The sequence below is a fragment of the Delphinapterus leucas genome, chromosome 2 (assembly GCF_059928025.1).
Source record: "Delphinapterus leucas isolate spDelLeu-1000000601 "Yukka" chromosome 2, BTC_Dleu_Yukka2, whole genome shotgun sequence".
Lineage (NCBI taxonomy): Eukaryota > Metazoa > Chordata > Mammalia > Artiodactyla > Monodontidae > Delphinapterus > Delphinapterus leucas.
Window position 1 is genome coordinate 162,250,140 of NC_143130.1, and position 72,089 is coordinate 162,322,228.

The following is a 72,089-nucleotide window of genomic DNA, read 5'->3' on the forward strand; positions in this document are numbered from 1 at the left end:
CATGGTTTTATTTGTAAATTCTGCCAAACATTTAAGGGTAAAATAATACCTATGAAAATAAAGAGAAAAGAGAACCCTTCACAATTTGTTTCTGTAGCTAGCATAGCTACAACACCAAAACCTGACAGACGTATAAGCACAGATACGTAAACCTGAATGCACAAAGCTTTAAAACAATTAAACTACAATAAACTTCTGTTCTTTTGAAATAATATTGCAAAGTGAGCTGTCTTTCTTTGATGAAGTTCCATCAAGGTCTTGCTCTGTTTCTGAATAACAGTGAATCTCAATAAGTAATTAGCAGCCGTCCAAATCGTAATGGATTAACATGCAGTTAATCTGTACTGATTCAATCATTCCATCTGATGGTACCTCTCTGAATGCATTGCTTTTATTTCCTTGCTTGCTCAACATTTCAACTTTCTATACTAAAATGACATGACAAAAATCTGTTGGACCTTCCCAGCTTTCAAGATCCCAGAGAGATAGGAAATGCTATTAATTTTAACCAGACATGATTCTGATACATCACACAGCTCTTATTTTCCAGTTGAAGTCATAATTATCCTTCTTGTTTCTCTGTCTAGAATTTAGGTTTATCTCCATGGGTTTAAATCAATGTTCAGGCTGACTAAGGAATGAAGGTGATTCATATCTAAAAAATGGTCTTCTATAAGTGATGGTTATTAAGAAAGCCAAGTTGACATACCTTGAAACTCACATTTCTTCTAGGAATGGAACAAATTAATGAGAATGAGATATTTTATTTTGTTATGTATTATTTCTCTTTGGGTCAAGTAAGCAGAGATTTTTGCTTAGGAAATAAATATTTATAAAATTATTTTCAATTTTGACAAGAGTTAACAATTGCTGTCTCATTTGTGGAGTTAGAAACTCTCAGAGGATTTGAAGAACACTCTGATACTCCCTTCACACAATGCACATATCTACACAGATGAAACAAAATGCAAATAATTTCAGAAATCCTGAAGTCCATCCACAGATGAGCTAAGAACTTCAAAATGAGATTTATTAATCTAGGGCTTCCTTTCCACATTTTGAAACAATAATTAATATTGGGTTTTTAAGAGGAATAAGCTGTAAGATTAAGGATTGCATTTTTAATGTAATTGAATGGCTCAGTAACTTAAAGCCAATTTCTCAGTTTAATTAGGAAATATTTAGAATAAAAAACCTAAAGATAACATTTTGACAGTAGATCTAGTTCAACCACAAGTTTGCTGTGTGACCTTGGACAAGGTGTTCAAGCTGAGCAAGACTGTTGCTGCATTGTTAGTTCAGAAAAGAAAACAACCACTTTAATGCAAGGTTATTATAATAAATGAATGATGAAATTTTCCTGAAGCATCCCTAGCTGTGACTGGCGTATTGATTGTTTCCATAAATATTCATCAAACTCACATAAAGCAGATTACAGGGTCCAAGTCGTAATCGTCAACAATTCTCCAGAGGAGCTGCCTTGAAGTTCACAACTTGATTTTCAGAGAAGTCCCACAAGAAACTCCTCTCAGAGGTGCTGACACATTGTATCACTGAAACTACAAGTGCAACAGTGTAAACAAACAAAGCCAGGGCCCTTGGAACTTAAGAAGCCCAATAGATTTATTTAACTGGTTTCAAATCCTACCCACACCCAAAGTACCAAATTCATTGGTTACTTAATGAAAACATGAACAGAGCCTAAAGGTTACAATTGTAGAATAGAGCTGGGGAAAATGTGCACCCGTGAAAGTGATGCCCACCCCCGTGCCGGCAGACAGTCAATGATTTGGAGCCAAGACATGACTGAGTTTTCCACCATAACATCTTGAAGGCCCTACAGTTGCCAGATGCTTCTTTTTCAAATACCAGGAGCTGAAATTCAGGAGGTGTGACTGCTTACGTCCACCTCCAGCAACATGGGCTCAGTCAGAGGTTGCTTTCTAGTTCCTTGCCTTCATTTTCCTGCAGCTGCCCACATCTCTGTGCTCATTTTACCTATTCTAGTTCAGCAAGCAAAAGTGAGATGATCTAGAAATAACAGGGCTTTTCTTTTATTTCTATAACGTGATGTATGCCATCTCAATTCTTTGCTACTGCCTGTTACAATTTTTTCCATTTTCCTGGTGATTCTGGCATGGGCATGCTGTCAATGCCGACCTATTGTAAGCCCCTCACCCTTACTCCCATCTCTACGCACCCAAAGTGCCCACTTCACTATTACTCTCCTGTCCGATTCCCTTTAGAGGGCACTAGGCATTATGCTAAGCATTTTACAAGCATTATCCCATTTATTTTTTTTCAGGCATCATTGATGTTTTACTAATGACGAAATCAAGTCTTAGTTTCCTCCTCAGTATCATAACCTATAAAGTGGTAGAGTCACAATACTTTTCTGACATCAAAGCCCAGGTCTTTTAATCACTAAGTTATACAGTTCTCCATATGCCTAGAGGATCTATGTGTGGGTATACCCAGGTGTTTTTCAAGCCTGAAACCTTGTACAATTCAGGAGTACCGTGAGCTTGTATAAATAGCTTGAATGAAACCAGCATTAAATTAACCAAAAGGAACAATGTTCTCTGTTTTCTCAAAAGTTTGATGCAACTCTCAGTGGGGTCATAGCGATGTAAGAGAGAAGGCCTGCTAGAGGATAAAGCTACATTGTCAGCCCTTCATATCCTTGGGTTCTGCATCCACAGATTCCACCAACCATGGATCAAAATACTGAAAAAATTCAGAAATTTCCAAAAAACAAAACTTGAATTTGTCTCATGCTGGCAACTATTTACACAGCATTTACATTGTATTAAGGGTTATAAGTAATCTAGAGAGGATTTAAAGTATATGGGAGGAAGTGCATAGGTTTTATGCAAATACTTCGCCATTTTATGTAAGGGACTTGAGCATCCATGGATTTTGGTATCTGCTGTGGGTCCTGGAACCAATCCCTTGTGGATACGGAGGGACAACTTTTTTAATGGTGTTATGGTCAAGGGTCAAGAATTGTCCAAATTCTTTCCTGTCCAGCCAACCATCCCCTCACCTCTCCTAAAGCTCTAAGAAATCTAAATGCAAAGATCAATGACAAAATGGAAATCCAAAAGCTACTTAATTACTAGCTGTAGAGCTCTGACATCAAGGTTTCTTAACAGTAAGACTGACACTTGGCCTAAGTGGGGTCTCATACTTAGCTTTTGCCCCAGTCCCAGTACTTAGCTTTCCCCTCAGCCACAGTCAAAATACTTGTCAAACCTTAGAACAAGTGCAGTTCACAAGATCAGTGCTGAAGTCCACTCACCTTCATAATCACATGAAATCAACAGAGCAAAAGAAGAGGATCCAAAAGCCTCTAATTTATCTAACCTACTGGTGCAAGAAATGTAAGAGAAAGTGAGAAGTTGTGGAGACCACCTTCCTAACAATAATTGTTCTTCTTTAAACTGTCAAGGTCTGGCCAATCACAGCACCAAGAATTCCTCTCTGGTATGGGCCCTGGGTATGTGAGGAAGTACCTAGCAGAGGTGGTACAACCTCCTTAGCAAAGGGAGAAAAGGCTGAAAATGCCTCCTCAGCCCCCCCCCACAGGTATACTCTAAAGTTTAATATACTCTAAAGTATATTAAAAGTTTAATCAATCATTCATTCATTCTAAAACTATTTATGCAGCAGACACTGTTTATGGTCCCAGAGAGATTTCAACAAACAGGACAAGTACGTGTCATGCCATCATCAGGATTATATCGCAATGATATCTTAGTGGGGATGTGGGAACAACAGACATTATTATGTAAAAAAGTAATTTTAGAGAGTGATAATTGCTATTAAAATGAAAATGAAACAGTGCATATGACAAAAATGCCACCCCATAGGGGAACAATGCAGGTTTGGAAGTCAAAAAGCCTGACTTCTATATATTATGGCTCAATGTGCTGTTGCATACTTAATGTAATCTCCCTTGTATTCTCATCTGTAAAATGGAGAGATCAAAATTTTGTGAAGGCAAAATACTCATGAGAAGCAAATATAAGTTACAGCTAATATCAGTTGAGCTCTTGTTTTGTCCAGTCACTGCTCTAAGAATATATCTCATACTAATTTTAATCATTATAACAATCTTAGGAGGTAAATGTTACTGCTATGCCTGTCTTACAAATGATACACTAATGTAGAGAGATGTTAGATAAAGTTCCAAGAGGATGCACCTAGAAGTGGAAGTATCACAAATTGAGCCAAGGTTATCTTCTGTTAAATTTGAGCATACTGGTATATTACAGTTTCTTTTATTAAAAAATATATTATACACACACACACACACACACACACACACATATATATATATATATATATATATAAATTGCTGTAGTTGACTGACTTTTTGTGGCAATTAATATTTTTCCCTAGACAGGAGACATCCAAGTGGAGATCCACGAGGTCTCGGGGTTGAGTATGACTCCTTGTTTCTCTTAGCCAGGATTCTCTTATCTAGTAGAGGTGACAGTTGGTTCTTAAATATGTAGATGTATTTTTCTTAAGACATAAATCCTACTCAGTTGGTAATATGATAAGTAGCATCAATACATTTCAAAGTTTTGTTGCTGTTGTTGTTGTAGTTTTTTATTTTTAAATTTTCCCCCAGTTAAAATATGCTTTTAATAATATGGAATTCCAAGTCATTGCATCGTCTGGAGAAGTGAGATATAGACATGGAGGGATATTAGGAGATAGAAAAAAAAAATGCAACACTTGGTACAAATAGCCTAAGTTTTGCTCAGTTCCCATAAGTAGAAACAGTAGTGAGGAACGTGGAAGTCGGATAAGGTGTTCACTTCTTTTCGAGGAGATTCAATCTTGTTGCGAAACCAAGCAGGGATATAAAACCAGTAATTCTTATATAAGTAGAAAATGTTATGAGATTAAATTCACGAAGAGTGAAAAAAATTCTAGAATTTAGAGGAGAGAGATAACCGTGTTGAAGTTACCAGCTCTCCATGGTTTCATATATGTCTTTTTCTTTAGACCTCCCTGGAGCACCACCCAGGTTAACATCCTGAAGGGGAGTGTGGAGGATATACATCACTGGCAGGAACACCAGGGTACACCATGAACGTCATATTAGAAATAATCTTTGGGGCCATTTAACCAAACTCACACTAGCGGCAAGAATATTAAATAGGAGCAGCATGAGATGTAGAGGCAAGAATGACAAAGAATGAGGGGAAAGAAACAATGATAAAGTCACATGGAATGGAGGATGCTTGGTGTGAATAGCACAATGTGAAGTAGAACAGATTGTGAAGGGCTTTAAATTCCAAAGTAGTTTGAACCCTAGTCTCATTATCTAGGAACATTTCCTTGGCCAGAAATGATTATCTTCCAAAAGAAGTGAGCTGAGCATCTGAGCTTAGTAGCACTGCATTGCTTTGCCTTGCCTTTAGATGCTGTCCCTGCCTTGGACGGAGCCAAGTCAAGAGACTTAACAGCCTTTTTATACAGTGCCATCGTTAAGAGACAAAGTGCCACAGAGATTTGAAATGAAGAGATTACACATGCCTGTCACTCAGCCCGGCTGTGTATGGTGGCTAATGAGGTTGTCTCCGCTCTATTTGAGCCTCGTCTCTTGGGAACAATTTTAAAAGTGTGACTTAAATGGAATCACTTTAAATGAGTCTGTACAGGGCAGGCTCTGAATATATCATGTAGGAATCAGGCTGTTTGTGTCAGAGAAGAGATGACAGCCTGAGAGGTGGAGGGAGTGTTTCATTTTAAAAGGAGGGCGTTCGGTCTTGAAAATGTTTAACACTATTCTTCTCATTACTACAGAAGTGAAACTAGTCTCTAGCTCCAAGATTGAAGATATTTGTATATTAAATATATGTTCTAATGTCCAACGTTTAGTATGTATCTCAGTTTAGAAATAACAAAGAAAACTTACAAAAGCATGTGGGTGAGGTCAATCTTCTAGACCTGTGTTCTCAAGTTATCTTTACATATGATGTCTGCGCAAAGTAAGGAACTTTTAAAAAGTGTACTCCCCAGGATATCTATATATGTAAATGTGCTCTCATATCTTAAACAGCAATTATGTTCAAAAATAGTTCATAATTTAGAATCAGTCTGGAATTCTAATATTAAAGTTGTCAGGGGCTAACTATATAACCTCCAACAAAACATTTCACTGAAACCTACCTCAGTGTATTATCAAATAGTCATAATAATATAGACATAATGTTATTGGGAGGAATAAATAAAATAGCAAGTAAAGCTAAAGTTGATGCATAATAGGTACACATCAAATAACTCTTAGTACACCTACATATTCCAATGTGCTGTTATTGCTTTAACCTCCTTTTAAAATTTTCTTAATCTAAGTCTTTCTCAAAGGGAGGACCACAGTAGGATGAATGATTAAATGAATGATTTACAGACTTGTTTGCTAAACAGTAATCTTCTTTTAATCTGTAATCAGATTATGTGTTTGAAAAAATAAATTTACCATTAGTTTACTCAACAAGTCAATTAAAAATGTCAACACATCTTTCCTGGGCCCTTCTTCTAGAAAGGTGAATGTTCTTGGAACAGATTGCTTACTTTATTACACAGCCCTTACTCCTAATGATTTTTCACCACTTCCCAAATTCAGATATCAGACACAAGTCACAGGCAGGCAGGTTGTGAAATCTGCCACCCCTTTTATTGCCAGCCTTGACTCAGCTGATCTGCCCACTGAGTGGATGTTACCTCTCTACATCACAGCTCAACAGGCATCCCTCCCAAAGCTGCTGGATCAAAAATGATGATCTTTATGATCTGTTCAGAAAGAGGAGGTGATATCTTCCCCTCAGTAGTTTGCAGCAACTAGCTGACCTCTGCCTGAGTCTCCAAATACTTATGAAGGACTATTTATAGGAGAAATGAAGCTTAACTTTAAAGCAGAGATCAGACACGATGACAGGTATCCATATAAGTACTCCCCAAGAATCTAAGGGAAATAAACGTAATCCCAGAAATATTTCAGGCAGTGACAACAGCTATTCCTGGGGAAACGCTTAGCCTCACATATGATTTTGGGAGATAATTTTTATCTGAATCGCTCATTTTTGAATCCCGAACTTCTAGTACTTGCCTGGTCCATAGTAGGGGCCACTGTAGTGAATCAATAAATATTTAAGTGAAATAATTTAGATATGTAACTTTAAAATAAAATAGTGTCATTTCTTTGAAACCATAGATCTCCTAGGATTCTTTGGAAACATGACATGTTTTACAAAGGTTACTGCATAGGGTCTGTTTCCAAAGTCTCTGACAGGAACACATTATAACCAAAAGTTGTTTACAGTTTAACTTCAACCATCTGATTGTTAGATGCAGCAATAATACTGCCATACATTTTAAAAATCATTCACTATTTTCATATCTGTGATAGAATGGCAGACTTAACTTCTTGGTTGATTAATCCAATATGTAGTCCAGAACTTCAGATTTTTTTTTACATTTTAGGAAAACCAAATATATTTCATTACTAAAATGTTTTACATTATGAGACTCCCTTCAGCATTGTTTCTAAACATCTAGTTCAAAATAAAGTAAATTTTACTCTCACTATTATAAGGACAGCTATGAAAACATTCAGTCTCATCACCAATGAGCATGGATGTTGCATAAGTGGGACTGAAGCCAAATGGAAAGAAAACAGGCTCAGTGTCAGGAATTGTGATCCCACCTGTACCCTTGATTAACTGAGGACTTTGTCAAGAAGCCCCTTTTTTTGTATAAAAATAGAGACAAAGATTTATACCTCTTGGGATTATTGCAATAATTACATGATACAAAGGAAATAACTACATATTAAAGGTCTTGGTACCTAGCAGGTGATCAAATCAATGTGTAATCATAGGGGGGTTGATAAGAGTGGCTCTCAGATTATAAAGCATGGTTATTTCGAAGGATGGGCTACTTAAGGAATTTTAAAGGGTCTTAGAAATGAACTAAAGCTGAATTCCATATGCATTATCAAAGTTTATATATAGAATATTAACATCAGATGAAATAGCTGGACATCTATATAAACAGGAATTTTAAGGCAAGGTAGTTATTTCAAGATGATGTACTTTGATTTGGTAACTGGTAGTTAACCTGTGTGCAGATGTCTTGATTCACAATGTTCTTATTTAAAAGAAATGTTCACTGAATATGACTGTGTAGTATTTTGACTCCAGTTAGCAGCTTCTTAATTTGAGTGCTCCCCAGAATCAATATTATCATTGTATTTTAAGGGAATTCTTGGGGAAGGAAAAAGAGCCACAAAATCTTAGCTAAAGTCAAGAATTTTCAATAAAGTTAAAATTTCCTCCCTGACATGACAATACAAGAAATCTGTTAAATATTTTTTTTTTTTTTTGAAGATCACAAAATGTCAGGAACCCTGAAAATGAAGTGTTGCTTCTCAGCAAGGGTCTTGAAGATAGATGCGAGGCTTTCCCTATCTGACAAGGGGTTCTCATTATCAAGCACACACAACAGAAGACGAGGTTGATGCCAAGGCCTGCTTGACTTGGCTAGTAAAGATACACCAAGCCACTTTTAGATTCAGACAGTTTATTACGTACATCAAAAGGAAGAATAGGGCTTCCCTGGTGGCGCAGTGGTTGAGAATCCGCCTGCCGATGCAGGGGACGGGGGTTCGTGCCCCGGTCCGGGAAGATCCCACATGCCGCAGAGCGGCTGGGCCCGTGAGAAGCCACAACAATGAGAGGCCCGCGTACCGCTAAAAAAAAAAAAAAATAGGGAAGAATAGACGAAGGTGCTATCCTCCCTGTCCTCGCCATATGTATGATACAGGACAACGATGGATGACTGCAATGTGAGATGTGGGATATATCTCACTTCTGAGGTGCCAAAGCTAGGCTGCAGCTATGTGGTTATATATCCTGTGGCTCTGTGCTGAGGGAGGCGGGGCAAAGACCCCCATACTCATCAGAACCTGGGAGGTAATGAGAAAGTATTTCATGGCAGCCTTCCAGAGGAGGTAGGGAGGTGTGTGGGAGATGAACCCCTAGAAGTCCCTCAAGGCCTACAGTGCTCTCAAGTTCTGGAAGGACCACAGGAGTTCCTCCGAGTCTCAGATAAGCTGTCATGCTAGCCTTTGCCTTGGTGGCCTATGTGAATGTGTGCGAGGTCACCAGGGCACAATGATGGAGACATTCTTTACAGTCACACTCATAGTACTCTTTCATGGTAAGGGAAATACATTATTTTTTACATTATTTGAGAGGAAATACATTATTTCCACCCAAAATATGGAAAGTAAATAGTATCACCATAAAGGCGAAAGTCATAGAATTTTCACAAATAGTTTTTAATCCATAATTTGACTATCATGGTCTAAGAATGAAAGTTCAAAATTGCTTAGATAGGGCTTCCCTGGTGGCGCAGTGGTTGAGAGTCCGCCTGCCGATGCAGGGGACAAGGGTTCGTGCCCCGGTCCGGGCAGACCCCACATGCTGCGGAGCGGCTGGGCCCGTGAGTCATGGCCGCTGAGCCTGCGCGTCCGGAGCATATATATATATATATATATATATATATATTTTTTTTTTTTTTTTAATGCTACACAAAGTATATTTTGGTTATCTAAGCAATTTTGTGTTTTTGGTTTTGGTTTTTTTTTTTTGCAGTACGCAGACCTCTTACTGTTGTGCCCTCTCCCGTTGTGGAGCACAGGCTCCGGACGCTCAGGCTCAGCGGCCATGGCTCACGGGCCCAGCCGCTCCGCGGCATGTGGGGTCTGCCCGGACCGGGGCACGAACCCGTGTCCCTTGCATCGGCAGGCGGACTCTCAACCACTGCGCCACCAGGGAAGCCCTTAAAAATATATTAAAATAGTTTTTGTTTTGTCACCAAAAAACGTTATAGAACACCTCTGATATTTCTTATCTTTGTGATAGCAGAAAAATTAATAGAGACACTTCTGCCTCTGTTTTCTTATCTGCCAAACTACTGTGATGAATTTTGTGAAATATTATTGACTAGCATTCCTCTTGGGGAGAGCACTAAATTTGATAGGAAAAAAAAAGAAATATATATATATAGGTAAGGGAAATAAACTCTAAAGGAATACACACAAAAAGCAATAAAAAAGTAGATAGCCATTAAATCTGTTTGCATGATTAAGAAGAATGTATTCTACTTCAGAGAGATGGGAGGATCAAATCAATAAAGAGAAGAATTAGGAAAAGGGGAGAAAAGAAAAAAGGTCAGATGACACTGTACTTTCTACAATATGACCCTGCTTATGACCCCTGAATATTCATTTAAATCTTTTAAGCCCAGAAAGTGTTTACAATGAAAGATTTCTTTTTTAACTCGAGTGAGGGATATGCTATGGTTAGATATCAATATGTTTCTTTTAATGAGAAATCTTTCACGCTGAATATACCTTACCAAAACCTGGGAGGCCAGGAGATAGTATTTATATCCTCATCCATATCCTTTCTACATTCCTACAAGCTGACATTTGAGAACACTTATAAAACAACCTCTGCCGAAGGGATTTTTTACTGGATTCAGGAACCCTGTTCTATCAATGTATATAGCAGACTGGAAGTATTGGAGAGGCAATGTCCTTGGAAGTAGCCCCTCTAATTGTTGGCTGGGATGACAACTCTTAAGGCATTTTCTACAATGTCTCTAAGTTTTCCTCAGCAGAGCTGAGCTCCAGTTACCCACAGAGGTAATTGGCTTGATTACACAACCTTACTGGCTTTTTCCTTTCCTGCCTTATTTTTTCACTCCTCTGCCAGAATTCTCTTGGGTAACCCCACACACAAATTATTGGCGCTTAAATTCTTGGCTCATCATCTGCTTCTGGGAAAACCTAAACCAAGATATGAGTTCATAAGGTGAAACTCACAAAAGAGTGTACACACAGTAGGGGTCCAGGAATCAAATGCTGCCATAGGAGAATACGTTGCTTGGAATTTTCTAAAAATTAACAAGACGGGCTTGGCATTTACACAAGACGTGTAATTACAGTAAGTCCCCTACATACAAACCTTCAAGTTGCAAACTTTCAAAGATGCTAACGTGCATTCGCGTGTCCCATCAAGTAAGTTAGTTCATGTGTCTGGCATACATTGTCACGTGCATGCATCCTCTACAAGGGGTTGTGCTTTAGTGTACTTTACTGTACAGTTTGTTTACAATTTTTGTGGATTGAGAAGGTGGATGAGGAGTCCAAAGATGTCTTCAGCAACTTAGTGACCCTCTGAGAGAAGCTGGAGCTAGATCTGCAAGAGGACGACTTCACTGAACTCCTTGCTCTGCAGCATGGAGCTTACTAATGAAGACCTGATGGAATTGGAGACCCAGAGAAAGGACAAAGAGAGACAAGAGGAAGAAGAAGTAACTGAAGAACTGAAAAGATTCACGATGCAGGAAATGGCAAAGGGATTTTCTTTATTTCAGGAGGCACTGTTAGTTTTTGAGGCACAGGACCCGAACATAGAACAAACGGTATACAAAAGTTGACGATCCTTCAGCTCTACAGTCTCCCACCTCCTCTCCCTCCTCCAGTCAGTAACTCTTTTTGCCTGTTCACTCGATGCCAGCCCCTGTATGCCAGCTGTTGCATTGTACTACTGTACTTTTCAATGTACTGTAAGATTAAAAATGTTTTCTTTATTTTTTGTGTTTGTTTGTTTTTTTATGTATTATTTGTGTGAAAAGTATTATAAGCCTATTACTGTACAGTATTATATAGCTGATTATGTTAGTTGGGTACCTAGGCTAACTTTGTTCGACTTAACGAAGAAACTGGACTTATGAATGTGCTCTAGGAATGGAACTCGTTCATATGTAGGGGACTTACTCTAATGGCTTCTTAGCAAGTTAAAAGTATGTCTATGAGAGGAGTATCTGTCATCTGACTTATGTTAGTATAATAAGCCTTACCACATTAGATGGTTGTGAGGTCTAAAATAAAAAGGATAATACATATTTAAGTGTATTGTAAACTGTTAAGGTCACGAGAAATGTACATCATTTCTCAACCTTGTGATTTTGATATATCGGTGACATTAATGTGATCAGGTATATTTTATAGCTTTGACCTACTTTGTCAAGTTCACTTAGCTTTACCACAGGTCTGTAAGAGAACACTCATGGTTACCCCTACTCTACCTTGTTCCAAGTCTCCAGTCTGTCCTTTCTCTTATTATCACATGAGATCTGCAGCTACAGCAGTTTTTGTGTGAAATCCCTGTGCTAAAATAGTCAGCTTGGGGGTAGGTCACATAGGTGATTCTTTGCACAATGGAAGTGAAATATTATCAGAATTTAACAGAAGATTGATCCCTTGCCTCAGTAGTTATGAAAAAGCAAAGCTTGACATTGTCATGCATATTTTGTGTGTTAGGGTTTTGCTCTCTGAACCAATCATGGCACAGTCAGTAAACAAGTCTTAATACTGTTCCTGTTTACTTTTGTTATCTGATCTATGTTTCTTAATTGATAACTGCTACTCTTTGGAGTTCAAGCCTTATAGCACTGATATACTAAGTGCTGAATAGTAATCTTGCTTTTTGACATCGGGATTCTTGAAACAGTGTCATATTGAGAACAGGGGTTTGTCACACAAACTGCAAAGGTGTTCACAGAGTGTGAATGACAGCTTTGAGACATATATATTGTGGCATTTTTTTGGTTGTTGGAAGTAGTATGGGCCTCTCACTGTAGATGTCCGAAGTAATTTCAGGTCAGGATGTAATAGAAGGTATTTGTTTCTCCTAGGATTCACTTTTCTCACTCCCTAGCTCACCACAACTTTATTATTTGGTGATTAGCAGCACTGTCCAAAGCATTTTTATGGACTTTAAAAGGAAATCATAGCTAAAAAGAATATCCAGTGGGTAAAGCCTGAGTTACCAGACTGAAGCTAGGCCACCATGGAGACTGTGACCCAGTGCGTTCACACAGAGGTCAGCAAAAGATTTGTCCCTTGGCTCATTTCAATTCCCAAAAAGGAAAGATGAGAATTGGGATCTTGGCCTTTCCATATTTTGTTGTGTAAAATCATTACCGCACATGGACTTCTATAAGGAAGCACATGTGTAGGTCAGCCTTGGAAGAACATGTGCTGGGATATCCTCCCGGGAGCCCAGGGGGAGTGGAAGGCTGGCACCAGGCTGAACTCTCCCACTCCGTTTCTCATGTGGTTTAACAGCTGCCGAAGCTGAAGGTCCAAGTGTTGCTAACTGACCATAAAATTAAAACCATGACCCCCTACACACTATGCTAACCCATAGACCCACCTGGGTTACATGTGTACAGAAATTTTTAAAAAAGAGGAAAAGAAAGAAAGAGAGAGAAAGAAAGAAAATGAAAGAACCATTTAGAAGAATTAGATTGCTACCGCAAAGTTCCTGACACTAGAATAATGCTACTACTTGTGTGAAGTGGTCAGAGAGAGAGAATATGCATCTAGGATTAGGAGAGGGTTTGAGTCCCCACTGAGTGAAACCTTGAATTTCCTCATCTGTAAAGCAGGAATGTCTATCTATCTATCTACAATTCATCTACTTATTTATTTTTTTTTACATAAAACACCGAAGGAGGAAAGTTGTAATAATTAAAGTCTATGTTTGCAAAATATTTAGCACAATATCCAGGAAAAAGGAGATCCTGGATCAATGCTGAATAACAATATGATTGTTCAATGTTTTTCAACGAAAGGAATCTGAATGGATCTATAAATTAAAACAATTTGCTTACATATTCATAAAGTCCCCCTTAAATTCTACCACTCTTGCTGTAGAATTAAAAGTGTAAATAATCTAAAACGACAGATAAACCAGAAGTCATATATATTTGGAAAAAGCTGTGTATGGTGCTGATGTTGATGTTAGTCTGCACTTATAAACCTGAATTCCAAAGAATATGGCAGAAAATGAAGAAATGTAAAGGAATTGGGGTTGTATCCCTAATCTTTTGGTCTAGATGAAAATAATGTCATCAACACCTCAGTTGCACTACAGCCCTCCTTATAATATACTGAATAACTTTGAGTTTTCCAATCTATGACCTTGCACAAAGACATTCACGTAGCAGATGTTGACCTTAATTTCTTCATATACTAAATGAAGAGGTTGGATATGATATTTTGTATAAGCCAAATCTAAACTTGCCTGGTTATAGAAAATTCAATAATTTTGTGAACTAAAAAATGAATTTAAATGATTTCCCTGAGTCATAAACCAACACTTTTTTTCCAAAGAATTGCATAGAGTTAGATGTTTTTCTCAAAGTTAAATTTTAGAACACTTTTTATATTGAGAAATTTAATATCACTACTGTGAGGTTCTAGTATAGATCATCACTACCGTGACACTCTCTCTGTATTTGTTTCTAAATCTCTTCTCTGAGATCAGGGCATGATATTGGATTTAGGGGTGTGGGGAAGGAGAGAAGTGGAAGTGCCTATCTTGCTGAACATTGGAAATTTAAATTTGCCACAGATTACCCACAAAATAGATATTCCATAGGTCAATTATTGTAAAGAAAGATATAGAAAATATGTAGATATACATCATGCCCTAAGGATACTCTACCAGAATTTCTTTCCCCTGACTATTCTGCAGAGTGAAATAAAAATTATAGAATACAGTTAAATTTTGCATTCCATGAGACTTTATGATACTTACAGAAATTGAAATGGAAATCAGGCCAGCCAATAGAAGTATCAACACACAAGATGCTTTAATGGAGTGCACGCGCAGACAGCTTGGAGCACATTTAATTTTATGTATTCGATGGAAATAATATTCTTTAGCCCTAACACCTTTACCCAGGCTACAATAAAACAAGCTGCATCCCATGAGTCTTCTCTCCTGTACTCTTTGTAGCCTCTCAATTTGTCTAAGGATTGAAATCCATATGTATAAAAGTCTGTTCCTTTTACTGTATAAGCAGGCTATGTGGTGTGTGTGTAGTAGTTTGGGGTTTTTGGAAAAAGTGGGTGGTTTCAAATTCTCACATTGCAAAACAACCATCACTGTTCCTCAGAGAACGAAGCTCACAAAATATTTGTTGCTGGCAAATGGATATGCTCTGAAGCCATCCCAAGAGTTCGCTTTGACAGATGTCAGCTGATGGAGATTTGCACAAAAGTCTATGAACTACCATATTTTACACCCTGTGTCAGTTGGCATATTACTTTCTTGTACCTTCTGTGTTTCCATTAAATTAGGTTGGAAACAAAGCCTCCTATTTACTGAGCAAATTCTTTGCTATGTGAAACGGTGAACAATTACAACCATTACCCTGTCAACCATTTCTATCAGTTCAGTGAAAAATGCCTAAAGGAAAGCGGGGGCGGTGGTGGCGGTGGTGGGATGAATTGGGAGATTGGGATTGACATATATACATTAATATGTATAAAATAGATAACTAATAAGAAAAAAAAAAGACCTAAAAAAAAAAATGCCTACGCATTGCATTCTGAATCATAGTCACTGTGAGTGGAGCCTGACTCTGGTGTTCAAGACTGGTGAAAAGTCTCTAATCACATTGGGGTGATGGTAGAAGGTCCTTTCATTTGTAGCCTTCTTAAGGATTCTGAGAGTATTAACCATGTGCTGTGAACTGTCAGCACAGTGTTATGTCCCCATTCAAGGGAACAACTTTCCATGACTTACCAAAAAGCCATTATGACTGTCAAAGAGATGCAATGAAAGCATACTTTAAGGAATTAAGTAGAAATAAAGGCAAAATATACACAATGGGAGATTGTACTTTTTAACCAAGAGTTGAATACCCATGTATTCAAGATATTGTCAAATTCAAAAACATGGGACAAATAGAAGAAACAATTGAGTAATTTTAAAACTCCAAAATATTGTCATATTCTCTGTGTTCCTGTTGGTACTCTTATAATTACCACAGGTCAAACATTATATCAATTTGATCATATTTTATATAATTGCAGGAAATATATCTGAATTCATACCTCACCTACAATTATAGAAAAGTTTTAGTCATAAAAAATTTAAGTATAATAACTCATTTATTATATTTATCCTATAAGTCATTCATTATATAATATTTTGCTGGGTGACTATAAAGTCCATTACACTTTGCTGGATCATGAAAGAAATTTAGTTGATAACAACTCTAGCCATCTGGATATTATGCATGTTGGTGGTGAGCAAAGTATTCAAGAAACAGTATATATGAATTCAAATTAACACATCATTACAAGCTCAAGTGAGCATGTCAGAGGATGCCTTAACTGGTTTCAGGAGGCATAAAGAGAGGGAGAGACAGACTTTTGGAAATACATAATTAATAGACACATTCTAAGATTTAACATTAACTTATCATGACTGTTTCAATCCATAGTTGACCAAAGGGGGTTGAGAAAAACACTTGATATTTTAGAAGAAAATGATTTTAGATTCAATTACAATTTTTTATTTTTTATTTTTTTTGGTACGCAGGCCTCTCACTGTTGTGGCCTCTCCCATTGGGGAGCACAGGCTCCGGACGCGCAGGCTCAGCGGCCATGGCTCACGGGCTTAGTTGCTCCGCCGCATGTGGGGTCTTCCCGGACCAGGGCACGAACTCGTGTCCCCTTCATCGGCAGGCAGACTCTCAACCACTGCGCCACCAGGGAAGCCCTCAATTACAATTTAATCAATGTCCATTTTGCTGACATTTAAGTTTTTACTAATAACCAAAGACATTTCTGGTGAAAAACATATTGAGGGTCAAAATAAAGTGTTATTGTTTCCTGCACTGGAAAACAAAAAAACTATTATTACAGACTGATTCCATGCTACATCTAATATCATAAATTCTATTTTCCTGTAACATTGTCTGATATGCTGGATGTAGAACTAGATCTCAATAAACTCCAGGCTTGCAATTCAGAGCATATTTTTAGGAGGAAATTAACAAAAGAGTTTGAACTTGTTCTCTTTATTTGTTTGAAATTCTCTTCCTTACCTGCCTTTACATTATAATGAACATTTGCAAGTTTTCTGTTAGAAGTGCTCCTGAATTTGTTTTCATATAACATTTTGAATTAAAAATATAAACTAAATTTGACCAAATGGTTTCTTGTTTTCTCATCAGGATTCTTCTGTTTAACCAGGACTGCCCCACTTCCCAAAAGAGAAACAATATCAGGATTTATTTCTTATAGGTTTACAAATCTGATTTTTTATTTATTTATTTATTTATTTATTTTATGGCTGCGTTGGGTCTTCATTGCTGTCACGGGCTTTCTCTAGTTGCGGCGAGAGGGACTACTCTTCGTTGTGGTGTGCGGGCTTCTCATTGCGGTGGCTTCTCTTGTGGAGCACCGGCTCTAGGTGTGTGGGCTCTAGAGCACAGGCTCAGAAGTTGTGGCGCACAGGCTTAGCCACTCCACGGCATGTGGGATCTTCCCAGACCAAGGATCGAATCCATGTCCCCTGGACTGGCAGGCAGACCCTTAACCACTGCGCCACCAGGGAAGTCCCTGATTTTTTTAAGTTTTTCCGATTTCATATATTCAGTTATCTTCAGGTAACAAATATCCAACCTAGTTATAGGTGGAATACACATATAGGAAGTAACAAAAGTGACAGAACAATATATAAATAAGAATGTGATAATGCCATATGGAGGTAAGGTTATGGAAACTTAAAGTGAGCAATGGTCAGAAAAGAATAGAGATAATCGGGAAATTTTTATGAAAAAGAAAAATTGGAAAAATTGAAATTCTCATTTATCAAGAAAAGGAAATAGATGGAGTCTTATGGATTCTGAGTCAGAGATTATGGTTTCTGATGCAGATTCTGCCACATACTAGATATGAATTTGGAAAAATCATCTAGCCCCATTTGTATACCAGGAAAGAGAGACTTACATGCTTCAAGAAAGAGTGAAGCTCAATTTTAATAATGTGCTGAAAACACCTGTAAACTATAATAGGATATGAAGAATAATTATAATTATTGCCAAGGTCCCAGGATGAGAATTTCTTTTTTGCCTGCCTCTCATAAGAAATTGAGTATGTTGTAAGAGCTCAAGGAGAAAGAGAAATAGGGCACATTAGAATTTCAAGCTATCTTTAAGAAAGACTCTAGCATTGAACTGTCCAACAGCAGTCATGAGTCATATGTAGCCATTTAAACTAACATTTAAATTAGCAAAATTAAATATAATTAATAATTATAGTTAAATGTAATTAATAATTATACATTTCAAAGGCTTACTAGCCACATATGGCTAATGGCTACTATATTGGACCACAAATATACAGATCACTTCCATCATCACAGAAAGGTTTTTTTGTTTGTTTTGTGTGTTTTTTTGACAGGTTCTGCTCTAGAGCTGTGGTTCTCAACTGAGGGCAATTTCGTTCTCCAGGGGATATTGACAGTGTCTGGAGACAATTTTGGTTGTCACAAATGGAGCTGTGTAGAGCCCAAGGATGCTGCTAACTACCATACAATGCACAGAAAGGCCTTTCACAACTAAGAATTATCAGGATCAAAATTTCAGGACTATCAGGTGAGAACCCCTGCTCTAGGGCAAGCAGGGCCAAGTTTCAACTGTGAATTCCCCAGACACGTGCAGCTTGGAGAAAACATTCAGTGAGATAAAATGTCACCTCTGCTTGTAAAATTGATCAGCTTTTTGAAAGATGCTCCAGTATGATATCGATCTGTCACTGAACATGCCCCATGAAGGAACTTACTGCATGTTCCTCAGAGCAGAGAGTCCTAGAAAATAGCTGTAGACAACATATTAAGGAAATCAAACAAAAGTCAACACTACCAGGAGCTAGGACCATGATTAGGGATCATGTCATTAAGATCAAAAAATAAGTATCGGGATTCCCTGGTGGCGCAGTGGTTGAGAGTCTGCCTGCCGATGCAGGGGACACGGGTTCGTGCTCCGGTCCGGGAGGATCCCACGTGCCGCGGAGCGGCTGGGCCTGTGAGCCATGGCCTCTGAGCCTGCACATCTGGAGCCTGTGCTCCGCAACGGGAGAGGCCACAACAGTGAGCGGCCCGCGTACCACAAAATATAATAATAAGTATCAATGTTGCTGTCTTTAGATTATGACAGGTGCAGGAAATACAAGAAATGAAAGAGGAACATGATGCCAAAGCAACCACCTGGAAAGCCCAGGAGGCGATGTGAAGAAGGAGTTAATACATCCAACATTTACAAACCTGTAATTTTTGTCTGTAATGAGGAATAATAAAACCTGTGTCCACCGGTGTATTAGAGATTATATTCTTCAAATACTAAGCTATTTTTTTTTTCACCTTGAAAAGGAAAATAAACCATAGTAAGTGTTGCAGACACTGCTCTTATTGCTTTGGATTTATCTTATCAATTCTGCCCCCCATTCTTATGTAGTCAATGGCTGACTCTAAGAAAGCCCAACTCCCTTGTCTCAGATGCAGAGCAAACTCTGAGTGGAGTTTATGCTCCAGAACTTCCTGCAGGGTCAGGTTGAGGTTAGAATTTTGCCTGAAATTACATCTTTGTTTGGCTTCTTGCCCTTCTGTCCTGCTCCCAACTCCATGGGATTCTCTTTGTTAAGTTTGTATATTCCCTTAATTCGTCACTTTCATGATGCTTCAGGATTGGCTTCTGGAAAATCTGTTCTAAGATAATAATATTCAGAGGTCATTCATTCTCTCTATTGTTTTTGTTTTCAAATTCTTTTATTTCTGCTCTGTGATTATTTCCTTCCTCCTCACTGATCTGAATTTATACTTTTTTTTTTTAATTTCTTCAGTAGGAAGTTTAGATCATTAATTTGAGATCTTTCTCCTTTTTCTAATATATGCATTTATTACTGTATATTCTAAGCAGTGCTTTAGCTCTATTCCACAAATTATATGTTATGTTTTGATTTGTATTCAATTCCATATATTTTCTAATTTAGCTTGTTACTATCTTTCAGACTACCCTCTTGTCCAGCTTAATTTACACATTTAGGGATTTTCCAGATATCTTCATGTTACTATTTTCTAGTTTAATTCTGTTGTAGGGTATAAAAAAAATTGTATGATTTAAATTTGTTTAAATGCATGCACATTTATTTTATAATGTATTTTGATAAAAGTTCCAAATATACTTGAAAATATTTGTATTCTAATTGTTTGTGGAGTGTTCCATTAATGCCAAACAGTTCAAGTTGGTTGATAGTGTTATTCAGATTTTAGATATCTTTTACTAATTTTTCTGGTTACTTTTTTTTTTTCATCAATCACTGAAAGAAAAACTTTGAACTATAATTGTGGATTTGTCTATTTTTCCTTTATTTGCTAATAGTTTTTGTTCCATGTATTTTAAAGCTTAGTTTTAGGTTCATTTATATTTAAGATTTTTATACCTTCTGGGAAAATTTACTCCTTTTTCATTATGTACTCTCCCTCTTTATTGTAGGTAATATTTCTCGTTTTGAAATGTATTTTTCTGACATTAACATAACAATTTTAAGTTTCTTTTGAGTGAGTTTGCATGGCAGATCCTTTCCCATTCTTTTATTTTATCTTAGGTGTGTCTGTATATATAAAATGAGTATCTTGTATTCAGCAGATATAAATGGTAGATTTCCTCTACCAGAAATTTCCTCTTCATATTATTTATTATCAAATAATAGAAGTAAGACAGGGTGGGATTATCATGAGCATAAACTAATAGGTCAATGGCACAAAAAGAATTTTTTAAAAAATAAAAATTTTACTTGAGACATATATGACATATTTTACATATATATAGTTTACATACATATAGTTTTAATATGTATAATATATATTCTACATATTTCGCAATACATTATTGGCCCAACATGTATAAGGTAGAACTCTAAACTCTTAGGAAAAAGAATGGGAAAACATCTTTACATCTTCGTGCTGATAGCCATGGGAAAAGATGCTTTCAACCAAAAAGCAAAAATAAGATGAATGATAAATGCTACTCTTTTAAAATTAGCAATGTCTGTTTCTCACTTCACACCACAAATAAAGTAAAAAGACCAAATACAAACTGGAAAGAAATATTTATAGCATATATAGTGAATGAAAGATTGCTATACAACATGCATAAAGGAACCATTATAAAACATAAGGAAACAGAAAAATTTAAAAAAAAATTGACAAAGGAAGGAAGATTAATGACCAAAAAACATGAAAAGTCTTTCACTTTATTAGCAAACAATGAAATGCAAATTAAAATGATGGTCTCATTTTCACTCAACTATTAAGGCATCCAAGGGAATGAGAAACAAAATTTGGAATAGTGATTTCCCATTAGAGTGAGGGAGAGAAATGTGATGCATTTAGCACATAGGTTATTCTATGTCCTAATCAGGATGTCAGGCAGAGGTATATTTCTTTATTATTATTGTATAACAACCAATTGTATATATTTATATGTATTTGCACGTTGCATATACTTATATATTTATATGCATTAATTATTTCATAATTTTAATAAAAGAGAAATAATTTTTCAACAAACTCATTGGCAAGAAAGGAAAAATGTTATTAAGGTTGTTATGGAAGAGATTAAGGAAAGTTTTCTATTTTATACACATTACCACCATACATTTCTATTTTGTATGTCATCCCCATGCATCAGTCAACCAGAAAGTCTCACATTTTTCTTTCTCCAGTATCTTCTCCCTGTAGTAGTCAGGGTCTAGTCAAGACAAAAGGAAACTGAACATCTCATATAGAAGTGATGTGGTACAATGATTGATTACCAGATATCTCAAATAGAAATAATGTAGTACAAAGATTGATTACATAGTTGAGCAAAACTTCAAGAGAATATAAGAGAAAAGGAGGTAAACCAACAATTATCAACCCCAAGAAGAATGGGGAGTGAAAAGAAGGAAGGGGACTTCTGAACCAGGACTTGGGAGCAGAATAAGCTCCCAGCTTCAAGGACTACCACCACTTCCAGCCCTGAGATCTGGGAGGAAGAGCTACCGCCTCCAATGCTGGGATTAAAGAAGTATACCATTTCTGAGATTCTATGAAAGAAAGGAAAAGAGAAAGAGTAAGTGGAAGAGATGCCACCTTCTAATCTGCCCCCAGTCCCTCCTGCTAATAGAACTTAACAATAAACCAACTATCAAAAGAAAATGGGAAATGTATTTGCAGATTCCTAATTCTCCATCTTAGTCCCTCAACATTTGCATAGCCATATCAAGTTTTCATACAAAACCCACCCTGTGTATGAAACTCTGCATGAAATACACACAAATGAAACAAGATCTTGTTCTAAGGACAAGTTGCTGCAAGTGGAAGGGTGTGGCATGTTATAAGCGAAGGAGGCTAGTGAGTCTGCATACAGGACATGGAGCTGCTCTGATGCTTTGTGATCAATAACACTCAAAGAGTGCTCCTAAATCCAAACAACAAAAGATGGGACCCAACAAAAACCAGCTCCTGCTGCTGGATGTGCCATGAAATCCAGATCCATGGCCAGCACCCTCCATCCTGATCTCATCCTCAGAGGGTGAGGAACATGCAGCTCAGGGCGAAGTACCATTTGCTTTTCCTACCCTTTTCATTTTCCCTTTAATTTAATAATTTAAAAAAATAAGTGTTTTCCTTAACCTAGTAACTGGTGCTCATGAGTGGACTTTTAGAAGTCCCTACACTATTTTATTTTATTATTACTATTTTTAAATTTGATTTAAATTATGAATTTATTTTTATACAGCAGGTTCTTATTAGTTATCTATTTTATACATATTAGTGTATATATGTCAATCCCAATCTCCCAATTCATCCCACCACCACCACCTTCCCAGTTTCCCCCCTTGGTGTCCTTGCATTTGTTCTCTACATCTGTGTCTCTATTTCTGCCTTGCAAACTTGTTCATCTGTACCATTTTTCTAGATTCCACACATATGCATTAATATATGATATTTTTCTCTTTCTGACTTACTTCACTCTGTATGACAGTCTCTAGGTCCCACACTATTCATTTTAATCCATCATATTGCTATCCCATGCTATGATATTAACTGATTCTCATTATGAGAATCAATTCAAAAGCCACCTTTCTCATTTACTCTTTTTTTTTCTTTTTGACATCTTTATTGGAGTATAACTGCTTTACAATGGTGTGTTAGTTTTTTCTGTATGACAAAGTGAATCAGCTATACATATACATATATCCCCAAATCTCCTCCCTCTTTATTCTCCCTCCCATTCTCCCTACCCCACCCCTCTAGGTGGTCACAAAGCACTGAGCTGATCTCCCTGTGCTATGTGGCTGATTCCCACTAGCTATCTATTTTACATTTGGTAGTGTATATATGTCCATGCCACTCTGTCACTTTGTCCCATCTTACCCTTCCCCCTCCCCCTGTCCTCAAGTCCATTCTCTATGTCTGCATCTTTATTCCTGTCCTGCCCCTAGGTTGTTCAGAACCATATATATATATATATATATATATATATATATATATTTAGATTCCATATATATATGTTAGCATACAGTATTTGCTTTTCTCTTTCTGACTTACTTCACTCTGTATGACAGACTCTTGGTCTATCCACCTCACTACAAATAACTCAATTTCATTTCTTTTTATGGCTGAGTAATATTCCATTGTATATATGTGCCTCATCTTCTTTATCCATTCATCTGTCGATGGACACTTAGGTTGCTTCCATACCCTGGCTGTTGTAAATAGAGTTGCAATGAACATTGTGGTACATGACTCTTTTTGAATTATGGTTTTCTCAAGGCGTATGCCCAGTAGTGGGATTGCTGGGTCATATGGTAGTTCTATTTTTAGTTTTCTAAGGAACCTCCATCCTATTCTCCATAGTGGCTGTATCAATTTACATTCCCACCAACAGTACAAGAGTGTTCCCTTTTCTGCACACCCTCTCCAGCATTTATTGTTTATAGAATTTTTGATGATGGCCATTCTGACTGGTGTGAGGTGATACCTCATTGTAGTTTTGATTGGCATTTCTCTAATGATTAGTGATGTTGAGCATTCTTTCCTGTGTTTGTTGGCAATCTGTATATCTTTTTTGGAGAAATGTTTATATAGGTCTTCTGGCCATTTTTTGATTGAGTTATTTGTTTTTTTGATATTGAGCTGTATGAGCTGCTTATATATTTTGGAGATTAATCCTTTGTCAGTTATTTCATTTGCAAATATTTTCTCTCATTCTGAAGGTTGTCTTTTCATCTTGCTTATGGTTTCCTTTGTTGTACAAAAGCTTTTAAGTTTCATTAGATCCCATGTGTTTATTTTTGTTTTTAATTTCCATTTCTATAGGAGGTGGGTCAAAAAGGATCTTGCTGTGATTTATGTCATAGAGTGTTCTGCCTAGGTTTTCCTCTAAGACTTTGATAGTGTCTGGCCTTACATTTAGGTCTTTAATCCATTTTGAGTTTATTTTTATGTATGGTGTTAGGGAATGTTCTAATTTAATTCTTTTACATGTAGCTGTCCAGTTTTCCCAGCACCACTTATTGAAGAGGTTATTTTTTCTCCATTGTATATTCTTGTCTCCTTTATCAAAGATAAGATGACCATATATGCAAGGGTTTATCTCTGGGCTTTCTATCCTGTTCCATTTATCTATATTTCTGTTATTGTGCCAGTACCATATTCTCTTGATTACTGTAGCTTTGTGGTATAGTCTGAAGTCCCTTTAAAGGACATATGCTGGCAAATATTACAGCCAGTACACCACCACTAAGAGCAAAATAAAGTCAGAACCCTTCCCCTCTACACTTCGGCAAGTGGATGTGCTCAAAGTTGACTCAATTTATTGCATGTAATTGATTTCTCTAGTCTCTCTTGACTGCTGCCTTCATTTTGTTTCTTTGATGGAAGTTTGAGAATTCCTTAGACCTTGATACTAAGCCTGCAATGCTAACCACGATAAAAGGAGATAAGGGTTGGAATGGGTTGAAGGAGATTTGAAAAATAAGGCCAGGGTGCAATTCAAATAACCTGCGAAAGAACTGTTAGAAAATTGCACATTTTTATTTTCTGGAGACAAGACTGGAACATTGGGAATATAAGAAAATATCTCTTTGGGACGTAAGAATACAGACACAAGCCTCTGGGTTTAGCAGAATCATTAGTGTGAAATAACGTACCTGACTCCAAAAATATGTCAAAAAGCAATACGGAATATAAGCCAATTCCCAGCACCTTAAATTTATTATTTATGATGCCAGTTAAACAAAGCTAATGTGCTTTGCAAAAGTGGTTATAGCTGCTGTGCAGTATTAGTAGAAATTAGTCAGACGTTACCAGCTCAATACAAAGTAAATTTGCAAAGGTTTCTACAAATGGCAGTTTGGCTGAGTTAACATGACAGTTGAGAGCATCTCTGGTGTTTCAGTCTTGGCAAGTGGGTTTAGAACCAAGGAAGTCAGCATTTATCAGTGTAGGAAACAAATTAAACCAAAGTGGGGGAGGAGCAATAATGAGCTCCAGCATTTTACCCATCGTGCAGAAAGAGTCCATCACATCATCCTCCTCTCGAATTCGTCTCTTATGAGTTTCGGGAAAAAAAGCTATTAAGCAACCTTCGTCATGTTGTTGGGATACTTCTCTATCCAGCTTCTTCTCATAAAATTGCGTGCTTTAGGAATAACCTCTAGCAGTGAGTTCTGCCCTACAGGACTGCAATTATGTCAGCTTGAGGTTTCTCAAGGAAATGGTACAGGGGGATGTTGTTTTACAATTTTGGGTTGACTAGTAATGTGCTAATCAAAATACATGTAACCATAAGATTTTATTTTTAGTTTATGAACACTATATCCCAAATATATTGATGACATCTTTTGATAAAACGCTTGAGGCAATAAAATATTGGCTCCTTTTGAAAGCTTATACAACACATCAAGAAACAGAGAATATACATATATTCAAAATTTTCATCTGCATTTCTCAATGTGAGCAAGGAAATATCAGTCTGTCCATTAGAGACTTTTTTTTAACATCTTTATTGTAGTATAACTGCTTTGCAATGGTGTGTTGGTTTCTGCTTTATAACAAACTGAATCAGTTATACATATACATATATCCACATATAACTTCCCTCTTGCGTCTCCCTCCCTCCCACCCTCCCTATCCCACCCCTCTAGGTGGTCACAAAGCACAGAGCTGATCTCCCTGTGCTATGCGGCTGCTTCCCACTAGCTATCTATTTTACATTTGGTAGTGTATATATATCCATGTCACTCTCTCACTTTGTCCCATCTTACCCTTTCCTCTCCCTGTATCCTCAGGTCCATTCTCTAGTAGGTCTGTGTCTTTATTCCCCTCTTGCCCCTAGGTTCTTGATGACCATTTTTGTTTGTTTGTTTGTTAGATTCCATATATATGTGTTAGCATATGGTATTTGTTTTACTCTTTCTGACTTACTTCACTCTGTATGAAAGACTCTAAGTCCATCCACCTCACTACAAATAACTCAATTTCATTTCTTATTATGGCTGAGTGATATTTCATTGTATATATGTGCCATATCTTCTTTATCCATTCATCTGTTGATGGACACTTAGGTTGATCCATGTCCTGGCTATTGTAAATAGAGCTTCAATGAACATTTTGGTACATGACTCTTTATGAATTATGGTCTTCTCAGGGTATATGCCCAGGAGTGGGATTGCTGGGTCATATGGTAGTACTTTTTTTACTTTTGTAAGGAACATACATACTGTTCTCCATAGTGGCTGTATCAATTTACATTCCCACCAACAGTGCAAGAGTGTTCCCTTTTCTCCACACCCTCTCCACCATTTATTGTTTGTGGATATTTTGATGAAGGTCATTCTGACCGGTGTGGGATGATATCGTATTGTGATTTTGATTTGCATTTCTCTAATGATTAATGATGTTAAGCATTCTTTCCTGTGTTTGTTGGCAATCTATATCTTTTTTGGAGAAATGTCTATTTAGGTCTTCTGCTCATTTTTGGATTGGGTTTTTGTTTTTTTGATATTGAGTTGCAAGAGCTGCTTCCATATTTCAGAGATTAATCCTTTGTCGGTTTCTTCATTTGCAAATATTTTCTCTCATTCTGAGGGTTGTCTTTTTGTCTGGCTTATGGTTCTTTTGCTGTGCAAAAGCTTTTAAGTTTCATTAGATCCCATGAGTTTATTTTTGTATTTATTTCCATTTCTCTAGGAGATGGGTCAAAAAGGATCTTGCTGTGATTTATGTCATAGAGTGTTCTGCCTAGGTTTTCCTCTAAGAGTTTGATAGTGTCTGGTCTTACATTTAGGTCTTTAATCCATTTTGAGTTTATTTTTGTGTATGGTGCTAGGGAATGTTCTAATTTCATTCTTTTACATATAGCTGTCCAGTTTTCCCAGCACCACTTATTGAAGAGGCTGTCTTTTCTCCATTGTATATTCTAGCCTGCTTTGTTCAAAGATAAAGTGACCATATGTGCGTGGGTTTATCTCTGGGCTTTCTATCCTGTTCCATTTATCTATATTTCTGTTTTTGTGCCAGTACCATACTGTCTTGATTATTGTAGCTTTGTAGTATAGTCTGAAGTCCAGGAGCCTGATTCCTCCACCTCAGTTTTTATTTCTCAAGATTGCTTTGGCTAGTCGGGGTCTTTTGTGTTTCCATACAGATTCCAAAATTTTTTGTTCTAGTTCTGTGAAAATGCCAGTGGTAATTTGATAGGGATTGCATTGAAACTGTAGATTGCTTTGGGTAGTAGAGTCATTTTCACAATGTTGATTCTTCTAATTCAAGAACATGGTATATGTCTCCATCTATTTGTATAATCTTTAATTTCTTTTATTAGTGTCTTATAATTTTCTGCATACAGGTCTTTTGTCTCCTTAGGTAGGTAGATTTATTCCTAGATATTTTATACATTGTGTTGCAATGGTAAATGGGAGTGTTTTCTTAATTTCACTTTCAGATTTTTCATCATTCGTTTATAGGAATGCAAGAGATTTCTGTGCATTAATTCTGTATCTTGCTACATTACCAAATTCATTGATTAGCTCCAGTAGTTTTCTGGTAGCATCTTTCAGATTCTCTATGTATAGTATCATGTCATCTGTAAACAGTGACAGCTTTAATTCTTCTTTTCCGATTTGGATTCCTTTTATTTCTTTTTCTTCTCTGACTGCTTCCAAAACTATGTTGAATAACAATGGTGAGAGTGGGCAACCTTGTCCTGTTCCTGATCTTAGAGGAAATGGTTTCATCATTGAGAATGATGTTGGCTGTGTGTTTGTCATATATGGCCTTTATTATGTTGAGGTAAGTCCCCTCTATGCTTACTTTCTGCAGGGATTTTATCCTAAATGGGTGTTGAATTTTGTTGAAAGCTTTCTCTACATCTATTGAGGTGATCATATGTTTTTTCTCCTTCAGTTTGTTAATATAGTTTATCACATTGATTGATTTGCGTATATTGAAGAATCTTTGCATTCCTGGGATAAACCCCACTTGATTATGGTCTATGATCCTTTTAATGTGCTGTTGGATTCTGTTTGCTAGTATTTTTTTTTTTTTCCAGTACATGGGCCTCTCACTGTTGTGGACTCTCCCGTTGCAGAGCACAGGCTCCGGACACGCAGGCTCAGCGGCCATGGCTCATGGGCCCAGCCACTCCACGGCATGTGGGATCCTCCTGGACCGGGGCACGAACCCGTGTCCCCTGCATTGGCAGGCAGACTCTCAACCACTGCGGCCACCAGGGAAGCCCAGTCTGCTAGTATTTTGTTGAGGATTTTTGCAACTATGTTCATTAGTGATATTGGCCTGTAGTGTTCTTTCTTTGTGACATCTTTGTCTGGCTTTGGTATTGGTCATGGTGGCCTTGTAGAATGTGTTTGGGAGTATTCTTCCCTCTGGTATATTATGGAAGAGTTTGAGAAGGATAGGTGTTAGCTCTTCTCTAAATGTTTGATAGAATTCACTTGTGAAGCCATCTGGTCCTGCATTTTTGTTTGCTGGAAGATTTTTAATCACAGTTTCAATTTCAGTGCTTGTGATTGGTCTGTTCATATTTCCTATTTCTTCCTGGTTCAGTCTCAGAATGTTGTGCATTTCTAAGAATTTGTCCATTTCTTCCAGGTTGTCCATTTTATTGGCATATAGCTGCTTGTAGTAATCTCTCATGATCTTTTGTATTTCTGCAGTGCCAGTTCTTACTTCTCTTTTTTCGTTTCTCATCCTATTGATTTGAGTCTTCTCCCTTTTTTTCTTTATAAGTCTGGCTAATGGTTTATCAATTTTGTTTAGTTTCTTAAAGAACCAGCTTTTAGTTTTATTGATCTTTGCTATCATTTCCTTCATTTATTTTTCATTCATTTCTGTTCTGATCTTTACCAATTCTTTTCTTCTGCTAAATTTGGGGGGGGTTTTATTCTTGTTGCTCTAATTGGTTTAGGTGTAAGTTTAGGTTGTTTATTTCAGATGTTTGTTGTTTCTTAAGGTAGAATTGTATTGCTATAAACTTCCCTCTTAGAACTGTTTTTGCTGCATCCCATAAGTTTGGGGCTGTCGTGGTTTCATTGTCATTTATTTCTAAGTATTTTTTGATTACCTCTTTGATTTCTTCAGTGATCTTGTGGTTATTAAGTAGTGTATTGTTTAGCCTCCATGTGTTTGTAGTTTTTACAGTTTTTTTTCCTGTAATTGATATCTAGTCTCATAGCATTGTGGTTGGAAAAGATATTTGATACAATTTCAATTTTCTTAAATTTACCAAGGCTTGATTTGTGACCCAAGATATGATCTATCCTGGAAATTTTTCCATGAGAAGTTGAGAAGAAAGTGTATTCTGCTGTTTTTGGATGGAATGTCCTATAAATATCAATTAAGTCCATCTTGTTTAATGTATCATTTAAAGCTTGTGTTTCCTTATTTATTTTCATTTTGGACGATCTGTCCATTGATGAAATTGGGGTGTTAAAGTCCCCTACTATGAATGTGTTACTGTCGATTTCCCCTTCTATGCCTGTTAGTATTTGCTTTATATATTGAGGTGCTCCTATGTTGGGTGCATAAATATTTACAATTGTTATATCTTCTTCTTGGATTGATCCCTTGATCATTATGTAGTGTCCTTCTTTGACTCTTGTAATAGTCTTTGTTTTAAAGTCTATTTTGTCTGATACGAGAATTGCTACTACAGGTTTCTTTTGATTTCCATTTGCATGGAATATCTTTTTCCATCCCCTCACTTTCAGTCTGTATGTGTTCCTAGGTCTGAAGTGGGTCTGTTGTAGGCAGCATATATACAGGTCTTTTTTTGTATCCATTCAGCCAGTCTATGTCTTTGGTTGGAGCATTTAATTCATTTACATTTAAGGTAACTATCTATACGTATGTTCCTATTACCATTTTCTCAATTGTTTTGTGTTTGTTATTGTAGGTCTTTTCCTTCTCTTGTGTTTCCTGTCTGGATAATTTCCTTTAGCATTTTTTGTAAAGCTGGTTTGGTGGTCCTGAATTCTCTTAGCTTTTGCTTTTCTGTAAAGGCTTTAATTTCTCCGTCAAATCTGAATGAGATCCTTGTTGGGTAGAATAATCTTGGTTGTAGTTTTTCCCCTTCACCACTTTAAATATGTCCTGCCTCTGCCTTCTGGCTTGCAGAATTTCTGCTGAAAGATCAGCTGTTAACCTTATGAGGATTCCCTTGTATGTTATTTGTTGTTTTTCCCTTGCTGCTTTTAATATTTTTTCTTTGTATTTAATTTTTGATAGTTTGAGTAATATGTGTCTTGGCATGGTTCTCCTTGGATTTATCCTGTATGGGACTCTCTTGTGTTTCCTGGACTTGATTAAGTATTTCCTTTCTCATATTGTAAGTTTTCGACTATAATCTCTTCAAATATTTTCTGAAACCCTTTCTTTTTCTCTTCTTCTTCTGGGACCCCTATAATTCTAATGTTGGTGTGTTTAATGTTGTCCCAGAGGTCTCTGAGACTGTCCTCAATTCTTTTCATTCTTTTTTCTTTATTCTGCTCTACAGTAGTTATTTCCACTATTTTATCTTCCAGGTCACTTATCCGTTCCTCTGCCTCAGTTATTCTGCTATTGATCCCTTCTAGAGAATTTTTAATTTCATTTATTGTGTTGTTCATCACTGTTTGTTTGCTCTTTAGTTCTTCTAGGTCCTTGCTAAACGTTTCTTGTATTTTGTCCATTCTATTTCCAAGATTTTGGATCATCTTTACTATCATTATTCTGAAATCTTTTTCAGGTAGACTGCCTATTTCCTCTTCATTTGTTAGATCTGGTGGGGTTTTACCTTGCTCCTTCATCTGTTCTGTGTTTCTCTGTCTTCTCATATTGCTTAACTGACTGTGTTTGGTGTCTCCTTTTAGCAGGCTGTAGGTTCATTGTTCCCATTGTTTTTGGCATCTGCCCTCAGTGGCTAAGGTTGGTCCAGTGGGTGGTATAGGCTTCCTGATCGAGGGGAGTGGTACCTGTGCTCTGGTGGATGAGGCTGGATCTTTTCTTTCTGGTGGGCAGCTCCACATCTGGTGGTGTGTTTTGGGGGGTCTGTGGCCTTATTATGATTTTAGGCATCCTCTGTGCTAATAGATAGGGTTGTGTTCCTGTCTTGCTAGTTGTTTGGCATAGGGTGTCCTGCACTGTAGCTTGCTGGTCATTGAGTGGAGCTGGGTCTTTGCATTGAGATGGAGATCTCTGGGAGATTTTCACCATTTGATATTACGTGGAGCTGGGAGGTCTCTTGTGGACCAGTGTCCTGAACTTGGCTCTTCCACATCAGAGGCACAGCCCTGTCACCTGGCTGGAGCACCAGGAGCCTGTCATCCACATGACTCAGAATAAAAGGGAGAAGAAAAGAAAGAAAGAAAGAAAGAAGAAGATAAAATTAAATTAAATTAAAAAGTTGTTAAAATAAAAAAATAATTATTAAAAAATATTTTTTAAAAAGTAATTAAAAAAAGAAAGAAACAAAGAAAGAAGAGAGCAACCAAACAAAAAAAGAAATCCACCAATGATAACGAGAGCTAAAAACTATACTAAAAAACAAAACATAACAAAATGACAGACAGACCAAACCCTAGGACAAATGGTAAAAGCAAAGCTATACAGACAAAATCACCCACAGAAGCATACACATACACACTCACAAAAAGAGAAAAAGGGAAATATATATATATATATTGCTGTTCCCAAAGTCCACCTCCTCAATTTTGGATGATTCCTTGTCTATTCAGGTATTCCACAGATGTAGGGTACATCAAGTTGATTGTGGAGCTTTAATCCGCTGCTCCTGAGGCTGCTGGGAGAGATTTCCCTTTCTCTTCTTTGTTCACCCAGCTCCTGGGGTTCAGCTTTGGATTTGGCCCCGCCTCTGCATGTAGGTTGCCTGAGGGCGTCTGTTCTTCTCTCAGCCAGGACGGGGTTAAAGGAGCAGCTGATTCGGGGACTCTGGCTCGCTCAGGCCTGGGGGAGGGAGGGGTACGGATGTGGGGCGAGCCTGCACGGCAGAGGCCGGCGTGTTGTTGCACCAGCCTGAGGCGTGCCATGCGTTCTCCCGGGGAAGTTGTCCCTGGATCCCGGGGCCCTGCACAGGCTCCTGGGAGCGTAGGTGTGGATAGTGACCTGTGCTCGCACACAGGTTTCTTGGTGGCGGCAGCAGTGGCCTTAGCATCTCATGCCCGTCTCTGGTGTCCGCACTGATGGCCGCGGCTCGCGCCCGTCTCTGGAGCTCCTTTAAGCAGAGCTCTTAATCTCCTCTCCTCGCGCACCAGGAAACAAAGAGGCAAGATAAAGTCTCTTGCCTCTTTGGCAAGTCCAGACCTTTACCCGGACTCCCTCCTGGCCAGCCGTGGCACAGTAGCCTCCTTCAGGCTGTGTTCATGCTGCCAACCCCAGTCTTCTCCCTGGGATCCAACCTCCGAAGTCCAAGCCTCAGCTCCCAGCCCCGCCCGCCCCGGTGGGTGAGCAGACAAGCCTCTCGGTCTGGTGAGTGCTGGTCGGGATCCTCTGTGCGGGAATCTCTCTGCTTTGCCCCCCGCACCCTGTTGCTGCGCTCTCCTCCGCAGCTCCGAAGCTTCCCCGCCTCTGCCACCCACAGTCTCTGCCCACGAAGGGGCTCCTAGTGTGTGGAAACTTTCCTCCTTCACAGCTCCCTCCCACTGCAGGTCCCGTCCCTATTCTTTTGTCTCTGTTTTTTTCTTTTTTCTTTTGCCCTACCCAGGTACCTGGGGGAGTTTCTTGCCTTTTGGGAGGTCTGAGGTCTTCTGCCAGCATTTAGTAGGTGTTGTGTAGGAGTTGTTCCACGTGTAGATGTATTTCTGATGTATCTGTGGGGAGGAAGGTGATCTCCGCGTCTTACTCTTCTGCCATCTTGAAGCTCCTCCTGAAACTTCTTGTTGGAGAGAATGCAGAGCTGATTTTTAGGGGACTTTGAACAATTCTTGAGGACTGAGGAAGGAAGCAATGCCCACTTAGTGGAAATGTGAGCCTGAGGAAATTCATCTTCAGATTGAGTTTAAATAATTCCTTCTCTGCCTTCCCTTCTCTTCTTTCTTTTAATGGGAATATATATATACTGCACTCTTATTAAATATGAATTCTCCCTCCTTGGAGTAGAAAAGAGACATGCTCCATTCCCCATGGAGCTTGCCTCTGATCATTAGACAGGTGAACTGTAAAAACTTTAACCATACTTTGTGCATTTTGGTGAGTATAAAGATAACTGGGGTATTTCTCATGATTAATTTTATCATTGGAATATGGGAGTCTAAACACTGTGTGCAAATATATGCAAATTACTTGAAGGTACAGATTCAAATCAAGAACCAGGCTCTTAAAGCAAACATAAGGTTATCCAAGTTACATTCATGATAGTTAACTTTCTTCTCTCCATTAATATTTCAAAGTTTGTCACTAATATTCTTAAATAACAGTATTCATTATGCTATTCTACTTACCATTTCTCTATCTGGACTATTGCTCTGGCCTCTGAACTATTCCTAGTGACATTCTGAACATTATTTGTAGTTTAATAAGGTCTCTAGACTACAGAAACAAATAATTCAGAATTTCAGATACTTAGGTAGTAGGATGATAATCTTGAACACCATTAAATTTTACTCATAAAAACACCTACTTGTGACACTTGCCTCAGGCAGTGTATATACAGTAGCATACACATGCAGCTATTATTATGGTCATTTTCTTATCTGAGCTTTGATAGTATCTTCACAAATAGATGAAGTATGTATAATTACTCTATAGTATATTTAAGTAAACAAAGTTCCAGAGGCAAGAAATGGCATGTTTCAGTTTGTCTATGAAATAACTGACAGTTATGTGTATTAGTTTGCCTGGGCAGCTGTAACAAAGTAACACAAACTGGGTGGCTTAGACAACAGAAATTTATCATCTTACAGTCCTTGAGTTCAAAAGTCTGGAATCAGGGTATTGATGGGTTAGTTCCTTCCAAGGACAGTCAAGGAAGGATTTGTTCCATGCCTCTCTTCTTGGTTTGTGTTTGGCTGTCTTCATGTTCAAACGGCATTCTGTTTGTATGCCAAATTTCCCCTTTTATGAGAACATCAGTCCTATTGGATTAGGGGTCACACTAATAAACTCACTTTAAGTTGATCACCTCTGTAGGGACCCTGTTTCCAAACAAAGTCACATTCTGAGGTAGTGGAGGTTAAGACTTCAACATATGAATTCGGGAGGGGACACAATTCAACCCAAAACATTATAAAGCACACATCTCTAGATTTTACTACTCAGTGTCTTTACTGTCATACCTGGCTGCTGAGGAAAGATAAGAAAGTGTTAGCAGAGATGAATCAAGATCGAGGTGAATGGTTGGGAAAATAGGGACAAGGTAGGCAGTCACGGGGAAAGTTAAAAAAAAAAAAAATGTCAAGTACCACAGCTTGAAAACAGATCACAAAATTACCCCTAGATGGTTTTAAATTTGATAATACATGCATTTCCTTTTATACTTTGATAGGATTAACTACATCAAAAGAAAAGTTTAGTAGCAAGTAAGTAAGCACTTGCCTATTCTATTTAGTTTATGGTAATAAATTCCAATTATTTTGAATTGACATTGTTCTGCACAGCCTAGAGTTAACTTCAAGAACTTCCTTCTCGTCTCTAAGTACCAAAGACAAATGTCTATGCCAAATTCTTTGGCATGGCTCCATTTAGTTAAAGCTCAGCTATGCTTTTCTTTCTCTGTCTGCAGGGGGTGGTGGGGGCAGGGAGGGGAGAAAATACACATGGACCAAATGCTGAGCCTGTTGTCGATGCTGTGATTTCAGAAGAGAAGTGATCTAAGCCTGAGGTTCAGCTCCTCTGTTTAGCAGCATCTATAGAGAAATTATCTTAATAGGAATGGATAACAGTTTATTGTGTAAATCTAGGGGGGTCACTGTCTCACCTTCCCACCCGCCAATCTTCCTGCTCCTCTAACCCCATAAAATACTGAAGCTATTAATTCAAAGGACACATTCAGAGGTCCTGTTTGGTTCTGTCCCTAATCTTGGTCTCATAAATATTTGAAAATTACAGCTAAAGCCAAACTGTTCTTCTCATATAATGGAACTGCAGGCTAGTCTAGCCACAATGCCTTAAAGTTCCTGGAGGAAGGAAGTGAGAGATGATGAGATTTGGGGACAGTTTATGTGAACAATTTGTTTTGCATGCAGGAGAGATGGCGACTTGATGACAGATTCACTTCTTGGTCCTGAACCTTAATTAACAAGGCCCTCTGAGAAACGCACAGAGAAACAATAGGAAAATTCTTCTGAGCATTTCACAGATAATTCACTCATAATCTTTGGGGATTTATTTTATTATTTTTCTCTCTTTGTGAGTTGCAGCTTTGTTGCCTTGACATCCACACTCAAGAGTTATTGGTAACAAACCAAGCTATATAAAAAGCTATCAAGCACTTCTCAGATTTTCCACAGTTCAAAGCAGTGTTGGCAGATGGCCAGCCGTGAAAGATGAGCTGAGCCCCAAAGTGGTGAGTGTGGCTGCATGTGCAAAAAGGAGCCTGGGGTGAGGGAGGAGGGGCTGGAATCTTCCTCCTGGACCTGAGGGTCACATTCTCCCCCTGCAGGAAGCAAATGGAACTTGTAACGTCCTTCACTAAACACAACCACAGTAGAGATAGCACATCCTTGGAGAAGGAAGTTATCTTTTAAGGAAAGAGGAAATCTAGTTATATCAACCAGAAAAAAAATATTAAGGAGGGTTTCATTTATGTTGGCCTCAGATAGAACGAAGACCTTAAGGGTCAGGAATCTGCTGAGACCAAAACACCAATAGTTATGGTGATAATAGTCTCTCAACACAGTCAGAGAATATGAATTTCCAAAATTTTAAGAAAATTTGTGACATTCTATTAATCCTGATTCTGTTCCAGGCACAAGTTTCAAATTTATTTTAACTTCTTGGTCTGTATTTTCCAACCACAGAGGTGGAAACATGAGGCACATCTTAGTTCCTTATCATCTTTCCAAAACATGATTATCTTTGGTGTCATTTTAAGGAAAGATTGTAGGCAGGCAGTGCTGTTGATATTTCATAGATGAGGACATTAAGACTCAGAGATGTTCAATGTTTGTCAAAGCCTATATAGCTCCAAGCAGCAGAATTGGAACTCAAGGTTAGATTTCTACCCTCCCATCTAATCCTCTTAATCCAGGGATAGCTTCCCCTACTTAAGAACATATTCAGTTATAAATGCAGGTATCCTACAAGGCTAATGGGAGGTTCTGTTGGTGTCCCAGGCCTCTTCCCTGCCAGTCATCTGTGGACATTTTGTGGACACATTGGAAGTGGACGTTAACACTCTGGGAGTGACCCTCAACCAGTGAGGGATAGAAATTAGTGTACAGTGCACAGCTTCCTCATCTCTCAGTGGTGCAATTCCAATTAGTATTCAACACAGATGGGCTGAATGTGTTAAAGGGTCCACTTTGGATTGAGTCTCAGCTGTCCACAGCAATAGCCTCTGCTCAATGATGCAGCCTTTTGTGGACTTTCCCTGTCTCATGTCCCATCTCCTTTGCTTCCAAATAAACTACTTGCACCAACATCAAGCTAAATTTACACTGTTAACTTGAGTATTTCTTGTATAGTACACCAATCAACTGACCTTGAATCCAAAGATCCCACAGCAATCAGAAAAACCTAGCTAGACCTAAGGCTTCTGCTCCAAATATATCTCCAAGTAGTGACTTGCATTGCTACTTTCTTTTTAAAGCATTTTAGTATCATAATATTTTAAGAATAAAGCAAGTTCATTGAAGGATCTATTTAAATAAAGGCAAGAAGAAAAAAAAATATCCCCAAATTCTACTAACTAGAAATAGCCATACATGTTGGTAAATATATATATAAAATTAAACAATTTTATTTACTGTTTTATAATCATTTTACTTAATATATCATGAACATGCTTTAGTCTTCAAATATTATTTTATAAAATTGCTTTTATAACTGTAGATAGTTTAACCTGCTCTATACACAGAATTTGTCAGTAATATAGAACATTTTTTTCTATTTTTACTAATATAAGCATTCTTAAACTTTCTAAATGTTCTTTTGTATATCCCAGCTAGCAGTTAATAAAAGCACCAGCGGCTTCTTCACAATTCAGCATTATATCCTTAAAATATTTGCTAATTTACTAGTGACAATTGGATATTACCACTTTCAAACACGACTTTTTCTTTACCCAGTGATCTCCCCTTTTTATGGTTATCAAAAGTGTAGCAGTCTCCTTTGAGAATGCAAAAAAGTTTGCTGTGAACTTTTCAACTTACGTATCTTTGTGGTTGAAAACTATCCCCAACAGCTGTCTGAGAGTTTTAGTCATTTCCACCCTAAGCAGCTGTTGGTTTTTGGTGGCTATTGGGGTAGTAAGAATGTGCCAAGGGCTTGAAGCAGGAAAGAGACAGGACTTTCTGAGGTATAGGGAATTAAGCTTCAATAAGATATTTTATTGTGGGTTTTTTAAGGTGTGGGAGAAAGACTTAACATGTGACCTTCCCATAGTATTTAAATCAACAGTATCCTGTCTGTCTCCAGGTTTAAAAGCAAAGCTCCTTAAAAGAACGCAATAGAGCTGTATGTGAATCTGACTTTATTTAATCTCTGATTTCCCCTATCAGTAACATTGCACTATGATTCTCAAAGTACTTAGAGGGTTATCAGCTTAGTATCTGCCAGGAAAACTTTAGTGATTTCAGGGGTTTTCATCTTTCTTACTGCATCAGTTCCACTCAGAAATTTAGGGGAAGCAATCTGTCTTCTGAGCATCTGTGCAGTTTGGAATCAGATTCCCAAAAATTTAGGCAGCTAACCACAATGTCAGAAAAAAATTGTTTTAGTGAAAAGGAAAGAAAATAAGGAGGAACAGAGAGAGCACATAGAGAGGGAGGGAAGAAGGGGAGAAAGAGAGAGACAGAGAGAGACAGAGAGAGAGAGAGGAGAAATAGAGGGAGGGAGGGCAGAGGAGGAAGGAAGCCAACAGCACTCATATTGTCCATGAATACGTTTGCCTTAGGAAAGCATTCCCACCTAACATACCTATTCAAGGTCTACCAAATAGCTTCAGTTAGCACCTGTATGAAATCGAGGCTAAGTCGATGTATCATGCAGCCTTTCAGTAATGAATTTTTATCACCAACTTTTGATTCCCCAAGTGAAGTTGAATTGTCAGCCAACTGAAGGATATGAGATGGGGGGAAGTGTTAAGTGATATGGATCTTTCCTCTAACCTTAAAATGACCCCCAAGCCAGTGTTTATTGTATCAACAAATACAGTAAAGCCTATAATGAAGTATGAGTAGCCCCAGGACTCATCAATTGGTAAAAACACAGAATCAAAGCAATGCTAAAAATACCTATAATTTAGGGAATGTCTATGTTGTGCCAGTATTTGAAATACATGACATTATATTATTATTATTATTTATTTATTTATTTTTGGCCGTGTTGGGTCTTCGCTGCTGCATGCGGGCTTTCTCTAGCTGTGGTGATTGGGGGCTACTCTTCGTTGCGGTGTACGGCCTTCTCATTGCGGTGGCTTCTCTTGTTGTGGAGCACGGGCTCTAGGTGCACGGGCTTCAGTAGTTGCAGCACGTGGGCTCAGTAGTGGTGGCTCGTGGGATCAGTAATTGTGGCTCACGGGCTCTAGACCACAGGATCAGTAGATGTGGCGGCCGGGCTTAGTTGATCCGTGGCACGTGGGATCTTCCTGGACCAGGGCTCGAACCTGTGTCCCCTACATTGGCAGGCAGATTCTTAACCACTGCACCACCAGGGAAGTCTGACATTATTTTGTTTATTTCACAGACATTTATTACAAAACTACCATGTGTCACGCAGTTTCAGCATGCTGGAAATATAACTATAAAACCACCCCTAAATTAGAAAAAAATACTATTATTTTACCCATTTTACAGATTACTAAATTGAGGACCAGAAACTTAGGTTATTTGCCTCATGTCAATTAGTTGATAAATATCTGTAGAAGAACAGAAGTACTCTAACTGATTCTTTAGTATGTGCCTTTATACGTCTACACTCAGAGTCAAACAATAAGTTTCTATACATATTTTAAAGTCTGCTCATATCAAATTTGAGACATGGAAGGAATTTATGCCACACCTCACTTCCTTTCCCTTTTCTTCTCTTCCTCTTCTTTCCCATCCTTTCCTACCATAATATTCTTTTTTTCAATCTTCCATATATTTTCCTTACAGTGATAGAGGCAATATTATCTATTTTCCTTATGGAAAATGAAAAAGGGAGAATTAAGGTACAGGGAATTCTTGTATTTTCTCCTAGTCTCTATGTCAAGTCTTCTTTTTTAAAGTGCCTTTATTTTCAATAAAAATATAAAGTGACATGAGTTGAAAAGTGTAGGAAAGAGTATTATGAGAATAAAAGAGTATCATCCCATTTTGCAAAATTGCATATCATTACAAGTAAATTAGGTAGAGATGCATGATGTATAAACTGGTTTTGTTGGGTAGGGGATTAGGGAGATTTCATTATTCTGCAGAGAAATAAGAAGTATTTGGTTTTGCTGAAGTGTTAATATTTTAACCAAAGTAGAGATTTGGTTTTTTAAGAGGATATGACAAAACACTCCAGTATTCCAAGTGACTGAGACAAATATCCTGTACATCTCATAAATCAAGAAAGATGTTTATATTCTCTGAGGCATTCTGTTACAGTTTCCTTCTTGAATGATAAGTGTCTAGAAGAGTGTTAGATTTGGGCTACAAAACCAGGAATGCTCTTTGTTTTGGTTAGAGAGTCACCATCTTTGAAATAGAGGGTGACTTCTATTCTAGGAATTGTTTTTAAATGATTTCTTAGAAAATGTAATAAATGGTTCCACTCAAGATGTAGAAATGTGCTTCAGAAGGACCAGGCTGGAGGAGAAAATATGCAGAAAATAAAAGGCGGAACCTCAATTTCATGATTTCAAAATGTGAAGATGAGGATGTCACAGGTAAGGAGGTTATTGTTTGCTTTTTTTAAAAAATTCAGATGTGGGGTTTGTAAACTTAGTTTGTTTTATAAATTCTGTCCTCGTGCTTTTGGTGTAGTTGTTGTTTTTAAGATCAATGAACAACAACAATTAACACACCTTTGCTTCACATGACTATTTAATAAAAGTAGATAACATAAGTGCACACACAAACATACACACACAAATTTATCACCTGGGTTAGACAAGAAACTAAGCTGTAAGTTTTCATTATGTCAACATTGGCTCTGCTGTAGATATGATGTAGAACAGTGATGCACTCAGCATGTCTGGTCACTTATTAGAAATGCATAAGTCATGTGATGGACAACAGGGTACCTTTCACTTGAAATTACAGGAAAGTGGCATGAATGCAAAAAGTTTTTGTTTTTGTTTTCACCTAATATAGTCATGCTGGACTATACCCTGAAGTGTTGTTGCTGTGTAATGTGCTTGCTTTCAACTTCTTTTAAAAATTATTTTTAGTTATCTGAAGATACGTGGTACAGTAGTTAAAGTGACATGTTTTGAAATCAGTTATACATGTTCACACATTTTGAAATTTTCTCTTATAATTGGTATCTGTATGTCCTGGTCAGCTTCCTCAATGACTAATTTAAGCCTTCTCATTTCTAAAAAGGAAATACTACTTAAATTACAAAGTTACTAATGAATTCAAAGTTACTAATGAATTCAAAATTAGTAGTGAATTCAACAAATATCAAGCATCGAAAACACAATATCATCTGGAAACTCTCTTCACTTTTGAGATTTCAGTTAACTTGGTTCAAGCTCACAAGTTCATTAATTGTGAGAAGGCAGAAATCATTGCATAATTCCAGATCACCTCTAATAGCTTACTTCTTCATGGTTCTGACTTTCTCAGCTGCTTTATCCCTATATGCTCTCTAAGATTTATTCTTTGTCAAATGGGTACCAAGCTCATTTACTTCTACACACACACTTCTACTCACAAAATTCTCAGTGAATTTAATAACAAATTGCATATCTTACAGCATTTTGCCAACTCCTGTTTCTGCAACCATACTCTTTTACATTTTGGCAATAGCTGACTGAACATCATTTTTCTTGACGCAGGCAATATGATTTTACTCACAGGCAGGCTCCTCAGACTTTCAGTTTCAGCTCCAAGTTCTTTTAATCAGGAATTTTCTTAGAATTTTTTATAGGAAAATATCTATCCAAGAAGAGTTCATTTTACTACACAAAATGTGCTGTATACTTACTATACATAGTTTAATATTTGTTGAGCTGGGAGAAATGGTTCCTGCTCATTTTTTGTTTGTTTGTTTTTTCGGTACGTGGGCCTCTCACTGCTGTGGCCTCTCCCGTTGCGGAGCACAGGCTCCGGACGCGCAGGCTCAGCGGCCATGGCTCACGGGCCCAGCCTCTCCGCGGCATGTGGAATCTTCCCGGACCGGGGCACGAACCCGTGTCCCCTGCATCGGCAGGCGGACTCTGAACCACTGCGCCACCAGAGAAGCCCCCCTGCTCATTACTGATAATAATTAAATGTGGGAATAATAAACTTGATGTGCTTGGTTATGTGCTCCTTGCTCTTGGGTTCTGGTGGCCCATAGAGAATTTTTATCCTGCTCTCCTTACTCAGTACTCCATGAGTACCTGCTCTGTGCCTGGTACTATTTCATACACTACAGAGAGAGCTTGTCAAGGGATATCCAGTTTTGGGAAGATAAGCTGCCTACTTCTGGGGTCCAAGTTTAGGAAATCCATTTTTATCAGACAAAAAGTTGATATTTTGACATCTGTCTGTCTTATTCCTTGTCTATTTTTATTTAGTTCAGAAATTGGGCGGGATATACTGATTTAATTTAGAGGGCAAACCCCAGCATTATTATTGTTGTTAATATTTGACAACATGTTGTCATTCATTTCTCAAGCTTAGTGACTTTGGACTCCAAGATACTTTTGTTTTTCATTTGGGATATGTTATAAACAGTCATTAGCTCAGAAAGAGCCAGTATATATTTCCATCTCTGCTTAATGAGTTTTTGCACAAATCTAAAGAATGATGCTGCCTTCTTTCAATATAAAATGAAGGCCAGCTACACACCGCTCTCAGCTGGCCTCAGCTGTAATATTTCCAGGTCACCTATGTCAAATTTTTATAAGTGGTTATTTTTAATAGAATTTTGAAATGTGAATTTATGCTAGCAGAAAACACTTTTTATTACACTCACACACCTTCACATGTGGGCACAGGCACCTACACCACTGCCCTGCCAAATGTTGCTGATACTTAATTAAGGTGCCCCTTTGGATTTTCACCCATGATCTTCTATGTCAATTGGTATGATTAATTGTTTAGCATATTTTGGAGGGTTGATACAAGTTTACTTATTATGGAAACATTAATGTAACAGCCTAAGATGAAATAGAGAAAATAACTTTGTATAGAATGGCAATTATGGCAACAAAAAGGGAAGAGAGGCTGAATGCGAAAGCCATGTGTCAGCTGCTCCGGATCTGGGTTTTACTCCGATTATAGGAGGGTTGCAGCCCCTCAGAGTGAGCAGAGGGAACTAGCCAGAGTCAGGCAGCAGGTCAGGGTCCCAGCTAAATAAGCTGAGCTGCAAGGCGTTGTACCCATCCTTGTGGAGTAATGTTATGCTGGCCATAATTCACAGAATCAGAAGTTGAATCACACAATGAGTTAATCTGGTCCAGAGATTAGTTTAGGCATATACGATACAGGACTCAGAGCTATATTTTAGGCACAAATAGTAGTGGGTTCATTGCCATAATTTCCAGCTCTACTGGCTGGTAGCTGTAAGCCTGCTGATACAGTCACCTGCCTCGACAGAGTTGTCCTCAGGGTCCTCAAACTGAAAATTTTGCATTAGGGCTTATACCTAAGAAGGGAAACAGACTTTACTATTTTATAAGGACTGGATGACAGTGTCCTTACAAAGATCATGAATTACTGAGAAACTATTTGTAATTTAATTAAATAACACTTTTATACTATCAGTTACATTTAATTCAATAGACAAAGTAATTATGTGTAATAAAACTGCAACAATGTAGGAAAGGGTGGAAATGAAAGAACTTCTAAACTTAAAAGCAATGGAAGCAAATCACAATTACAAAAATGGCTTTATAAAGATTTAAGAGTAATCATTCCTCAAAGCATCATAAAATTAAAAGGTAAGTGATGTCTGCATAAAAAAAACATTCTGACAAATAATACACACAGGATTAGTATTAATAACCTGTACTAAAATCTTAGTGGGGACTTCCCTGGTGGCACAGTGGTTAAGAATCTGCCTTACAGTGAAGGGGACACAGGTTCGAGACCCGGTCTGGGAAGATCCCACATGCCATGGAGCAACTAAGCCCGTGCACCACAACTACTGAGCACACATGCCACAACTATTGAAGCCAGCGCGCCTAGAGCCCACGCTCTGCAACAAGAGAAGCCACCACAATGAGAAGGCCGCGCACCACATCAAAGAGTAGCCCCCGCTCACTGCAACTAGCCCACGCGCAGCAACGGAGACCCAACGCAGCCAGAAAGAAAGAAAGGAAGGAAGGAAGGAAGGAAGGAAGGAAGGAAGGAAGAAAGGAAGAAAGGAAGGAAGGAAGGAAGGAAGAAACCATTCAAAACAAAGTAAATAAACAAACATAATATTCTTAAAAAAAGTAAATAAATAAAATATTAGTGGATGATAGTTAAGGGAATGATTAGACAATTCACAGAACAAAAATATATGGTTCAAAAAGTGAAAATTTCAGGGCTTCCCTGGTGGCACAGTGGTTGAGAGTCCGCCTGCCGATTCAGGGGACACGGGTTCGTGCCCCGGTCCGGGAAGATCCCACATGCCGCGGAGCGGCTGGGCTCGTGAGCCATGGCCGCTGAGCCTGCGCATCCTGAGCTTGCGCTCTGCAACGGGAGAGGCCACAACAGTGAAAGGCTCATGTACCACAAAAAAAAAAAAAAAAAAAGTGAAAATTTCAGGTTTATCAGTGATTAATGACAAGGCATTAAAATGAAAAAGTACAAGTATTTTTCTACTAAAGTGGCAACATTTTATGAAGTTTGCACTTCCATATGGGTGGGTGAGGGAATGGTTTTGAACTGAACTGCAATTAACCAGTCACTAACCAGAGTGTTAATAAATTCATTAACTTGTTCTCACTCTTTTCTGAATGTTTCATAGGAATTTCAAGCATACAAAACCTGAGATTGACCTCATTTTCCCCTACTGTACATACACATTTAAAAATATTCTTGGGACTTCCTTGGTGGTCCAGAGGTTAAGACTCCACACTTCCAGTGCAGGGGGAGCGCTTCGGTCCCTGGTCGGGGAACTAAGATCCCACAGATCCCACATGCCGTGCAGCATGGCCCCCAAATAAAAACAAATTACAAGAAAAAAATATTCTTTATATCAATAAATGTCAGTGTAAATCTTCTAGTTATCAGGCTGCCTAATCCAGAGGCAAATCCTGTATCTCATATCTGTTATGACAACATTTTTCTTCCCATGTGTCACGCACCACCCTAGTCCAGGCAATATCATTGAGCACCATCACCTGGGCACCTATGCTAACCATTTCATTGGTTCCATTTTTCCACTGAACTCTTCTTACTATTTCCCACCAGCAACAGAGCAATCCTTTCAAAATTCAAGCCCAATCATATGATTTCTGTATTCAAACTCTGTAGGTGGCTTTATATCATAATTAGCATGAAATGCCAAGTCTTACCCTAACCTATAAGGCTTTACATGATCCAGTCCTGATTTTCTTATGGACTCTATTTATCTATGTATTTCTTATTCCATTGTTCATTACAATCTGGCCCCAGTGGTCTTATCACAAACCTTTAAGCATGACTTTAGGGCAATTTGTATTTTTCTTCTCTCAGTCTGGAGCATTTTTCACCTATATATACTTGTCCTTGTTCACACAATATATTCAGATCCCAGATTGAAAATAACCTCCTCAGAGAGGCATGTCTGTCCCGCTGTATCCACTTACTCTACTTTAATATTTTTCTTAGAACTCACAACAATCTTACATTATAATATATATGCCAGTTTATTTCTTTACTGTCTCTTTCACTAGACTCTAAGATCAATGAAGGCAGGTATTTTCTATCCTTTTCCAGATACTCAATAAATATTGTGAATAAATGGATTAGTTAATAGGAAAATATTAGAATTAACCTAAATAAGCAACAATAAAAATTATTAAATTGAATGGACTATTACAAATTATATTTTCAAAAATAATTACTAATATCAATGAACAATTATTTAATATTAACTGAAGGATCAGGGTGTAATATGTTTATAATGGTTGATTCAATTTTGCAAGCATTCTTATACCAACACACAAAACTTTAAATTACAGTGACTGTTTCTGAGCTATAATATTATGAGTGACCTTCATTTCTTTTGCATAAACTTCCTTATCTTACAAAATGTCTGTTATTCTTTAACTTTAAGTAAAAAATAATTCTCAGTCAAAGGTCCAAAACCAAGTTTAGTCCTTGCCATCTGTAAAATTAGTCAAGGTTAGGCAAGATTGATGCAAAAATGACCATTCAGTCAAATACCTCATTGGATCATTGTGCCAGACATCTTCCTTTGCTCTCCCATGTCTACTCTTCATTCTTCACCTTGCTCTCTGCCTCGGAAGGCTGATGTGTAGAGACCACATCAACTAGTCTCCATGCCATCTTGGTTCTTAGTTTCAGTTAACCAGGAATCCCACCAAGACACTGAGGGTCACAGGAGAGTTATGTATTCCCTAACTTCCTTCCCTGTCTACTCCTTGCTGCCTCTGTCAGAAGCTTCTCTAGAGGAAGCTGAACCTACTCATCTTTGCCTGGGTTCCAATAGCTGCTCATCTCCTAGTCATTTTCAGGTAGTAAGAGCTCAGCTATTACTAAGTTCTCCTACTGCTCCATCCCTGTGGTCCTCTTACATCAAATCTTGGTAAATGGAACATTTTCAAATTATTGAGTTCCATTTATTCTATTTGTTTCCCACGGGGACCCTGAGTGACACTGCTCTGGTGCCCAGCGTCACATTCCCTCAGCCCATCCTTTCGCTCCAGGCATTGCTGAGGCAAACTAAGGTAACCTCACATCACTTCACCTCAATTGCACCATGCTTTCTTGTTTCAGCACCTGGGCTCTGGGCTTCCTTGCATGGAGTGTCTTTAGGAATCTGCTCAACTATTCTGATGCATGAACAATTTGGAATTAAGAAGGAGTTAACAAGCCATGACATAACCTTTGACCTATAAGGGACAAGAACTGATGAAAAATTCTTCCTTTTCCTTTCTTTATTTTAAAATTAATTTTTATTGGAGTAGAGTTGCTTTACAATGTTGTGCTAGTTTCTACTGTACAGCAAAGTGAATCATCTATACGTATACATATATCCCCTCTTTTTATGGATTTCCTTCCCATTTAGGTCACCACAGAGCTTTGAGTAGAGTTCCCTGAGCTATAGAGTAGGTTCTCATTAGTTATCTATTTTATACATAGTATCAATAGTTTATATATGTCAATCCCAATCTCCCACTTCATCCCACATCCCCTCCCTTTCCCCCTTGGTATCAATATGTTTGTTCTCTATGTGTGTCTCTATTTCTGCTTTGCAAATAGGATTATCTATACCATTATCCTAGATGTGTTAATATATAATATATGTGTTAATATACAATATATGTTTTTCTCTTTCTGACTTACTTCATTCTGTATGAGTCTCTAGGTCCATCCACATCTCTACAAATGACCCAGTTTTGTTCCTTTTCATGGCTGAGTAATATTCCATTGTATATATGTACCACATGTTCTTTATCCATTCCTCTGTTGATGGACATTTAGGTTGCTTCCATATCCTGGCTATTGTAAATAGAGCTGCAGTGAACATTGTGGTACATGTCTCTTTTTGAATTATGGTTTTCTAAGAGTATATGCTCAGTAGTGGGATTGCTGGGTCATATTGCATTGGCTATTCTGAGGCACATAATTCAGTGTCCCAGCAGCATTAAACCTTGGTTGTCCATGGCAGTGAACCAGCTCAGTAATGCATTTTTAGATTGGTGTCCCTCTGTGCTTGTTTCATTCTTCCAGATTCCTAAACCCTGTATCTTGAAAGGATCCCAAAATAAACTACCTCTTGCAAACACCTGCTTTCTTAGGGAGATTCTGAGCTGAGAGATATTGTGACGGATAGAGTAATCTATACTGTATATATAATGTATACATACACACATATGCACATACATATATAATTTTCACTTAATACCAAAATGTTTGTTGCATACAATCATTAAAGAAATTATAATTGAGAATTTTCCAATGTGCTGCTGTTCATTTACTGGAGTAATTTCTAATGTGTCCCCCATCCTCGACCCTGCCCCTCCACTCCAACCTCCATCCCTACCATCTTCACATGAATGGGAACAAATCTACCTTGGTGCACATTGGGTAATCCATCAGTACAATTTTCCAGTATGCTTCCTGACAAGTCTCAAAAAGGTTCATAATAGCATTTCCCTGAGGGCAACCACACTATTAGTCCGAGGTAATGAAACCTTTTAGTAAAAGGGAAATAGGAAAAAAAAACCCTTCATGTTCTCTGTACATTTTCAAAATTGAGTAAATTTAAACTTCAGAGTCTAGACTTATAGAATAAATTCCTAGCTTAATTTCCATAGCAAAGCCATAGGCAAACAGGTGCTGGAAAGAATTCTAATCCCTGCGTTTCATAACCTGGTCTCCAGGAGCCCTGACCTGTTAGTGAGTATCGTCTGCAGTGAGGCTGTGCAGGCGGCTTCATCTGCAGAGCAGCTAGGGGTTTCCTCTGACTTCCTGAAGTCAGCCTGACTTCAGAACACAGGAGTTTGAAGCTTTTCTTCCTGGAGAAACGACTGAGCAAGCGCACCAGCCTAAACCTCACAGTCCCGATTAGAGGAGCACAAGCTCCGTGAATATATTCAAGTGTAAATTCTCAGAAAGATGAAACAGTGTGTAACGTATCAGCATGAAAAACATTTTTGCATTGAATAACATCTGTAATTTTTATTTTTCTCTCTTTATAAGTTAGTTTCCATGGATTTGGTTTTACAGATAGGAAGTGGAGAAGTAGAAGTATTGGAACAGCAAGGGGAATCTGTTCTCAGGCCATTTCTGAGCAAGCGGTGAAATGGGAGCTCCCAGAGAGGAGACAAGAAAGCCTGCTCTCTTGAGAGATTTTCAAAGAAGCTTTGCATCTGAAAGAGGTCTGAATTTGCAGAAGATGCCCATTAATAATGCTGCTTTGGTACACTAATGTAAACCTCAGATCCCTTGAGGTTTGCCCTTCTCTCTTCAAAATGGTATCTTGTACTACACATGAGTATAAACACTGAAGGTCATATTCTCCCTCCCTTTTCAATTCTGATTTACATTTACAGGAAACTTAAGTAGAAAACCATGAGCTGGGAAAGGCTGCTCATTTGCAAAGAGGCATTATTTTCCAGGCCTGTGGGCTGAATTATGCAGTTCAAAGTTGCAGGTGCCAACCTCCCTGACACACCATCCCTGCTCACACCACACACAGAACTTCAACCTAGAGCCATTTTATGGATCTATCTGACTTTCTAAAAGAAGTTGATTGAGCAGTGCACTCATGGACCAGATGTGAGACCTGTGTATGAGACCCTGAAGGTCACCAGGACAATAGTCACATCTGTCCACAAGGTAGCTCAAAAACTATCTACGTGGTGTCCTCCTTGGTCACAGATTTTATGTGCTGGCTTGGGAAGTCTGTTTCAACTGGCAAAGCACTTAATCTAACTCATCCTTCCTCACATCTGTTTACTTTTTTTAAATCTCTCTGACCACAAAATTCCCTAAGATATAAAATATAGCCTGAATTCCGGGTTCTACTTGATAGTCCATTTTATCCATTTATTTTTCTCAGTGTGCACTGGTTATATTATCCCCCTGTCCAAGTAGGGGATTTTTATGCACTAAGAACATGGGCATTTAAAATACAACATAAGAGACACATTTATCGTCATAAATTCTCCTTTGAAATTCCTGTTACTTCTTGTTAAAATATCACTGTACAATTGATATGTTGTTTTTTCCGTTTCCAGATTGTCTTGTAGTCAACAACTTAGCACTACCAGTTATAAATGTTATTGAAAAGTTGCAAAAGAATAGCTATTAGAGTCTCCAGTTTTTCATCAGTTGTAACTTTATGAATAAAGTATGCTGTTGTTTTCTCCTGGCAAAAATGTTTTTCTGATCCAAAGTCATTTGGAGTAGGGAAATGGGAACATGTCAACAGAGATAAATGAATGTGTTCAATTGTCTAGTTCCCAAATTAAGGAAACAGAGACACTTTCCCCACTTTTAAAACACAAACCTCATTGCTCATTATGTCTATGATGTTGAGTAGAATTATTTTCCTCAATCAGAGAATAATATAGAACAACAGTTTTGATGCCTCAATATTTTATGGAGGAAAGTTTAATATTTGGAAGTAGCATAAGATGGGGATTTTATAGTTTTGGTTTTTATTGTTTTTCCTTTTTAAACCTATAGCTGCAATTTATAGGTTGAGGTGTCTAAACCGTAATCTGTTCCATTATTAGCATGCTTCATTACTTCACAGCTCTGTTATTTAGGCCATAACAATAAACAAACTAAGATCACACATGTTATAGTATATGCCTTAATCAAGCTGACTAGCTATATTGGAAATTAGTTAATTTTCTTTCCAATATACATCCTTTTGTTTCCTAAGCAGTGCACCAGTTTCTGTCCAGCATCTACACACAACTCCCCACCCCATTCTCAAACTCACTTTGGTGATACTATGGCTATTTCCTTATCCAAGGCTGGCGAATGTAATTTAAGTTAGAATGGTCCAGCCCCCTGGCCACAGGGGCTGGTTCAAGGACCTGAGACAAGCAGAGAAGGTCAATAAGACCCATTCAGGGACCTTTCTTTGAGTCACATAGTGGCAGTCAAGTCCTTTTCACTACACATGGTTTTGTATTCATATGAGCCTGAAGGTTCCAGGAACATGAGGTTGAATCTGAAAACAAAGCCCACATTTTTAAAAACATGTAGGTAAAATACAAACCCCTTATTACAAGTGGAAGAACTCAAATGAGTGAGATGGAGGAGGGGTGGGAGGGAGGGAGGTCCAAGAGGGAGGGGATATATGTATATATATGGCTGGATCATTTTGTAGTACAGTGGAAACTAACACAACATTGTAAAGCAACTATACCCCCATTAAAAAAAAAAAAAAAGACTCCACAGCATCTCTTTCTCATTTTAACTTTAAATTATAGGTATATATTATCTTTTGGGAAAACACAGAAGCAATTCCGTGGAATTAGAACAAATTCTAACTTATCTACACCACTCTAGTGATGCCTGTAGGAGTCCTAAGACAAATCTGCAGATTTCCTATTGAGAGAAAATTTTAGCTAAATAGCCTTACCTAATCTTTCAGTACTATTTTGTTTTATGTTATATAAATATTATATATATTATATTTATATATAACATAATATATATGTATATATTATGTAATATGTACATATATATATATATATATATATATAAAATACACACACAGTGTACACAATTAAATCTCCTCTTCTTAGGTTTCTATTAGTAACAGATCTGCTGTGCTCCCGCTGTAAGAAAATCCTCTAAATTCTCCAATTAAAATGAAAACTAAAATAAAGCTAAGTGTTCTGGAACAGGATCAAGGGATGCACCAAAGCTTTCAAAGACCATTAAGTTGAATTGAATTATGTAAATAATATTTTACCAAAAAATCAATATGCTTTTTTCTAATATGCATTTTAATACTCATTCAAATGTCTACCTTATCATAAAAGTTGGCCAATAAGAATAAGCAAGCCCTGCATGAAGTAGATTAGTAAATTTTTCTCCACAGTGTGATTTTCTGAGTGACAAATGATCACTCCATTCCAAACCAAATTTCCTTTGGACTTTTTAGCATTCTGCAATTCAAGGTATGGGAGGCTACAGATTAAATGCAGCTACCGTTGAAAGGATACTGTACTGACTATTACAAAATCTATTTTTGTAATAGTCATTACAGTCTAATTATAGACTGTAAATACATTACAGTCTGTAATACTGACTATTACAAAATCTATTATTACACTAATACTACTGACTATTAGAAAATCACTAATCACTAGCATGTATTTAGAATCATTTCGTTAGTTTGTATTTTTGTTAGAACAGTTAAAAAGGCAATGATGTTATGCACATTAGGAGAGATATATTTTTATTAGAGAAGAGAAGATCAAGGTGTAGAAGCTGAAGAATTGTGAAGCACTTTCCCAACTGGCCTGCTTGGCTAATAAATTTCACAAGGATATTGAACAAGCAGTGAACAGCATGAGCATTGGGGGCAGAGGTAGGATGCAAGTATGTTTAGGAGAGAAAAAAGCACTGAAAAGAAACTTAGTGTGCTTTTATATATCTCTCATGGTTGAAGTCCTTGAAAACTTATTTATAAGAATGTGACACTAGCTTAAAGAAACCAGCTTTTTCACCTTATAAAGCACTTTCTAAAGTATAGTGTGATCTACCACATCCTATGACCCGAATCCCCAGAGGCTAAAGCTTAGGCTTTTGCAGTAAGAAAATTCATTTTACAATTGAAAGAATTAGAACACAGAGACTGAAGATTAAAGGCTCAATCATGACTATACGGAACACCAAAACCTGAGTCAGGATTCTGACTTAAGGGCCTATGCTTTTCCTTGTCACATAAGGCCCTGGAAGATGATGGAGCCGCAAGATGAAAGGAATCTGGGTCCTGAATCACCACTTAGAGAATAAATGATTGACCTGAATCATTCTAGTGGATTGTTATTTGAGTAAGGGAAAAAAAAAAAAAAAAAAAAAAAAACTTCTGTTGCTTTTGAGCCACAACAGTAAGTATAGCTTACTATAACTAATCTATAGGAAAATAAGTATTTATTGCTAAAATTTTCCTTGAGTTTCCAAGAAACTTACAGCAATCTTTCAAGATTTAGCTCAGAAGACAACATCCCATAATCCTCCAGAGTTAATTACATCTTTCTTTATACTCACTTAGTGTTTTCTATATGCCTCTATCGTGCATAACTGGTAAACAAATAATTACCATATAGTTTCACAACTACTGACTAGTTCCTGAGCTCCTCAAGAGGTAAGACATTTCCTCATTCAACTACATCTTTTCCTGTATCTCTACTGATGTGCAACAAATGATTTTTAAAAGAATGGATGGTTATATAGCTCATAAAATATGATTCCTTGCACAAAGTTTGGGTAACTTATTTTCTTATTTAGAACACTTTCTCTTTAATAGTCAGTATTAAATTCCAAAGCTTTGATTCAATTTTCTTTCATGTAAATCTATAAGTTGACTGCAACCCAGTCTGATACAAACAGAAGATGTAAGTACTTTTAATTCTTTATTTCCTTAAGAATGTTTTAGCTTTTGAAGTCATCTGGTATGTAAGAGTTTTAGTTTGTGTATGTATGTATTTTTTTTTCGTAGTTGAGAATTAGAAGGAGGCATTTAATTCCCAAAAAAATATTTGAGACGTTGGCTGATGGATTTAAATTACAATCTACTTTCTAGTCATGCTCATATCCTTTTTGGGGAGGATGGGGGGAATAGAGTCTGTTTACTTCTGTTTATTACATTAGCGTCTTAAAACCTCATTCCATCTAACTCTATATTCAAGCTGACACCAAGGCTCAGAATTAATCTCAGAGCTCTAAGAAAGAGCCCCTCAGAAGCTTATTATTAACAGTGTAATGAGAAGAGTACACATTTCAAGTAGAATCATTAGAGAGTGAATGAGAAGCTTCTTTGCCAATAGATGAAGTTCTTACAAAGACATCTGCAATAAAAAAGACCAATCACAGACAGCCATTAAGACTCAGAGAGGTGGAGAATTCTCTTCCTGGGTAAAGGCCAGTAAAGTTATACTTTCTATTTATTCAGTTTATTAGATGATGATGATGGTGATGGTGGTGGTGGTGGTGATGATCATTGGTGGTGGAAAAGAGAATGGTCAGTTTTAAGATCCCAGAATGATGTAACATTCTCTCATCCTTCATCTGACTTCCTTGTTTCAGAGCGCTTCTCCACCACCTCCATCATTAGCAGGTGGGACCTCTTCTCAATCATGACCAAAAGAAAGAAGCTGTAGTTTGAATTAATTTCTAAGGTGATATTTGTAAATGTAATATAGAATATTTGACCTGAAACTTCTGCAGTCGTGAGTGACCGCAGAACTACTCGTGGTGTCACGTGGAGAATCAGATAGGTTAGGATTGCAGTGGATTCTCTTCCCTTGTTGAGACCCTAGCCTCCTGAATTTTAGGTGTGAGGTATTATGTAAAAATTGTTCCAAATCAGTTATAATTAACTAATGTGGCTGTGATTCACAGTCATACCTCTTGCCTTATTTTGTTCATGAAAAATTTCACTCTGCTTCCAATAATATTTCCAGAGACCATTTAACAAACTAGGCTTTATGTGGTCTATAGAAATATATTTTATTTCCGTGTTTTGTTTTAGTTTAGTTTAGTTTGCTTTCTGTACATGTGGGTATGTGTGTGTGTGCATGTATGTGTGCCCTTCCCCCTCACATGTGGGACTTTTCTTCCCCTATTTAAGAGCATTTGTTCTCTCTGGCCACTGGATGGCGATTAAGTGTTTTCTCCCCGAGCAGGTAGATCATTAAGGAGCTGGTAGCCAGTGCAGATTGCTTTTGATTCATGGATGGGATTTCAAGAGACTTTATTAACAAGAAAATAGAGGAACATTTTACCTTATCTTCATCAATTAAATGATTTATTAACAAAGCTGGCAACTATGCGTGATTACTAAAAAAGGCAATAAGGCAATAATTTACACAATATTTTGAGTTCAGACAGAAATGCTTACACTTCTGTTATGAAGTGTCCGGTTGCATCTATGAAGTAACATTGTAACTTTTTCTCCTGAAAACCCCTACATTCAGTATTCCTCTTAGGATCTGCTCCCTTTCTGCCGAATCTCAACCTAAAGGAAACGTTTTGGGAAATACACTGAGAAATGTTCATAATCTCTCAAGACACTGTATTGTAATTGCTTAGTTAGGTGTAAAATCTATTAGTTTTGTTCCTCACTGAATCTTGAGTACTACACAGTCTGGTAGTTAGCAAACAGTAGTTGAGTGAACGGAAACAACAGATGTCTTCTCCTGTATCCTGGTTATCCTTACCCATCTGGGAGATAAGATAGAGCACAATTCCACAAAATGGGACTGCTCTGCCAATAAAGTGATCTAGGCATTTGGAGAGAGGAGAGGAGAAATGTATCCCATATTTTCTTTTCATAGCTACTTAACTGTTCTATATATTCTTCCCCTACTTGAAGAGTGAGTTTTCTATTAAGTGAAGAGTTGAACTGAGTTGCCCTAAGCTGAGTTTACAGAAAAGCTTGCTTCCTCCCTGTTCTAAACATCCTTAGCTGTACTACTAGTCTTTAGCACATAAGACCAATACTCTGAAAACTTCAAACTTGCGTACCAAGACATGTATATGGATTTGAAAATCCTAATTTTAAAAAATTGTCCACACATTTGACTGAGATGATTTTTTCCATTTCTTAAAAACTCTGGACATTTACTTGAGACTATTATAGCTTATTTATCAATTGAAAAAAGTATCAATACACACATTTTCCAGAGACCACATGCTCATCTTTTTCTCTATAAACAAGCTATAAATTTTACCTGGATGACTGACCTTAACTGAAATGTAGGACAGCAAGGGGAGAAAAGCAACAGCAACAGGTAAGGTGTTGCTGGAAGCAGAACAAAGTGAGAGTATAAGAATACTTATAGTTCCTAGGAGGATTCTTGCAGTGAGCCATGGGAGTCACTAGAAGAAACTAGGAAACATCCAATGTCATTTTGCCCAACAATATAAAGAGCATCCATGGAACACATTCAATTAAAATATGTCTCTTAAAAGCAAATACATTTTTGTCCTGCTCCCAACATCAGCTTCCTCTGCTATGAATTCCTGACCCCAAAGCCTATGCTGGTCTCCTGAGTGCAGACCATTTTTTTATGAATTGAATTGTTCCTTTTTTTTTTCTTTTTTCTTCTGGCTGGGAGAATGAAAATGATATCATTGCATGGTCATCTGTATTAATTTTTAGGGCTGTCTAAGACAAACTGCGAGGCTTACACCGCAGGAATTTATTTTCTTACAGTTATGGAGGCTAGAAGTCTGAGGTCAAGGCAAGGGCTGGGCTCATACTTTCTGAGAGCTGTGAGGGAAGGATGATCTGTCCCAGGCCCCTCTCGTTGGCTTGTAGATGGCCATCTTCTCCCTGTGTTTTCACACTATCTTTCCTTTATGTGTGTCTCTTTCTTTTCATGTGGCCTCATTATCTTTTTAAGTTCACCGGTAATTGGATTAGGGCTCATTCTAATAACCTCATTTTAATTTTACTAATTAAGCTGCAATGGTTCTATTTCCAAATCACGTCATGTTTTGAGGTAGCGAGTGTTAGTACTTTCAACATACGAATTGAAGGCTAAGGGAGAGGCAGGTACTAGGGATTAAGACTTTCAACAAAGGAATTTTGGGGAGGTCATAATACAATCTATTTCCTCTATTTAATACTGCCTCTCCTTCCCTGTTTTTCTACTACTACAAGGTAACATTAGTTAAGATCTACTCAAGGAAGTAAATGTCTGAGGCATTGAACTCATCAGTTCTGGAAGCATACCATCTGGATTGCATCCTCGTGTTGTCCCTTCCTAGCTCTGTGTCCTGGGTTTGCTCATCTGTAAAATGGGGATAATAACATTATCATGTTAAGTGCTTAACTATTTTATAAATATTATACTTATACATATTTATTATAAAACATTATTGAAGAAGTAAATTGTCTTCCAAGTACAGGTAGTAGTCCATACACATAACAGTGTCCTTTATTATACTGTAGTGAGGCCCAATCAACTATTGAATGGTGCTGAAAATGAGATTATCTCAGCTTAACTTCCAGTCCTAGATTCTTTTAATCCAAAACGGTCTCAATTCAGAGATGTATATATGACTATACACCCAGTGGATTAACAGATAATTTTTTTTCATCCATTTCAAATACAGTGTAAAATTTATTCAGAAGCACAAAGACAGCTTCTGTAAACAATTCTTAGATGTCTATTCACATATATTCCAAAGATATCAATGACCAACTGAAGTGCACAAAGCATAAAACCAAGCCATCAGGTCCTGGCATCATTTGCTTTAAAACTACAAGCTGAAATGACACAGGGCTTTTAGTAAGTTCTCAAATTGGATCTTTAAATTACATCTTTAAAATCTAGTCATATATTATGTTTACAGAAAGGCTCACCAATTCTGAATCTTTATAATTTTTGAATAACATATCTTAATTTAATTTCTATAATTTCATATATCTGAATTCAAGTTTTATTTTCTTCATTGTGATAAGCAATTTTTCTTGTGTGTATGTGAAAAATGTTTATTTTTAATTAAAAAAATATATTGGAGTATAGTTGATTTACAAAGTTGTATTAGTTTCAGGTGTATAGAAAAGTAATTCAGTTATACATATACATAGATCTATTTTTTTCAGATTATTTTCCCATTTAGGTTACCACAGAATATTGAGTAAAGTTCCCTGTGCTATACCTCCTGGGCATATATCTGGAGAAAACCATAAATTGAAAAGATACAAGCACCCCAATGTTCATTGCAGCACTATTTACAATACCCAAGACATGGAAGCTACCTAAATGTCCATCAACAGATGAATGAATAAAGAAGATGTGGTACATATATTCAATGGAATATTCTTCTTTTTTTATTACCATAAAAAAAAAGAATGAAATCATGCTATTTGTAGCAACAGGGATGGACCTAGAGATTATCATACTAAGTGAAGTAAGTCAGAGTAAGGCAAATATCATATGATATCACTTACATGTGGAATCCAAAAAAATGATACAAATGAACTTATTTACAAAACAGAAACAGACTCACAGACTTAGAAAACAAACTTCTGGTTACCAAAGGGGAAAGGTAGGGGGGAAGGATAAATCAGGAGTTTGAGATTAACATATACACACTACTATAAATAAAATAATCAACAAAGACCTACTGAATTCAAGTTTTCTTAAAGTAGGACTTAAATTTAAAATGCAGTAAGAAAGATCAATTGGATTCAAAATAACAAATATATGTTGAGGAACTACTATGTGCCAGGTGTTGAAGATGTAGATAGATGGATAGATATAAACATAGATATAGATAGATCGATTTTTCTGTCCATCCATCTATATTCATACATTTGACATTGAACATTGGGCAAATGTGATGATCTTCCAATTATATAACAGGAGATTAGCACTGTGAGAAGAACAGTCTTGAAATATTGTCTTTATGCCTCTGATAACATGGGGCATAGAACCAAAAACTCCTGGGCAAGTTGAAAGCAAAGTGAAAAGATTTTAATAGAAAATAGAAGGTAATTCTAGTGTCACTTTCCCCAAAGCTTTGTATTATGTTGCTGTTTACTTTTTTTCCTCGTAAGATTGTACCTCAAGCTAAAATTATAATCGTTAGTTCTTAAATGATAGCAAATAGTAGATTGAAAATACACATAGAATATGATTTCCCTATCATTTTGTCTTTTGTTTTATTTATAGTTTTCACTTCCTAAGCTATGAAGACATATTTATAATTAAGAATCTCAATCTTCAGAGTTTAATCAACACATTTGACATATTTTATGTCTGAATTGGTTTCTCTGTCTGACTTAGATTGTATGCCTTTAGGGTAGGCACTGTGTCTACGATGATTTATATAGTGTTGCCTACTTGTGTTCAATAAATAATAAACAATAAAGAAAGATTGCCTAGCAAAGTTACAGCTCTCATGCTAACGACAAATTGGCTAAATGACTTAGAATTACTTTTCTTTTGTATTGGAAAGCAATGATTTAACATATCTTCTTTGAATGAAGTAATGTTTTCCATTTTAATATCTCAAATTAATCTATTTGTGTGTACTCTCTCTTGCTCTCATTTGAAGCTTTAAATATAGCTTTACACTCATTTTTCAAATGTTATTATTTTCTTGAGCATGCACTTTTGAGTAAGATTTAATAAGAACATCAGTGAATTGGCAAATGACATACTCTAGTTCATCTGCTGAGTGTAGTATATGCAACAACATTTGGAGCGATTCCAAATTAAACTTATGTAATGAAGGTGAAAATACTTCATTTATATTTAACCTTTATTTCTGGCTTTCATACACCACTGCCTTTCAGATCATGAACTGTTCAGTCTTTTGCATTGTTCTCAGTGTTCAATTCTTTGGCATTTTATACATCAAGGGTCCCTCCCAGATGTCAAATTGGAAAAGAACATCCTTATGTTTCTTGCTTCGTTGTGACATCTGTCTAGGCTCAAGTTTGGTGGGAGAAGAAAATCATGAAGCCGTCGACTGTCTTGTTCAGTCCCACCTCAGGGGCTCTGACAATTGTTTTCTGCATGGAGCCCTCTTTCCATTTCTTCCCCTTATATCACTTTCTTATCTTCTCTAGCAAGTTATTACTCATCATTAACTTTTCAGAAGAAATGATTCTTCTTCAGAAGAGTCCTTTTCCCTATCTCTACCTTGCATTTGATTAAGTTGGTACTTATATCAATACCCTTAGTTCCTGGACTTCCCTAACATTATATTCATTAGATTTGTCATTACTTATTTGACATGCATATTTTTGACCAGATAATAAATTCCGGAAACGGATGAACTTCCTGAATTAATCACTGATGTATCCAGAACACCAATCTTAGTGCCTGGTACGTAGGGATCATTCAACAGAAACGTGCCTAATGATTGAAAAAACATAGTATGGCCTTTCAAGACCACTTCACAAGAAAATTACATACTTTTGTGACAAAGTAGTTAAGGTTTCCTTTTGAATTTGGCTTGTAGATCATGGAAAGCATGTTACTCTCACAAATAGCTTTGAGACAATCAGTATTTGATACAAATCATGTGCTTCCCTTGAACAAAGCTAATATCCTAATGCAAAGTGTCATATACATTTTCCTACAGGCTGAATATTTTTACATTTATAACCTGCTATTAGTTGATCTGGTAAAGATAACTTTGATTTTTCCATAAAAATGATATGAGGTTATAATATATTCACATCCTCTGCAGGAAAGATAAGTTCATTAACTATCTCCATTTAAACTTAGCACAGTCTGAGAGCAATCCATCACAATGGTTTATTTTTGTTCTTTTAGGAGACCCCTAGAATAGGCTGTGCAGGATGAGAGCAAAGAATGTGAGGATAAGAGGAAATGGCTACAGAAGTTTAGGGAGAGAGAGTAGAACCTAAAGTCAGGAGCTGGTGAAACTCAAGAGGAAAGAGCTATTTTATCTGAAGAAAGAATCCGAGCTACAGTATTGAAACACACAGGCTCATGTTCACTAATCCATCAGAAAACAGACTCACTACCAAGAGGGACCCAGAATGCCAATGCAATGAAAACACATATGTGTAACTGGCAGAATTATGTGTAAATTGCGGTATGCTTTTGTTTGTTTGTTTTTTTGTGGTGAATCAATAAATTTCTATATTACCAGGCCACGGGAAGTTCCTAAATGGTTCTAAATATGTATATATTTTATGAAGGAAAGAAGAAAGTTGCAATACTAATTAATATTCCAGGACGAAACTTGATCAAGATTCTTTCACTTCCCATCTAGTTCTAAACATTTTCAGGAATTTAATCTCATTTGTTTATTTAAAATTATTTTCTGGGACCCAAAATTTAATATGACAGATCAAGTAAGCACATTATCCCAAATGATGTGAGAAATTGTCTGTCTATACATATTGAAAAATCCTATATCTACCTGTAAGAAATCTAATTTACTTACCTTAAAAGAATATTAAATTATTGCAGGGCTTTCTGTAATTGGAAGCACCTGTTTAAAAATTGTTAAACACAGCTTTAACAAGAAAAAGCTTTCACTAATGTGAGCATATGAATAATCTAAAAATTTAAGCTACTTGAAAATAATGCATGTCTTACACTTAGCCTGATTTTAGCCCACCAAACAATTATTTTAGAAGAAGAATTTATGTTTGATTTATGGACCATCATGACTCAGTAATTAAATCAAATTTGAAAGTATTAAAAAATGGAAAGCAACTGGCTGGTCCAAGTATTAGCATGATTTCTCTTTTATTTCCCCATCCTAAAATGTTAATCTTGATTGAAATCAGTGGAGGACTTTCTCCCATTCCTCTTTTCATTTTATTCACCCACTCACAAATTTCATCTGACAATATTTCCACTAAACTGGTGTAGTGTTAACCCTTTTAGATATATATTTGAATGGGAATACTAACTTAGACATTCATTTTGCTTTCATAATCATTGATTATTCTGAGAAAAACTCAAGGAGTAAGATCTTTAATTATCTTTAGACAGTCCCTGCTTTGTTGATTTTATATCATTAAATGTGAAACATTTATGATAACAGTTCTAATGTATGTGTTTTGAGGAATTTATGAATATAGAGTATTTGAGGTTCTAACAGGTGTGCATACACACTTTCAAAATATGAATGTAGCCTTGAATTTAACTTTATTGTGCATTCTTAATCTTTGTACCATTTCATATCACTTTACAATATTTAATATTGTATGTTTGCAAAACAAAGTTACTTCTGAATAACCCTATAATTCCAGTTTCAAAATAAGATGCAGTTGGAAGGAAAGCTAAACCTTATACTAATTACTTTGAGCTATAGTAGTAGTTTAGATTTTCCCAGGAAAATAGTTATACTTCTGAGGAGTAACAGCTTCCAGAAACCTGAATGCAAGGTTAACCAAGCATAAAGCCTTTTATTTTTGATTTTCTGTACACTTCAGAAATGGAACCAGTTGCTTTATAGCAAAGTCCTTTTTTTCAACAAATCAATTCTGAAGGATATTGAGACACTCAAATGCTATAGAGGGAATCTATGAAGGATGTTTGAACTCAGGAACACCAATATTCTTAGTGTGAAATCCATTATTCTACCATGATTAAAACAGTTCATCACCAATTAGAGGAGCGTGTTCTTAGGTGATCAATGGAGGTTAAAGAGTTTTGTATTTCCCTTCTAGAATTGGCTTCCTAATTAGTAAAAGTGAATTTTAAAATGGCCTTCTGAGGAACAGCTGTGTTATCTATTGTTTATGGAATAGCCTTGCAGACATCCTTGTTTTTTGGCATTGAAACAGAAATGAGAGTGATTTGCATAAATGGAATATTAGTTGCTCTGTTGATTATTTTTCTCTATTGCCCCTTTTCTGCATATTGTTTATTTCTATTATTTTAATGATAAGTAACTTTTAGGTAGAAAACAGCTGTCTGCTATTTTTTGACCTCACAGAACAGGCTAAAAATATGTTCATATTAAGATAATATTAGACTTGAACTTGCTTTAAATTAACCACAATATGTTCTTTGAAGAAGAGTCATATTCAACCTCCCAAAAAGTTTAAGATATGCAAATAATATACAGCATTAACATATAAAGAGTTACATCTTCATTTGAAAATTGACTTCACTGAGTAGTTTTTAATAGCAAAATATGATTTTTGAGGGACTTATTGTCATAAACTATCTTAAAATCTAGAAGTTTTAACTAGTATTAGTTTAAAATTTCAAATGGATATTTCATTCAGACAATGCTTCTTAAATATAATGAATATATTTTCTTTAAAATAAACAAAAATCCCTATCTAAATTTCACTACTATACTGTTCATTTTTTGCTCATAGCAATTGTTATGAGTTGAATTGTTTACCCCAAAATTCATATGTTGAAGTCTTAAACCCATTTACCTCAAAATGTGACCTTATTTGGAGACAGGATCTCTCTGGAGATAATTAGCTTGAAGTGAGATCATTAGGTTGGATCCCAATCCTATATGACGGGTGTCTTTATAAAAAGGTGAATTAAGACACAGAGAGATACACATAGAGGAGAGGCAATGTGAAAACACTAGAAGATAGCCATTTAATAGCCAAAGAGAGATACCTGGAACAGACCCTTCCCTCAAGGCCTTAAGAAGGAGCCAACCCTGCTAACACCTTGATGTCAGATTTCCAGCCTCTAGGACTGTGTGTAAATAATGTTCTGTTGTTTAAGCCTCCCAGCTTGTGGTACTTCATTACAGCAGCCTTAGCAAACTAATAAAGAAACATATTTACTGCCATGTTTTCTATTTTCAATCAAAATGTTTTAGAACTGTTTCTTTTTTTTTTCTTTTTTTTTTGCGGTACGCGGGCCTCTCACTGTTGTGGCCTCTCCCGTTGCAGCGGAGCACAGGCTCCAGACGCGCAGGCTTAGCGGGGCCATGGCTCAAGGGCCCATCTGCTCCGCGGCATGTTGGATCTTCCTGGACCAGGGCACGAACCTGTGTCCCCTGCATTGGCAGGCACACTCTCAACCACTGCACCACCAGGGAAGACCCAGAGTGCTTTTTAGATGTGGAGTACTAGTACTAAGAGTAACGGGCTTAAATATGCAACACACCTACCCTCTAACTGTGAGATGCTATGCAATTTGTTCAACTTCCCTGTGCCTCAATTTCATCATGAATAAAATGGAAATAATAGCAGCTCCTAACTCACGAGTGTGGTTGTGAGGATTAAAATAGATAAAATATATAAAGTGCTGATATAAGTGTGTGGCCTCTAGTTAGCAATCTATAAATTTTAATGGTCATAAAGGTGATAATTTATCTATATAAATTATTACTGAAGTTATAGCCATTGTGAAACATAACCAGGGATCTACAGTATTTCTGAAAATTAAGACTTGCAAGTCGACTATTGTTACATCCCATGGCATAGACCTTACCGATACTTGGCACCATGTTGTGACTTCAACCAAAATTCCCTTAAGACTTTCTTCATTGAGCAATGTGTGTGAACCACACATCATCCTGCAAGCTCTCAAGGAGAAAACATGCCTCAGTTAGCCATCCTGATGATGAGATACTGAGGTCTTGTTAGAGAGATAACACATGGATACACATGGCTCTAATACAAAGGAATAATTCCTACTACAAGAGGACTGTAGCTGAAGGTGAATCCCACTCCCAGATTGCACAATTACTTCTTATCAGTGCCAGCATGCTCACTTCCCGACTCTTTTTTTTTTTTATCGGTACACAGGCTTCTCACTGTTGTTGCCTCTCCCATTGCGGAGCACAGGCACTGGACACACAGGCTCTGCGGCCATGGCTCACGGGCCCAGCCACTCCGCGTCACGTGGGATCTTCCCGGACCGGGGCACAAACCCGTGTCCTCTGCATCGGCAGGCGGACTCTCAAGCACTGCACCACCAGGGAAGCCCCCTTACTTCCCCACTCTTATCTGTGTTTCTCAGAGAAATCTTCTCTAAATCATTTTACCCCATGCTTAGATCCTTTAGCAAGTCATCCTTTTCTGAATTAATATATGCATTCACATCTTTATTTACAGCTTCATGTATGTCAGGTTTTGTCCTAGGCTCACCATTTAGGCATGTGGGATGAAAGGGCAAGGGAGAGGGTTGTACATAGTATACTCCCCTTACGTACTTCTTGTATACTTTCTATTTAATAACTCTGGAAATATTGGGACATAGAAAAGTGCTTCTGAGGTGCCCCAAACAAATTCAGTCTCATTTGTTTACGTTTACAGAGAAGCTGTGCTGACTTTAGTCATTGCACTTAATCATCTTATATTATAGCTAATTCACAAAGAATCTGTCTACTCTGCCACATTCTCTAACATGCAAATTCTTACAGGCATCATGTTTTCTTCTTTATATGCTCAGAATCTAGCACAGTGGCCAGCATCAATCAGGTGCAACGCAAATAAAAGATGAATTAATTATTCTAAAAGAGGGAAGGTGAGGAGTAGGTAAACAATCATGAAGAATTCAGTATTCCTGCAGAGTGTTGCATAAGGCGAGTGTATAGACAAGAAAATATAGTGGGAGAAGAAAATTCCAGGCAGATGGAAAGTCAGGAGCTAAAGCACACACGTGGGGAAAGGAATGTGTGCTGAAATTGCAAACAAGTCAATTTGGCTAGGGCCTAGTGTATATGAACATGAATAAGGTAGAATATAAAAAGGCAAATCCCATTTACATTGTGGAGGATCGTAAATGCAAGGCCAGGGAATTTCAACCTTAATTGCTACAGCTCTGAAAACAATACTCCATGATTCTCCATTTCCTCTGGCATAATCTGTTAACAGTTTGTAATTTGGAAAAGGCACAGGAGAGAATTTTGTTGTCCAGATATACTAACTCATATTACTCTATGTTTAATTCAACCTAGATATACTTTAATCCACTAATAGAATTTTCTTTGTTACTTTGATATATTTTGAACATAGCATTTAGTTGAATATATTAAATATCATATCTTAGGTTCTTTACTCTTGAATGGACAGTAAATTTACCTGCCGTGTCCTATAAAATGCTGATTAACTTTGATTCACTTATGCATATTAGGATCTCCTGGAAGATGTGAGACTTATGAAATGTAAATACATAACAAGGAACAATGTAGGGTCATGTCATTCATAAAATCAAGGATATTAATTATTTACCTAAATAGTCATCTAATTCTCTATACAGCTTGAAATAAAATGGAATCAGAAAGCAAAGCTTGAGCTAAATCTACCTAGTGCCCAGACAATTTCGAAAAATGTAATACAGAAACCCAGTTTACAGTTTAAATTAATGGTGGGCAGCTGATTGAAAGATAAACCCCCAATATGCTAGAAAGGAAAAAAAAATATCTGAAACAACAAAAATCTACATGATTCAGACAACTGAAAATACATATACTATGTATGCTTGTACAGAATAAATTTTTGAGTGCTGTTGTAGGAAAATACTCATAATACCCTATCAATTTGTGTCAATATGGTTGCATTTCAAAATCACAATGTTTCATGAAGAAAAAGTTGAAAATTATTCTTAAACTTGGATGTCATCTAAGGTGTCTTCTAAATTTTAATATGTCCAAAGCAAAATGTATATTATTTATTGATACAGATATATGTGCTAAAATTATACAGTTCTCCTTGGAAATGATCTACTCCAACCTCAAGATCATAAACTTCTATGAGAATGATGGGAGAAGTATTACACAGCTTTCTGGGGTTCTAGTTGTAGTGGTATATACTGTTCTTAAGACAAATATCTGTATTTGTTATTTAAAAACAATAAAATATTTGAAGCAAATGCAAGTCACTTGGAGAAGCACCTTTGCCAATCCAAAACACTCACTCTTAGCACTATTGCCCCCTGGAATAGTAGGTGCCCAGTTGCCTTAAATGAAGAAATATCCCAAGAAGCTTTTTCCAGAGACAAACATTTCTAGATTACATTATGTTTTTGCCTCCAGAAGAAGCTAGGCACTTTTATATCAACAAGACAGGAAGGTAGAAAGGAAAGAATAAAGACAAGAAAGTTAGTTCTGCCTCTGCAGACAATTCATAGTTTTTAATATGTTACACATTACCTCTGAGGGTTAGTCTTATAACATATTTTAACATGATTGCCATTCTTTTCTATAATATCTAATATATCTAAAATGAGGCATATAACTTTTATACTCAAAAAAATTTAAAAATCATTTAAAAGTTTATAAGATTAAATGTTAAAATAAGCAAAACAAATTTTTTAAAAAGTTATCATTTTTAAAAATCATGGAACCTACAAATGCTCTTAAAGCAATAAGAAAACAAATGACCCCATTGAAAAATAGTGAAAAACCTTGAACAGATACCTCACCAAAGAGACACAGATGGCAAATAAGCAAAGCAAACAAGAAAAGATGCTTAACAGTATTTGTCATTAGGGAACTGCAAATTAAAACAACAGTGAGATACTACTACATACCTATTATAATGGCCAAAATCCAAAACACTGACAACACCAAATGCCTGTGAGGTTATAGAAATCTCATTCACTGCTAATAGGAATGCAAAATAGTACAGCCACTCTGGAGGACACTTTGACAGATTCTTACAAAACTAAACCAGAAATCCAGAAATTACATACAATCCATACAATTGTATGAAATTCTTTATCATATAATCCAGAAATTACACTCATTGGTATTTACCCAAAGGAGTTGAAAACTATGTCCACACAAAAACCTCACACGAATATTTATAGCCACTTTATTCATAATTGACAAAACCTGGAGGCAACCAATATATCCCTCAGTAGGTGAATGGTTAAATAAACTGTGGTATTTCCAAACAATAGAATATTATTAAGCACTGAAAAGAATTAAGCTGTCAAGCCATGAAAAGAAATGGAAGAAACTTGCATATTACTAAGTGAAAAAAGCTAATCTGAAGGGGCTGATGTGATATGATTCCAAATATTTGACATTATGGAAAAGGCAAAACAATGGAGTCAGTAAAAAATATCAGTGGTTTCCAGGGTAAAAAGAAAGGAAGGTATAAATAGGCAGAACACAGAGGATTTTCAGGGCAGTGAAACTATTCTGTAGGATACTATAATAATGGGCACATGTCATTATACATTTGTTAAAGTTCATAGAATAGACAACAAGAGTGAACCTTAGTGGATTTTGAGTGATAATGATGTGTCAAAGTAGGTTCATTGTTTATAATACATGTACCACTCTGGTGGTGGATGTTGATATTGGGGGAGGTTGTCCATATGTGGGGGCAAATAGTACATGGGAAATCTTTGTATTTTATGCTCAATTTTTCTGTGACCCTAAAAATGTGCTAAAAATAAAGTTTATAAATAAAGTCTATAAATAAGTAAATAAATAAATAATTTAAAAAATCATGGAGTCTATAAGCATTACTACATTGTGAGATATTTTAAATTAGCTCAAATCAAAAATTAAAATGCTTATTCAATATTATATACATTTTATTAGACTTGATTTCTATCATTTTGAAGCAGAAGCATATTCTCTAATCATTTGATTCAATTTCACAAATTTTAAAGAACTGTAATACATAAACTGTGATATAATAGTAAACAGGACAGAGTCATTTCCCTGAACAAGCTCACAATATAGTAAGGAAAGCTAAAATGTATATAAATATATCACAATGTAATAGCGGTTATACAGTAAAAAATGCTTTACCCTGAATGAAGGCCACCTAAACGGGTCAGTGGGGGTGAATAAAGGCTTCAGATCAATTTAAAATATGAATGAGGCAATGTCAGAGAGTTCCCTCCTAACAAAACCTCTTACACATTGAAGATCTCTCATATTCCACAAGGTAGGCTGGGGAGTACTGAAGGCTCATATTTCCTTCTGTTTATTTTAATTTTTATTTATTTGTTTGTTTATGTATTGGTGGAAGGACATCTTAAACAAGAAAATATTTCTTTTTCTCATGTAAAATTCTAGGTAGCCAAGTTTGGTTCAGAGGATCCACAGTTTCTCCAGTGCCACAGTTTTCTTCTCTTTCCATTTCATCACCCTTTACATGTGGCTCCCATGTTCAGGATCAGCTCATGATTGCTAGATGGTTTCTGTAATTCCAGCCATCATATCCTCTTTCTGGGCAGAAAGAAAAAATATAGGACAACAGACTTGCATTCTTTTTACTTTTTTGTTTATTTCTGTCTTTTGTTTTATTGTTTGTTTATTTTGTTATGGAAGTATAGCTGAGTTACAATATTATTTTAGTTTCAGGTGTTCAGCACAGTGATTCTATATTTTAATAGGCTATGCTCTATTTAAAGTTATTATAAAATAATAGCTATATTTCCCTGTGCTGTACAATATATCCTTGTTGTTTATTTATTTTTTACATAGTGGTTTGTGTCTCTTAATCCCTTACCCCTATCTCACCCCTATTTCCTTTCTTCTCCCCTCTGGTTACCTCTAGTTTGTTCTCTGTATCTGTGAGTCTATTTCTGCTTTGTTAAATACATTTGTTTTATTTTTTGGATTGCATGTATTCATAATAATATGAAGTATTTGTCTCCTCTGTCAGACTTATTTCACTTAGCATAATATTCTCTATGTCCATCCATGTTGCTGCAAATGCAGAATTTCATCCTTTTTATGGCTGAGTAATATTCTATTGTATGTACCACATCTTCTTTATCTGTTCATCTGGTCTTGGTCACTTAGCTTGTTTCCATAGCTTGGCTATTATAAATAATGCTGCTATGAACATTGGGGTGCATGTATCTTTTTGAATTATTATTTTAATTTTCTTCAGATATATAACCAGCAGTAAGATTGCTGGGTCATATGGCAGTTCTCTTTTTAGTTTTTTGAGGAACCTCTATACAGTCTTCCATAGTGGATACATGAATTTATATTCCCACCAATGGTGTAATAGGGTTCACTTTCTCCACATCCTCACCAGCATTTGTTATCTGTAGACTTTTTGATGATAGAAATTTTGTTAGGTTTAAGGTGATATCTCATTGTCATTTTGATTTGCACTTCTGTGCTGATTAGCGATGTTGAGCATTTTTTCATTTACCTGTTGTCCATCTCTATGTCTTCTCTGGAAAAATGTCTATTCAGGTCTTCTGCCCATTTTTTGAATGGATTGTCTGTTTTTCTGATATTGAGTTGTATGAGCTGTTTATATAATTTAGATATTAACCCTTTATTGACCACATCACTTACAAATATTTTCTTCCATTCCCTGGGTTGCCTTTTCATTTTGTTGATGGTTTCTCTTGTTGTGCAAAAGCTTTTAACTTTAATTAGTCCCTATTTGTTTATTTTTTGCCTTTTTTTCTTTTGCCACAGGAGACATATCCAAAAAAATATTGCAACAATTTATGTCAAAGAGTGTTCTGCCTATGTTCTCTTCTAGTTTTATGGTTTCCAGTCTTATGTTTATATATTTAAACAATTTTAAGTTTATTTTTGTATGGTGTGAGGAAATGTTCTAATCTCATTCTTTTACATGAAGCTGTCCAGTTTTCTCAGCACCACTTATTGAAGAGATTGTCTTTTCTCCATTATATATTCTTGCCTCCTTTGTTGTAGATTAATTGATCCTAAGTGTGTGGGTTTATTTTTGGCTATCTATTCTGTTTCATTGATCAATGTGTCTGTTTTTGTGCCAGTACCATCCTGTTTTGATTACTGTAACTTTGTAGTATATACTGAAGTCAGGGAGTGTGATTCTTCCAGATTTTTTCTTTATTCTCAATGTTGTTTTGGCAATTAGGGGTCATTTTGGTTTCATATAAATTTTAAGCTTAGTTGTTCTAGTTCTGTAAGAAATGTCATGGGTATGTTGATAGGAATTGGATTAAATCTGTAGATTGCTTTGAGGAGTATGGATATTTTCACAATATTAATTCTTCCAATCCAAGAACATGGGGAATCTTTCTATTTCTTTGTATTATTTTCAAATTCCTTTATCAATGTTTTATAGTTTTCAGAGTATAGGTCTTTAACCTCCTTGGTTAAGTTTATTCCTAGGTATTTTATTCTTTTTGATGCATTTATAAGTGAAATTGTTTCCTTTATAGTTTTTTCTTATAGTTCATTATTAGTGTGTAGAAAAGCAACAGATTTCTGTATATTAACCTTGTAACCTGCAACTTTACTGAATTCATTTATTAGTTCTAATAGTTTTTTGGTGGAGACTTCAAAAATCTTTCTTTTAAAATACATTATTTATTGTAGCATATCATACATGTACAAAGAGTACACAAATCAAAGTATACAACATCAATTAATATTCCAAAGTGACAGTATCTATATAATCCGCCCTTAGATCAAGAAATAGAACATTATCAGCACCCAGAAGACCCTCATTCCCTTTTGAATAACTACCTCTAAAAGGAAGTCACTAAACTGATTTTTTAATTATAAATTTATTTTACCTGGCTTTAAAATTTAAACAAGTATTACAGTATATGCTCATTTGTGTCTCTTTTCTGCAACATTATGATAATGTGATTCAGTCATTCAGTCATGTTACTGAGGAGGGCATTTATTTTTGTAATGTTTTGTAATATTCCATTGCATGCAGCAAAATTTTTATCATTTTACTGTACGTAATGTATTTGGGTAGTTTTCAATTTTAGTCTATGAATGTTTTTGTCCATCTCTTGTAGTGAACCTGTACACTTATTTCTGCTTGATACATGCCCACAAGTGGAATTCCTGAGCCGTAGGAATATGTCAGTTTTCTCAAGAAATTGTATCAATTTATTCTCCCATCTGCAATAGAGTTCCAGTTGTTTCACATCCTCATCAGCACCTTGTATTACCTATTTTTCATTTTAGCTTTATGGTGGAGGCGTGATAGTATCACAGTATTATTTTAAATGATTTTTTAAATAATTTAAAAATTTTAAATGATGATTTTCCTAATGATTAATAAAAAATTTCTTAATGATTAATAAAAATTGAGCCCCTATTTTATGTTTAATGGTCATTTTTACACTCTTTTGTAAAGTGATACTGTATGTTGCCTATTTTCTGTTAGACTTTTTGATTTTTCTTGTTGATTTTCTAGGTGCTTTTAAAAATATTTTGCATATGAATCTTCATCAGATATATGTGTTACAAATGTTTCTCCCACACTGTGGGTTACTTTTTCACCCTTTTAATAATATTATGCCCTCAGAAAAATTACCAGTTTTCTAGAATAAACAATACACACTAAAAAAAATAAATATACTGAAAACAAGTTAATTATCATTGGACAATCTAATACTATTAATAAACAATTATATATTTTCTACAATTTAAGACAGAGCAAACATCTAAAGCATTTAAATGGGATAGCTTAGGAGTCACAGGCTGGCTGAAAGTGGAAACAAAGTAATCAACACTTTTAGAGTCATGTGAGTTTCCATCCATTTTTCTCTATGTAATTGTTATACAAATCTGAAGAAGGTAACAATTAGGAGATGTGAGAATCTGATTAAAGTAATGCACTCTCTTTTTATAAAAATTATATGTATATGTACACATACACATTTTGGTGTATGATTTTAGAGACTTTGCCTCCTGAAACTTGAAGATGCCATGGGCACCAGAGTTAAGCCTGTGGATCTAGTACGTCTGAGTTCAAGCCATTTTCCTACCTCTAGAAAAAAATGTACCTTTGCAGTCCTACACAGATGGTTTCTCCTTGATTATGATTTCTGTCCATCTGTGTTGTTTACTAGATAGTATGAAGCAAATTATCTCAAGCCTATGGCAAAACACACACTTATAAAACCATTTCACAGTGAATACGAACGTAATTCCAAGAAATCTGAAAAAAATGTTTTCCATTTTTTATTCTTGTCATTTATTTTCTCTCGTTCACTGCTCATTCACATTCTAGCTCCCCCTACACAATTATTGAAAGAAGGGAGAAAATATCTTTCCTAGATAC